Genomic DNA, 72,089 nt, shown 5'->3' with positions numbered 1-72,089 from the left:
GTCTAATCAAAGCTTAAGCGTAATGAAAGGACCAACGGAAAGAAGAAGATGAGGGCGCCCCAAAAAAGGGTGGATAAAAGAAATAGAAGCGGTAGCACGAAGGGAATGGAGAAAGAAATTAGCTAAGATATAGGATAAAATGTAAGCAGTATATTATTTTTTGTCATGATTGGAAATTAAACGTTATTATTTATTATTATCAAAGTTTGAAAATAAAACTATAAGTAGTAGTCCAAATAAATTAGATCTACTATAAACATTTTACAAGAAAGTAGGGTCTTCATCTTCAGACGCAATATGCAGGCAAACTACATACACAATAAATTACATTGGATTTCGTATCACGCGTGTTTTGCGTCTCGTAATGTTTATTGTTAAAATCAAATAAAAGTTGTTATTTCAAACAACTAAAAAAATAATTACTTTTCCATGGAATTGACCATTTGTTACAGAAGAGCAGAAGTATTTATTTACGTAAAAAAGTTCCCAAACTTTAGACATAGTTATAATGAATGAAAACATTTTTATTTCATTTATTTATCGTAACAATTATGCACAAGAAGCAGTTCCTAAATATGTATTACAGTAAAAAATATAACAAATTATCAAACTAATTGGAAATAAATAGCAATATTTATAAAAATTGGTTTTGAAATAAAATATTAACCCAAACGACATCACACACATTTTAATCATGCCTTTCGTTTCCCTCGCAGGTACACACAGCAGTGCGTTCACACTCTAAGATTGTAAGATTGTACAATAATATAGGGTAAAGGGCGTTTGAATTGTTGTATTTCCTTAATAGTCTACCATCGCCGACAATTTGTGACGAGATCGTAAGTAAATTGTCGCCTAGAGGAAATAAACTAATTTGCTTATACATGACATTCGTAAACTAAGTGTTGAAATTCTACTGTTGATAATAAGTGAATCCATTTCCTTTATATTTCTATTATTCAAAGTGATTTCGGCGAACTTATCTTCTTACAAGTGTTTCTGTCAAATTTAAAATTGTTCTAAATTTGAATAAGTTAAAAGGTAAATTGTAAAGAAAGAGAAATAGAAAATAATATTTTTGGTGTATATTTTATAGCAGTGATGGCCTAGTGAAATTAACATGCAATAGTCATCACTTAGGAAGTAGGTTCGATCCCCGACTGCATCAATGGAATATCTGTCTATATGTGCATTTAACAGTCGCTAGAAGGATGAAGAAAAACATTGTGAGGACTGGCTTGCCTTAGACCCAAAAAGTTGACTGCGTATGTCAGGCACAGGAGTCGGATAACCTTCTTGCCTCTTACGTTTTTTGATTTGATGACAAATGATCATGAAACAGATACAGAAATCTGAGGCCCTGACCTAAAATCGACGTAATACCAATGATTTTTTTCCTTTATATTTATATTGTTTAAAATAATTTCGACAAATTTATCTTCTTACAAGTGTTTCCGTGCAATTCTAAATTATTCTAAATTTGAATGACTTGAAAGTGAAAGTGGTAAATAAAAGGCACAAACAATTGGTTCATTATTTAAAATGTGTGGTTTTTTGGTGTAATTTCTACTACTATTATACTCTTACCTTTTACTACTAAGTAAAACGTGTTTGTTATAATCGACTATCATATTCAAATTTTACGACAACCTTTGTTCCCAGAAATAGCTCAATATCCACATCCTTTGACCTTTGTGCGATGCATAAAATAAAAACCGGTATTTTTTTGTCCGTACATTATAAAGTTGAATGAAATATTAATACGTATGAAAGAGCTATCTTTATACCGTAAATATATTTATGAAAACTCAGTATTTCTTTGAGATTTGTTTCGTTTATTAATATATAAATTTTTAAATCCATACATTACTTTCAGAAGTGTTTAATATATTTTAAATATTTTATTAAACATTTGTATGGTGAAATTGTGGTAAAAATAAACCTTAACTAAGATGTTACCTCGTTATTTTTACGCGTGAAGATGACATGATCCACGAATATAACTGACAGTGCGACAGTGATTATAACTGAATATACGGTATTCTTTATTGGATATTTCATATTTTTTCACCGTAATTGTTTCACATTCTTAGATTTTTAAGGTATCTTTAAATATATGATTATAAATTATGTTAAATTAGTTATAGCACCACAGGTCTTCGTAAACTACCTTCTCAATTGGAATATTCTGGCGAAAGAATCTCTAATCTTCAGATTTGGGAGCTATAATTACTAAATTAACAGGTTTATAATGGCAAAAGGCCACCCAAAACAGAGCTGGCAACGAAGCATTATTGCAGGGGCAAAAGAGGCGGGAATGACGTGGGTAAACATTAAGAGGCCGGCCAGGACCTATCAGGCTTCTTTCACTTGCGGGAAAAGGAATTTAAGTCAACTTTGAAATTAAGTGCGTGCGCAAGGTGTAACGCGATGGCAAAGTATTAGATATAAATATTTATTTTTGTAGTTAATATTTAAAAATTATCACAAAAGAAAAAAACTAAGCAAGCAAAAGATCACCATATTGTATCAATATCGATTGTCTATGGTGTTTATGATTATTAATTTATAAAAATACAAAATGTATAATATTAAATACAATATATACTATTTATGATATTTGTGATGTGAACTTTAAAGATACGTTAAAACTATTTCTCCGATTTGATAAAAATCTCTAATAGTGATAGCTGCTTTAGGTTATAATCAAATTAAAGTACAACGACATTTTATAGTCTGCGAATCCTTTTGTAAGTTATGAATTTTGCGTCTGTATTAAATTCCATGATACAGATTATCAAACTTAGTTTTACAATTTTACAAAATCTAAGAAGAACATAATAATTTTAAAAGTACTAGGTAAAACTTGAAAGTAATAGTCACATAATATGACTACATGTATGGCGTATACTAAAAAATAAGTAAGGAATGTTTTTGTGAAATATAAGCCAAAAGACTCAGCCGGGCTGTTAATTTTTTTGGTCCATGTTGACAAATATTTTTTAAAAGCCTTTCTATTCATTTCCCATCACCACGCAATTTATTGTTTTTGGCTTAGTGCCGCCAAATTGTACACCTAAACCATAGATTATCCAAATCAGACCGGGTATTTAACCGGTAAGATTACCCAGTAATAACAGAGTCAGAAAGCCAGAGACTAGAGCAGCTAAGTCCCGTTGACAGTTGACGATCATCCCACTCGCATACAGGATTAAGGCACTGCAACATAATGATTTTGCATTATATAGATAATTATTTCCGCTGATATGATATTTAATATGTGATATCTGTGTTTCCATATTCAATTGTGAAAACTAACTCTATTTATTTTTTATTGTAGTTTCGTATGGTGCTATTTCGAAATATAGATAACCTATGTAAATGTTTGTGCAACAACAAAATCTAACTAAGCGAAAATCTACCATTTCATTATGAACATAAACACAGAAAATGTATTATCATGAACAGTTTCCCATATATTCTAACTTAGCTCATCATTTAATTTAAGACACATAAACGTAAAGAAATAATTATATTCCTTATCAATATTTCAGATAATTGATTAATTATTCATTAATTGTCTTCACATATAGTTTTATTTTTAAACTTAACTCTTAATTAAATCTATTTCAACAATACAGGAGTTTTAAAGAACATGTTTGTTATGTCATTTCATTAATATCATAGAGTGTAGAATTTTCGACTAGATAGCGTGGCTTTTACAAAAGAATGTAATGGAAACTTCTTGGTGATACCAACATAGAAGAATTGTTCTTTTGTTTCAACTAAACCGACCTCAAAGAAGAGACCTCAAAACAAAGCTGTATATAGCTGTCACGTTAAGCTTAGCAGACCTAAGGCTATGTATATCTAGTCCGAGATGATGGATCCTAAATGCTTCCTCGGAATCTACTACCCATTGCCGAATGTTCAGTTGAGTTGCATAACATTAAACACTGCATTCCAAAGTGCATTGAAGTGTATCTGTTTCTACGAGATAACATTGCTCATATAATTTTCATCTTAATGCATAGGAAACAATGGAGTTTGATATAGTCGCATCAACTCAAGTTTTATTACAAAAATACTAAGAAAAACATCTTTAAAGGACTTAAAAATGAATTTGATTCGTGTTTTTAAAATAATTTCAGTACAATTTTGAGAGTCACGGTTATTGTTATTATCATTACATTTTAATGAACAAATAAATAAGAATTAGCGAAGGTTTAAAGTTTATTTATTTATTTACCAAACCTTGCTAACGCTCGGCACACTGATACATTGATAGAATACCTTAAAATGTGGCAATAGTGGAGATGCCGCAGTAAAGCTATGGCATAACATTTTTTATTTATTATGCAGTTATAATTATTTATTTATCTTTTATTTATGCAGTATTTTTGTTTTTCTTTAATATTTATCCAATTTACCACTCTACCAGACTCAGACTAACACGCATAGTCTGTCTCACTCTAACGCGTACCGGCTGCGCTGGCCGCGCTTTCGCTACGTCACCGATCTCGTCAGAGATATGTGAATACGCAGTTTGTGCTCTATTCCACTCTAACGCGTACGAGCCGCACCTTATTACGTCAACTTGTGATAGGTTTATTTTCGTTACGGAATTTCTTGATTTAGTCGCCGTGCTCAAAGCTATGCAATATCTTAAAAAACACAATCCGTACAAGATTTAATATGACAATCACTAGTCAAACACGAAGAGAGAAAGAAAACGTTGTCATTATTAATGTATTTTAATAAAGGACACGTTTCTGTAAAAATATTAACTGACAAAAGTTATTTAAATAATTACTGGCATATATTTTACTATATCCCCTACGTTTGATCGCTGGCTGTGCACTAATAAAAATATATGTGACCTCTTGCTCCTCCGGGGGAGATAAACATCGTGAATGCCTAAGAAATTATCAATGCAACAACGCCCTTTTAAAATTTAGGAGAATATTCACCATGTATACTGGTCCAGTACGTACGTTATTATAAGAACTGGTTTTGTTTAGTGGAGTAGATTAATTTAGTATATGGAATATTCATGATGTTTTGTTAATGTTAAAAGTCGGTCTTGGACTTTTAAAAATGTATTTTGAAAAAAATCTTCAAATATTAATTAAACCCTAACCCTAAAGTTAAGCATGTGTTGGCCTAGTGGCTCCAGCGTGCGACTCTCATTCCTGAGGTCGTAGGTTCGATCCCCGGCTGTGCACCAATGGGATTTCTTTCTATGTGCGCATTTAATATTTGCTCGACCGGTGAAGGAAAACATCGTGAGGAAACCGACATGTCTTTAAATCTTCGTTCGTCTTTGAAAGAGGTTGTACTGCCACAGATTTTTTTAACCCTAAAGTTAATTATCGTGTCTCACAGTTTAACAATATATGGTTAGTGAAAAAAAAAATATATCTGTAATGTTAGCCAAATCTCGTGTGAATGAAACTCTGAGGTCACGAGTTCGAACCCCGATCATTTCAATGCTCCAATTGTTTCTATATGAACGCAATTATATCTTGTATGCCGGGTATTACATATAGAAAGCTGACCGCATACATACATAGAATAAAAATATATTTAAGTTAATATAATAATTTTATCGCCTGGCCAATACCCCAAATATACCGCTGTCTTTTTTGTTTCTGTTGACAGGCATTTAATACCTGCTAATTTTATCGGGCGGCGTGACATTTTGACAGCTGCCTATTATGACGCGGGCGGTTTTGATGGCGGTCACTGCTAGAATAACTCATAGAAAAGTTAAGATAAATACATAATTCTATCAGTGGTCAAATGTCTTTCCAGCATATAAATATTAAAACGTTTTGGCTTAGTGTTAGTATCATTGACTGTGTCAACCTCAGCCGATTCTTAAGACCGGAAACGCTTTCCTTGTTACAGTGTTGTACTGGACATTTATAAAAGCATACATTATTGTTTGACTGCTGACAATTGGTGTCTAACTAACCTTGCGCTGTCATTTTTCTAAATGTATTTCTCTAAATGTAAGATTTAATAACTAGTCTTGTTATTCAATAGATCAAATAAATAAATAAAAATCTAAGATGACATTTGAATGCCTATTCATATGTGGCGGATTTTTGTAATTAATGTATCTAATTGTAAGACTATTCTGGCAAATAAACGATTTGATCTGATTTGATTTTGACTAAAAAGCGGACCTGGTTTCATCTCATAAACTAGCCCTTTGCATAAAAATTACTTAATATAATCTGACCGTTCCTGCAGTATAATTAACTGAAGAGGCATGTCTTAATTTAACACTAAATTCCACCACTTAAATTTTTTTTATAGGACAGGGGGCAAACAATTTAACATGCACCACGGAATAATTGTGTACTAGTTTCCCACAATCCCCTCCCTTTTGTGGGGACTACCGGCAGATCAATTTTTATTTAACATCAGTTTCCAATTCTATAAAAATAAATGAACTATATATTTATCTGTGTAAGTTTTATTATTATTAGTGACTGCGGAATTGGTAATTGTATATTTAAATAAATTTGGTATACTTGAAATGAAATCTTAACCGTATACTGGAGCTAGATAAAGCGGCAGTTTGTACTAGTCTTGGTATAATAATCTCAGTCTGAACGTCGTAATCAAATCCGTTTGGGTCGAGCGCTCTAATCGGCCGAAGCCACGCTCGACCTACGTCAAATCGACCAAGTGAATATGACCTGTCACTTAGATAAAACATAACGGGTGTATAAATAAGACTCATACGTGTTTACGAATCGTTTTCATTTGTTTTTTCGAGTTAATGTCAGAATTTATTTACATTTAAATAAAGAAGACACTGGTCGAACTGATCCTACAAATTACCTACATTGAATCCCATTACCATTTATAGTCAGTTGTCTGGTAAGCAACTTTCATTTCTCAGCTTCTTGGTCAGAAGAAAAATATGAGGCAATCAGTCTCCACAGGTTTCTGTCTAGCGCTTCTCATTGTACAGTTTTGAGGACGACGAGTTCCCTTGATCGGTACATCTAGTTGCTGAACGGCCACATAATTTGCCTTCTGTGTAACCACAAATAGCTTCCCCAAGTTCTTATCGCCTCCGCTTCTTCTAAAAGCCAAAATATGATAACATTCGTTGTAGGAATGGTAGACAGTGAAGTGATTTAATAATAAAAACACATATTTTCAGACAAGATGTTATATTTGTGACCGAACTCAATGACAATTCTTTTAGGCAGTGTTTCCAACATAACAAATATAGACTTAAATCTAAAGTTGTAAATCTAGATACAATGCCAGTAATCTTAACAAGTAAGTGATACCATCATGATCCTATGTTGCAAATAAACGTATTTCAACAGATAAGCAAGTCCGTGCGGGGTTGAGCCAGGATCAATGTATTGCTGCGCTTCCATGGTATGCCTGATATTAACACCTCATCTCAAAGGCATCATTCCTTTGCCTTTCTCAAACTTGCACCGCCGCTCTTCCTAATAGTAAAGTACTACCACGTCAAAGAATTAAAAACAGAAGTTCACCTCAAGTTATTTTTTTTTCCTGGAAAAATGCGTTACGCATCCGGCGGCATGGTTGCCACTAAAACCCCACAGTGCCACCAATAAACACCCGAGGTACAACACGGTAACAGCACTTCTACATAATACAGTAATATTTATAACATATTCACAAAATATTGACAATATTGAATTTCCTTTATCTTTCACAAATTGGTCTTCCTCACTATAAGCTCGTAGCAGATTAAAATCGAGCGCGTACAGGAAAGTTTCAAAACTGCCACGTGAATATACTGAACAATGAACTGAGTATAATCTACACATACCTTTACATTGAGTTAGAGAAAAGTTGGTAAAGTACTTTGAAATTAGGGGCACAAAAAAGTTACAAATAGCTTCTCCAATCTTGTTTTCAATCTCACGTACAAAACATTGACACTGTAGATTTCATTTTTAAATAGGGTTTTTTTTACTACGTATAGAGAATATTTTACATCTGTTTGGGAAATACATCGTAACTATTTCAATATTGAGGCAGTATGGACGCAGTTTCAACGATGCCAATTCAAAGGTATATTAATTTAGTTTGAAAATATATTAAAATTGTTTGTTAATATGTGTCCGTGACAAAAGAATTGCAAGTGAAGCTACCTTTGAATAGATAAAATTATAAAAATGGTGTCCTTTTTAAATTAGTGTAAGTAAAATGCTTAATATTAAATTTATTATCTTTGTTCGTTTTAATAGTCATTATTTAATATTATTTTTTGTTTCATTATGAATTAAGATCGGAACTCTCGCATTTCTTCGCAATCTAATTTTACTATTTTCTTTAATTAGGGTTGCCTGGGCGAGATTACTCTAGAGTGATAAGGTGATATAAAACCTTGTTATTGTCCTTTTTTCGTTGTTATAATTTGATATAACAACGAAAAAATATAAATTTTTATGTATTTAAACAAAAAATAAATTTTTTGTTCATTATAAGTATAAGGATTTAATTTAATTATATTTATTTAAATATGCATAGTTAGTTTTTATTATAAAATGGGTTTATTAATTTGACAATAATTGATAAGAATATGAAAGATTTTAAAACCCTTTTCAGTAAAAATATCTGTCTTGGCACATATATTTTAACTTACAAGGGTTCGAAAATCTTCCCAGCTCTTCCATAAGAAACTTAATCGTAAATTCCATAAAAAATATGTTTATATAACTTAGTTACATCTTGCTGCAAATTGCGTCTATCGAAGTGAGTCCTTATTCGGATTCGGAAAGTGCTTATATCCCTTTTTAATGCATTTAAACAATTACAGAAGTATCTAACTAATTTGAAAATGTTCATTGATATAATTTGTAGTAATATTATATGTGCAAGTTTATAAAATTTAGGCAGTTACACAAAATACTGTTGAATACGATTCAATAAATTCAATCTCGAAAAGACGTTTGACATTATTTTGGTGCTAATTGGGCAATATTGTATCGTTAGTTAATATTCAATTTAGTGATTAAGCGATGGTTTAAGCATCTTATTTATTATTGATTTTTGAGGCGTTTAGGAAATATTTTTTCCTATTAGCTTTAAGCTGGGCGTCAGTATTTCTTATAAGCATGATTTAAAGAAATGAACAATACCGTATACAAGATTTTCAGGCTCCAACAGTAAGGAGAAATTTAAAGGCATCATATTACCGCATCACTATATTTCTTCTCGCAATGGACGCGAGGTGTCTTTGAAACCGCATTAAGAGCTTTCCACTACACCACAACAAAGGAGTGCAAAATTAAATTAGGCGGAGATAGAGAACAGCGAGACGCAGTATATTTCAAAATTATTAAAGTATTAAGTTATAAATGTAACTTTCTAACGATTTTATTTTAATTAATTCGACTTAGGGTCCTTCAAGAAAAGAGCGTACCAATTCTTAAAAGGCCGGCAACGCACTCGCGAGCTCTGGCATTGAGAGTGTCCATGGGCGGCGGTATCACTTAACATCAGGTGAGCCTCCTGCCCGTTTGCCCCCTAATCTATAAAAAAAAATATGTGCTAGTGCGTAAAAACATTCATTTATAATAAAACTAGCGACCCGCCCCGGCTTCGCACGGGTGCAATGCTGATACTAAATACACTACAGAAAATCTGTGAACGTTGTATATAAAAATGTGGGTTACCCATAAGAGATAGACATATACCATCATGGACTTTTCTGTAGACCTTTTCAATGTGTACAATACTTAGTGCATTATTTTGATAAAACTCGTAGGGTTCAGCCTGCGTTTGCAATGTAAGCGGAAAAAATGTAATTATTTACGACATCACATTAGAAACCTCAAAAATAACAGTACTTCTCCACTATTTAATAGTTGTTATTATACATTATAAACCTTTCTGAATCACTGTATCTATTAAAAAAAACCGCATCAAAATCTGTTGCGTAGTTTCAAAGATTTAAGCATACAAAGGGACATAGCGACTTTGTTTTATAATATGTAGTGATTACACCTATAACTAAACTAATAAGTAACATAATAACTAATCTAACCTATCGTATACAATGAAGCACTAAACCCGCTAATTTCTACTAAAGTTTTTTGCACTCTGATAGATTTGCACAAGTTGTTATTTTACTGTTTGTGTTCGAGCCCATTCTGCTTATAAAAGACAAATCTTTGTTTTTAATTTATTTTATTATTATTTATTACTAAAGATGTCATGTGGAACATGGTGTAATGGTTGCAGCTCCTTTTCAACATTGTGTAAAAGAAAAAACTTGGCGATTAAAAAGAGTGGCGGAAAGTTTATTTCCAATTCTTCTCTTTCGTTCTACGCCCTTGATTTGAGAACTAGCAATAAATATAAAATTATAAGCACTCCCTTCACTTCACTTTATTTTTTAATAGCGACTTCTGTGTAAATCATCAATTCCGCCAATGAAGATAGAAGCATTCAATGTATATTTCTTTTTATAAGTGAACACAATGTATATTTCTTTTTATTAGTTACCTACATGAATAAATGATTTTTGATTTAATTATACTTATTTCGAGTCATATATTCATGTTTTACATGGATATTTACATTTTAGTTAAAATGCTTTATTTTTAATCAAAGAGTGGGATTATTACAACTCTCATATCACAAAGAACCATACTTTGCTATTTGCAGAAAAACTTCATCATATTTCATCAGGCCGCCGCGGGGAGATTGTTGCCTGAAGGATAGGACGGAAGAACAGGTGTGAGCTTTCAAGAGCGAAGTAGAAGAGTGAGCGAAGTACCTTGTAAAGGTCCACGCCTTACCTGGTGAAGACGGCTTTTAACGCTAGTCTGACTTTCCTGCCGTGCCCGGATGGACATTGGATCCGGATCCTTTAAGACGTGGCCATTTCTGTGGTAATAGTTGATGCTTTTATGCACCAACGGGTTGGGTTGATGTTTGGCCTTCTCGAAGTGTCTAGCCAGTGGCGATCGATATGGGACATGGGTGGATATTGGAAGGGGCACAATAGGTGAAGACTACGCTAGCTTAGATCATGCATCTAGATATAGGTTTGTCTGGGGTTGCCAAGGGTGGGGTCTCAATCTCGAGTGGCCCGGAATCGCAGATAGTGATTGAGCTCTCTATGTCTCTAAGCCCGTGTCATTTGGGTCGAAGTCTTGGCGAACCCTGAAGGCCTATCTTAAGGTCATCTGAAGGGCTGAGTTGTTTTTAGTGGGTAAAGTCTCGCTATACATCTGAAAAGCAGAGGGATTTGGGTGTAGATCCAGGCTCATAGTTCGTCAAGCTCGATATACATTGCGCGGGCCTGCGTAAGCGTATTTTGACTTAATTAAAAAAATACTCATTTATAGTTCTTGTACAGTGTCACTAGTGTGCAAGGGAAAGACATTTAGTAAAATCCTAAATCTTAATATATATATTTCTTGTGTGCGTGTGTATGTGACTGAACTCCTCCTAAACGACTGGACCGATTTAGACGAAATTTTTTGTGTGTGTTCAAGGGGATCTGGGAATGGTTTAGATTCACAATTTTGTCCGCTGGACAATGTTTTTTTAATTAATTTTCAATTTATTAGTTGTTGTTGATTTTGGAATGTTTTACATTGGATCCGACAGACGGCGCTACCATCGCAGTGTCAAATTTTAAATAATATTCGAATTTTAATTTTAGTCTGTCCCGAAATTTAAAAAAAGTTTTGTTATCATTGTGTTATATCGTGTGTGACCATGTGCTGGATCGTTAGATATTGTCATAACATTTGAATAATAATTTTCATCAAAATGGCTTATTAAAAATTGAAATTTTGAAATTAAAGACGTGTAGACAGGACAACGTCTGTCGGATCCGCTAGTACTGTATATATATATATGACGCCGTTTTGATATCACGTTTTACATATTCACAAAGGCATCTGTTTTTTTGTAAATAAATGAAATTGTTAATTTAGACAGCCCTTCTAACACACCACATTAACGATACCAAAATAGTTCTAATAAATAAATTCTCTATTCTTTTTGTTACAGTTTTGAAGAATATAATTAGTTTTAATCTGTTAATACTGCAGGTTCCTTTCTTTCTAATATTAAAATTCTTAATTGTCTTTTATGTACCCTTAATCAGTACTAATGTACAAAAAGGTCTGAAACGACTGCAAAGAGAACTTAAAGTAAGTTTGAGAGCTTTTTGGAGTCATTTAAACGTAATTAATAAATTTATCGTTTAGGTATTTTTTTATACAACAGAAGGCAAAGAGGCAGAAGGCTCATCTGATATTAAGTGACACTGCCAGCCTTGAACACTCAATGACAGACCGTTCTTAAGAAAGATGTACCAATTCTATGTCTTTTTTTTCTATTTTTGGAATAGAAACAAAGCTGTCGAGTAATAACGGCTCGTAAGCGCCCACAATTCCAGTACGCTCGCTCCAGAATACTGATTTAAAAATATTTTTAATGAAGCCCTGGTGTTGGAACAGCCACAAAACAAAATCAGGATTTCGAACCATATTCACAATAAATACATTTTATCTTGAGATTTCGCGGTTACTTTTAGGTTATTTCAGGCCATGGTGCTCCAACGTTTTCAAGGAACTAAAGGGTTAGTCATACGCTACCTAATATTACCTTATTCTATTATTCTACTAGCATACCTTAATAAGCTATGTGTGATTTCAGAAGCTACCTTTGCACACAGTGAATAACATTTGTGTGTGAAGTACTTATGTTTAATTTGGTTAAGTGGTACCGAATCATATACCTTCAAGTAGGAAAAGAAATCATGAATGCATGAGACATAAAATACATGTTCTTCTGTCTTAGTAGAGAACTTACCAGCGTTATACCAAAGTAATTAAAATATTGTACTTATGATGGCACTCACAATGGTTATATTGCTTGATGTATTTGTTTACTAGTTACATATTAGAACATTAGATGGCGATTCCGTCGCATAACATCTTGTGCAGTAAACGCAGATTTATTAATTAATATATATTATCATTAGCATAGCGTATACAGTGTGTTAACAGTTAGAATATAGATGAAGTAATTATATACTGGTACATGATCATCTATTGGGGCTTATACCTTAGTAATAATAATTAGTTTACAAAGAAGTTTCACTTCTGACATTGTGTACTTTGCACCTACGTACGCACTTTTATCGATACACTCCTCTGCCTGGTATTTGTATTTAACACTTATTAGGTAAAACAAATTTAGTTGCAACGAACAACAATTAATCACGAATTTTTGATTAAACTCCACGTCTTTTTAGCACTGAAGCGTTGAGAAAGAAAAGTTTTTACAACTAGCAGATGAGATCTAATAAGTTTTTCGTGAAAGGGAATAAGAATAAACTTACACCAGAATCCTTATTGAAACATAAAAATACGAGTTGTAAAAATATTTACAATTTAAAAATAATATGTAACTAACGTTTATCATAACAATAAAATGTACAGTATGTATTTACAATTTTCATATATACCAATTTAATAATAGTTTTGTGTTACTAAATAACTGAAGCGCCATTGTTATTTTTTCGGAAGTCCTCCAAATCATTACAATTGTCGCCCACTTTGAAATCTGCAATAATGTTTTAAACCCAGGTTGTGGATGTTTAGGGGACGGTATTGTAGACATCATTCGTGATACATACAACGATGTCAATGTTATAAATTATATTTTTTCCATACAAATCTAGAAATTATTTCACTGGAAATCGAACCACGGTACTCTGGACTATGCGTTAATATCATAGACAATATCCCAAGCACTGTGTATTAAAAATTCTACTCACATCCAGTTTGTTGGGTTTACGAAAACGTGCTTTAAACCAAAATTAAACGACAAACTTTCTAGTTATTCTGAGCTTGTTTATAACACAATTAAATACTTCTGTCGGTTAGTCGGAAAGATTCAATTATGAAACTCGCGATTATTCTTCGGGATAGAATATTTCCTGGAATAGTATTACTTTGCTTAATTAAATTTTTGATAAATACATCGTAATTCATTAACGACAAATGCAAATATCTATTTGACATGTATTGGGTTATATGTAAGTTATGTGAGCCAAGCATAATTATACAATTCTAAAAAAAAGTCGACAATCATACGGACAGTTAATAATCGTTTTGTTTTTTTTTAACTCTTAGTAGTAATCTTAAAAACAAAAGAGCAATGTTGGTCTAGAAGCTTCAGCGCGCGACTCTCATCCCAGAGGTGGCAGGTTCGATCCCCGACTGTGCACCAATGCATTTAACTTTTGCTCGAACGGTAGAGGAAACTATCGTGAGAAATCAGGCTAGCCTTAGAACCACAAAGTCACGTGTTTCAGGCACAGGAGGCTGATCACCTACTTGCCTCTCTTCTTCTCATAGTTCTTCTTATAGTGCCATCTTCTTGCAAAGGTTGGCGATCATCATGGCTAGTTTAATTTTGGATGCCGCGCTTCTAAACAATGACTTGGTGCTTTGACCAAACCTTTGTCTCAAGTTTTTCAACCAGGACGTGCGTCTGCGGCAAGATATCCTTCTACTTGCCACTTTGACTTGTATGATTAGTTAAAGGAGGTCGTATTTTTTGAAGTTACATAAAACGTTTACTTGCCTATGCCTGGGATAAAAAGGTTGTAGTGCCACTCATTTATGAATACTTGTCAATATACATAGGTTGCACATATTCGGATTCGCGTGTTGTACTCCTTCTCTCTAGTTTGGCCATGATTAATCGTCTTTACAAGAAGGTCTTAGATAATAAATAAAAAATTAAAGCCATATTTGATATATTATATTGTTCATAAACATATTTCTTTACATCAATAGATACATATTTACAACTAACAATTTATACGTTCAACATTTATGAAAATACGTACAAATAAAATTTACATGCTTTAGAAGCAAACAAAAATAATTTTGGTTCATCGTCTGTACATATATACTAATTTTCATACAGAATTTCTATGATTTAAAATATACTTTATAAGTCATTTGACATATTAGTGCGACATGTCATTCGTAACAAGCAAGCACCAAATGTGCATTTATCGCAGTCACAAAAGTCACGGGGTCTTTAAGTCAAAAGATAAGGTCTATCAATTCTGTTAACATAATATAGGTAATATTAGCAAGTCCTGTCACAGATATATAATTTAAGGTTTGACAATTCGAAATTCATAATTGACAGTTTAAACTTACAATTCAAGTTAAGAATGTAAAACTAAAACGAAACGTGTCGCACATCTATTATTGGACGAGGTTAATGCCTTAGTAATTAAGGTTAATTCGAAGGTCTTCTCATGGCTAAAGTTATCTCTTACTAGTTTGGTAATACATCGAGCAAAACGTATCTTCGTTTGAACTTAGTGGCGACATGACGGTGCCTTCTAGTCGAGTGCGATTGGTCAGAGAGAATTTCTAGTCCAATGCGCGTTGACACGTGTCATTACGTCTGCTTGTCACAATCAAACGCAGTTTCGTCTTTTGTTTTAAATTCTACGCCCTAGAATCCAAATACATTCCATACTATTATTTGTATATCAGATTTAGCTAATCGAACAAAAGCTACATCTATTTCTATCACAACACTGTACTATGAACATTGAAGATTTTCGGCCATTTCTTATTTGCAATTGGAAAGGCACTAGTTCATATTATGTACCTTAATTGATAGGTTGTCGTTGTATTTCGTTATTTAAAAATCATATAAGGTTTATATGTATATGTCTATTACTTTTACTTTATATATACCATGTGTTATTTACAATATCTACGTGGTCGAAGGGGTTAAATGTTATATATGCCAATAGCTTCGTGCCTACAACTAGGATAAATTGTACCTAAAATACGAAAACGATTGAACAAATAGGTTAAAATCATTTATTAACCAACGTAAAGAAATCTATGATTTCCATCTGTTTATACACTATATAAAAAAATTGTAAGCACAGAATAAAATAAACAACAAACATTCATATTTTGACAAACTCTTGATTACGACATAAACTTAGACATGACGGCAAAATCATTAGATATTGACAGATTTTAACAAACCGAGCTCGTAATTGGCAAAGGTAATAGATATCTGGTTGAGCATAGACTATCATTGTATACAACAGCTTCATCCTGTTTAAAATGTTTGAATCCTTTTAAGTGTGATAAGGATTAATGGATTTGAACGTATAGTTAAAACAACTATGAAAACTGACAGTCTTGAATTTTGTGAACGGAACGGGCCTCCCAAAAACGGCAGTCGTCGCAGCCCATGGACTTATTAGTGGATACGTTGCCGATCTTTGAGGAAAGAGTTTCGTCTTGTTTTGAGCAATTTGAGGTCGCATCTCTTAGGGAGGATCCCCAACGGGAGTCGATTTCACAGATCGTTAGATCGCAAAAGAAAAGTTATGTGGAAGATTTCCAGCCATCAAGGTGATTCTGATGAAATTTTGAATTGTTACGGCTCGTACAGTTTTGACACAAGATAGGAGTGATTAAACCAAACAACTTTTCAGTAAACAAACTGTGTCTGTTTATGGTGTTTGAAATAATATTTTGTCGCCTTTCGTTTGTTTGTGCTATACAAAATCAATTACAAGGTCCCACATCAAACGAACTAGCACCAGAACTCCCAATAGCGATAACAATCTTCACATGACGTAACAAAGATTAAAATCTATAATCTACAAAATACGTCATCTCAAGATTGTTGCAACAGGAGTACGAATGTCTAAAATCCTCTCTATGTAAGCATTTTACTCGCTTGTACGGCATAGGATAAATTTTGAGGAAGGCATACCGCCTCAGATACGAGCCAAAAAAACCATGTTAGGATAGAAAACTGTTATATAAGAAAAAACTGCCCAAATTATAACAATTCAGATTAAAATTAGCTGCACTAGTTGTTTATATCGAAATTGGGTCTAAAATGTACAATCACTCACTTTTGGAAGTAACAGAGTACGGTTGCATTGTAGATTATTTCATTAAAACACTTACCTATTAACGATAAAATATATTTTTTTATAAATAAATAGTTCAAGAAATGTATGCGAATAAACATGTTTGTCTGTGGTCGTTCTACGATAATAAATCTTCACATCTAAAGCTTGTTGTCTATAATTTTCTATACACTGTAAATCCATTATTTAATATACCTACGTTGATGAAAAAAGATATTGCATTATATATAGCATAAAAATGTTCTTACTTGGAAAGGCCCATTAGCCAGGAAAAGGAGAGAGTGCATACAAAATCTTGGGAAGATGAAATCTAGAGAAAAGTGGAGATCGTAGCAATATTCAAAACTTTGGGGAACGCCTTCACTCTTTCAAAGATCATACATTTAATATAATAATAGTATAAACTTAATGTAACTTAAATCAAAGAACTTAAATAAAAACTTTAATTTAAAAAAAAAATTAAAGTGGGGGCCAACGGGCCTCACCTGAACTGGCTTTGCGAATGTCCATGGTGGTATCACCTGAAGTGATACCACCATGGACATTTGCAAAGCCAGAGGGCTCGCGAGTGCGTTGCCAGCCGTTTCAGAATTGATTCACTCGTTTTTTTCCAATTCCATCGTATTGATTCGGAATTTTTTCAGTGAGCAGCTTGTTGCACATAGTGGAAGTTTATTTAACTGCTTTTGATGTATTCATGTATTATTTAATAAAAAAAGCTAAAAAAAATCGCTCGAAAAAAATGATGGCTTTAAAATAGCAATATTTTAATATACTGTAGTACAATATAAATCGATATTTGGCACCTTAATAAATAATATAATAACTTTATTATATTATTTAAAAAATTGCGTCTTTTAAAAAATTCCAGATAGGGCATTTATGAAGTCAATAATTAATAAATACAATATCTTTTAACATCGTAATTAATTAAATAAAGGATCATCGACAAATGAGACTTTCCTCGCGCGCTGCGCAGACCCCGTGCGGCGGAGCCAGGAACAATTTTCCATTTGCGCATGCGCACAACTGATAGATATTTTGATGGTGTGGATCGTGCGTATGCGATGTTGGAGGTGGCAGTGGCAGGGCCGATTTTAACTTCGGCATGTAAATACTTGGCGCGTCTAGTCTTATCTGAAAAGAGAATTAAATACAGTCGCTAATCGCGGTTGCCTATAAAATGGAGTAGTTATAGTTTTTTTTTGTGAAGTAATACCGCCCACGGACAATTTCACTGTATAAAATTTGTACTACTGTATCAATTTTGAAGTGTCAGACTGATATTGTAATTTCTCGGTGCTTCAATTTTACTCAAATCAACATCAAGATGATACTATGGTGATACTATCAATCAACATCTAATAAAAATCCAACAAAAATTTATTTTGTTTTATTCCTTGCAATATTACAATGGAAAAGTTTTAAATATCCAACGGTTCTGATTGCTAAGTATCTTAAAATATGTTATTTTAATAGTACAGGTTACACACTTTACCATATCAGTTGTTCCTAAGTTAGTGTCACATTTATTTTCTAGATACGACATTGTTTTATTAAGACATTTCAATAAGTTACTAAGTTACCCTGCATGGCCGCATTATTCCTTTAATAATGGTTAATTTTTCTTTACTGGCAACGCGTCGCTGTCGTGAAGATTACTCCATGACAGGGACGCTTTTACCGACCAAGAAAATACATACTTAATCTTATGCAAATAAAGATAATATTAGTAAAAGTAGGAAGTAAAATTTCTTTTTAAAATCTAGCAAAGGTTAAACAGCTTAAAAAATCTTACCTATCGTTATTGCTGTTATTTTAATATCAGCAATAACGATTAGTATTATTTTTTATTTTTATAATCCATCATTTGTCATATCGTATATTATTTGAGCGTTCATTTCAATACTGAAGGTACAATATATAGCAACAAAACACAAAAAATCGGCGATTTCAAATAGGAGTCGTATATCATTTTTATTGCATCCGTGAAGAAACAACTGTTACAGTAATGTATGTTTGATAGTGTTCTACGAAATCCCCCACTCAGCTTTTAGGGTGCCTTTGTAAGCATATATCTTAATTTATAACTATATGTATGTGTATATAGTCAGGTTAACATATGTATGTATATTTTAGATGTCAAAATATGTTTTAGGTTTAAAGAACGTTTTTTTCTATCTGTTTTATTGTAATATTATGTCGAATTAAAACACATATTTGAGTGTGTAACAGTAATGAAAATATTTATAAATATTTAAATGATTTTATAAAATGCAAACGATTACACACCACCCACTAATAACTAAATAAGTTTTATTGCATTGTTTGGACTCATCCGTGTTTTTCATCACTGCAGAAACAATATCACAGAAAGAAACTAAAGTAGTACTTTAGTTGAAATCATCTTATGATTATGAAACAGGGGGTAAGAACATGCATGTTTAAGAGTTGTTTTCTCTATGCTGCCAGCTTTAAAGTTTTTATAGCCTAAGTGTGGGTGTAATATTAAAAGAATTTAAGCAGAATTCATACCGATCCAGCAGTAGACCGCAACTTAAAGTTAGTTAAACAGCTCGCACTGATGTCCCCAGCTCGGGACTCTAGCGATATCGTTTGGGACGCGTGCATTTCTAACGAACGCGTGGGTGACTCCAACCTTTGCAAAACAAACATATACTTTATACTTGGAGATACGAAATTGGTTGTAGGTATAAATACTTAAAGGCAGCTGATATTACTTATTTATTTACGCCTCCACCTTGCACCTTTACACTACATTTATTATATATATTTTTTTGTTTAGTGATTCTCATCCCTGAGGTTGTAGGTTCGAACCCTGGCTGTGCACCAATGCACTTTCATTCTATGTGCACATTTAACATTTGCTGGAACTGTGAAGGAAAAGTAAACTTTACACACTTTCACAAATTAAGCTGTTTTGTATATTTCTAAAACTTCTTGCGAAGTAATGTGAATGGTGAAACTACTTATACATAATTATTTCATTTCACTTAGAACTAGCGAACTGCGGAATTGGTAGAAGTCATCTTCTGAAGAATATGATTTACATAAAAAGAAGAAGTACTTCTCTGAAGACTGACGCATCCGTTGACTAACGCCCGAACCCAATTATTAATCCACAATCTTAGATTGAAAACAATCGGAGATCGACGAAGAAGATAATCCTTTTCAGGCGACGGATAGAATAAATCTCTTCGCTCTTTACACTCATATTTTATCATTAATAAACTACATAACCGTAAAAATAATATTAAAATATACATGTCTATGTTTAAAGCAATTCAAATACCTTTTTTTTTAATTTGTGTAAGTTAAAATCGATAAGCTATTGGCATAGTTGAACTGTCATTTTCATACAAAGGTCTATCCACACCGATCTGACCTACCATGGATAGCTTGTATCGACAGATGGGTATTACAATCCGTCGATTGGTATTGGCACACTTTTATCAATATTTGGATTAAGATGTTCTATCTCAGATGGTCAAAAATGGATTGAGATAGGTTATTGGGTTTGGGCGCAAATTGAATGGTCTTTTAACTTGTTTACCTTCATGGCAGACTCAAAACCTCGTTCGCCATTATTTTTTAAATATAATGATTTATATTCTAACTAGAACTGAAATAAGTTTAGAGTCTAGCCGATCGTGATATAACTACAATTGTTCAAGAATACTTACATAAGTTGTTTGGAGGGTGGTGCTTTAACGAGTGGAGTTTGGACTGCGGTGTTGAAGGTGGCACCCGCTGGGCTAGAGATGAATAAGTTGTCTGCGCCGATAGTGACCGCGTCCTGCGAAGCTCCGAGTAACAATCCACCGCGGGCGTCTCTGATTTCCAAATGGGCTACGTTCACCTCTAAACGATCATGACCTGTATATAGAAATTATTCAACCATAAGTATTCCAATGGTGAAACACAAATGCACCTAGGACACAAAACCTTAAAAAATATGTTTTTAAGGGAATAATAGAGTAATATATTTAAAATATATGTTTATTTATTGAAAATAAATTGTGTTTGTTTAAAATAAAAATGGCTATTTTATTAAACTTACTGTAATCTCGGTATTCATAAAATTTAATCAATTTGACGGAAATCTTCTATGAAAGTTAAATTTCAATGCTTTACTTGTGACAGGGACACAAGATGAAATAATATAGTTTTAAATCACCTACATTATTGTGTAAATATCTCCATCTTCGAATCTATTAAAATTAAGGCAAGCGATTAAAAAAAAATTAAATTAAATTTTTCTCGTCTTAAAATTATTAATGAACGGATTAAATACTGTAATCTGTGTAATTCTAATTTTACAATTTTTCTTTTGTGTGTAAGATATAAACTGTGGTAAATCAACGCATTTAAATTCTTACTATGTAATTACGAACCAAGTTGAGTAAGGGTCCTTCAAGAAAAGATTGTACCAATTGTTTAAACAATATCCACATTTAACACTTACATTACATTATTGATTTGATTATTTCTTTCTTTACTTTTTGTCTATTATTATTGGAACGAAGATGCTTATCGCGCGTTGCGAAAGGGGCTAGACGGAAAAAAATAAGACGACAAGTTTTAACGACGAAGTTAGCGACATCTTTATGATGGACCGGAACTTTTTCGTAAAAAAATGTACATTGGTGTCAATAGATGTCTCTATCTTCAGATTTGTTGTCAAAATGAAACACAATAAATTAATAAGAAACAATAATTCTAGACACTCTTATTACCAAAATTGAGCCTACTGATTAAGTTTATATTACATTATATTTTTTAAAAATGAAAAAAAAAATATTACAAGTTAAAAATTTTTTTTTTTACAATTCCTTCACTAATTAATTGAAAGGAACTTCGGTCCATCCGGGTGTCCTATGACACCTCTCAAGTTTCTTTTATTTGTATTTCGTTGATAATAGATGTTTTGTCTGTCTGTCTGTATTACGTAATATTAGGTGAGCCTCCTGCCGACTAGCCACCTGTTGCACAAAATAAATGGACTTACTCTGTATTATCTAATATTTTATGCCTTAAACAGATTTTATTTACCTAAATACAGCCTGCTCTGTACAAAGCCATGCGCGTCTCGTGTTGATACAGTGAAATTCCTTGAAGACTCAATGGCTATCGGATGCCCTCGTCGCGACTTGATACTTGACGCGAAAAGTGAATCCAATACTAGAGCTTGTCCCAACAATTGTAGTCCCCCTGGTACTATTCGTAGTTGACCCATTCCTTCCTAAAAATAAAATGTATATATACAAGTGATTGCTAGATAATTGTTTTTAAGTGTGATTTTGATACTTTCTACTTTGATAATTTCTTTTAAATATGTAATAAATAAATGTATTTTTCGTGGTTTTTATAAATGTTTTATTTATTTATTTTTTTATTCGGATCCAATGACAAATCTGTGTTGTTTTATGGGTGTGAAACGTGGGAGGTCACTAACGACGCGAGTATGTAAGTGCGTGCTCCTATTTCACCATGCCTCCTGCTGATAGAGGACAATACATTATGTTACCTATATGAATAAATGATATTTGACAATGACTATGACACCTCGCACCGGGTCCAAAACTTCGTCAATGGTCTTTGCCGTATTCTGAGTATCAATTGGCCCGAGAAGATCTCTAACAAGCACCGAAACCCCGATTAACGTAGCCTCTAGGGATAATAGGAGATTAAGTATATCAAGGGAAATAAAATAAAAAAAAAACTTATTATCTCCAATCAATCGTTCTATAACTCTATTTTAAGTTTGCAATTATATTAATTGTTAAAAATCACGTATATTTTAGCTTAGGCCAGAAATTGAATATGTATACGGTAAAAAAAAATAAAATAAAATACGTTTATTTTGGAACATAAGATCATCATGGTATCACTTATTCCACGTCATTAAATTCGAACCTGTTGGCATCCCTACTCATCGGCAAAGAAGACAGAGGGTGTTGGCCGAGAGAAAAAGCCGGCGTAAAAAATTTCGGTACTCTTTTAAAAAAAAAGCAAATCATCAAACAATTCTACAATATTTAAAACAAATATAGCAAATTAATTAGATTTTAGAGGTATTAAAGATACTTACTGAATTAAAATCTAAAACTTTCAAAACCCATAGCGTCAAAGCGAGATTGATGATCATCATAAACATGAGTGCCATGACAAGAATGTACAGACATTTCTTTCGCCAGCCATAAATGCCAACTTTGAATTGGCTATTATAACTGTTTCTGATCGAGTCCGCCTTTGTGTCTCGGCCTGCATTGTTGTTCAGTATTGGCTCAGGAGTGATCTTGTCGGCGTAAGGGATTCTGAAAACAAAATATTGCTTGTGATGTGACATTTTATTACATCAGGGTAAATTCAGTTGAAATGTGCTTTGGAATGCCTAAACTAAAAGGATTTGAATGTCATTATTTTTTAATCTGTAACTTCCGCGTAGTAATTGTGAATTTTTTTTAACGGGCCCTGGTTAGATTTAAAAATAAAATCAGTGGCGCTACAACCTTTTTAGAGGCCTCAGATTTTTGAATCTGTTTCATGATCATTTTTAAATCTAATAGGCAAGTAGGTGATCAGCCTCCAGTGCCTGACATATATCATGTCGACTTTTTAGGTCTAAGACATGTCGGTTTCCTCACGATGTTTACCTTCACCGTACGAGCAAATGTTAAACGCGTACATAGAAAGAAAGTCCATTGGTGCACAGCCGGGGATCGAACCTACGACCTCAGGTATGAGAGTCGCTGGCTTAAGCCACTAGCCGAACATTGCTCAATTGCCTGGTTGGATTTATATTTTTTAATATTTTGGATTGGTTCTCTTCTAAAAAGTTTCTACGTAACCACTTTTTACCATATCCTTTCCTGCTGAATTGTGAATTTTGTAATTTACATCTTTTCTTAATCTTTGCATTGTAGTTCATAAATTAGATTTTAGTTTCTTTTTTATTTGATTTTAGATTAAGTTGGGTTATGGTATAGTTTCAGTGTTAGTAATTATTTAAATTTTGTTGATTTGGTCATGCACTTCTTTACACTTTGTTTTTCTTTCATTAGTTTCCCTTACTAGGGTAGCCTGGAAGAGATCGCTTGTTATCGACAAGGGCGCCCGTTGTATCGCCAATAATTAATGTTAATTATTTGTATAAAGTATCTTTAAAGGGATAATCTTGCATTTTAGTAGTAAATAATGTATAAAATTGTTAATGTGGTGACGAAATATTAAGTACATATTGAGACTGATACTGATTTTATTTGAAGCATCGGTTCCCACATAATATATATAGGTATTAGCGATCCTGTATTTTTAAAAAGGGATTTTATAAGATAGCCCATTTGTGTCCTGTTCTTAAAAAAAGGCACTTATATAAATTAATATTGCCCATGGACAAATAATACCAGATCGCTGGCTAGTACGTTGCCGTTCTATTAGGGAATTGGTACGCTCTTTTCTTAAAAGACCGGGTTAATTCGTATATACTTCAATGGGCAGTTGGTTCCAGATAGTGGTAATCTATTTTTGTTAAAATTATCTATTCCATCTTTAGTTTTATTTTTATAAATAATTTATGTTCACTGTTCAAATAAATTAACACAACAGGCGTCGAACTTCTCACGACTGGAGCTTCATCACTAAGCTTCCGCTAAATAGGACTTTTATTACAGTATGAATAGATCAGCGTAAATAAAAGCATGAATCTCATAAACTATTTGAAGCGCGCTCAAAATATATTGTAATGGATACAATATTTTGGACTACGATGGAACGTTTACAACTAGCTCTTTGAAACACATCTCGCTTGCATAAATCATAACTTTATTTCCTTTAGCTCAACAGATCGTAGCGTATTCCGCTTTGGTATACAAATGCTCCTAAAGTAAATTGTATTAAATAATATTGTCACACAATTGTTACCTTTTATTTCCAACAAAGAGTCTGACGAATTGTTTAACAGGGTATATGTGTAAAGAAAAACACTTTTTTAACGGATTGAAGTTATGTGTTATTGTAAACTTATAATTATTTAAACATGATTTTAAATTTATCCGACGTTTCGCGTGCTTTACAGCGTGCGTGGTCACGGTGACTGAAGACAAAAGGTGTTGAATGTCAAAAAAGTATCACAGCTGTAGAAAATGTTGTATTAACTGTATTTATTTCCCCGGAGTTGGTATCGACTAAAAGATGTAGGGTTTTTGCAGAAATTGCTCACGGTGTCCTCCATTTTTGCTTATTGTTTGTGTTGAGATTTTAATTTGGATATTATTGGATCCCAGGTGTTTGATAATTTTAGGCCGCCCTCTCAAAACAATACTACATAACTTCAAACTGATAAAAAAAGTGTTTTTCTTTAAATGGGTAAAAGTTATCTTAATAAAAGACAATACTAAGGGTATGTGTGTATCAGGTTATATATGAAATTTATCTTTTGTCGTACTGGCCACTTTTACTGGAATATGTTCTTTTTATTTAGGAATTCCAAATTCAATTCTTAGCTCGTGCATTTGTTTTTCATGATTCATTTCATTTTTCTTTGCGACACTCGATTTATAAATGGAAAACATGCAGTACTATTACTACTACTATATATACTACTATGACTTGATTTAGTAGTAGTGACGGTTTAGTTTGTTATTTAAAATATTGTTGTCGTTTGTTTAATCTTTAATTCAGTTTTCTGTTTTATCTATAACACATATTTGTTTTCTCTTTGATATATTTTGATTATGCAATCTCGTTTGGCTTTGTATATTGAAGTGAAACTTCTTTAGAATCGTTGTGATTTCAAGGCGGATGCAACGGAAAAGCGACAGTAAAAAGAGACAGAGACATTTATTCATATGATTTAACGTGGGAGAAAATGAGATAGATAAACTTCTTTCGAATCGTCGTGATTTCAAACCGGATGCAGCGGGAAAGAGAGACAGAAACATCAATTCATAAGATTTAACGTGGGAGAAAATGAGATAGGAGGCATTATACAGCCTCTCTTTACTGTCGCTTTTTTTGATCGAATTTCAAACTTTCGTTTTAGTTTTTGTCAAATTAAAGATTTATATTACTCTTACAAATTAAAATGTATAATTAAAATGTATAATTTTTAAAGAACACACACATTTAGATAGTGGAAAATGATTAATTTATATTTGATTAATTATAAAGACTTTGTTTTTGAAGGTTTCACTTCTACCATGTGTGAATTGCACAAATGTTTTTTTTTAAGTGGGTTTGTGTGTGTTAGTGTTCATTTATAATATATATATATAAATGAACCCAAATAAATTCTATATTATTTGTTTCAAGTGAGTCCTGTAAAACAAACGATTAAGCAATTTATAGAAAGTTTTTTACTGATACCTTTCATATTTTTAATAGTCTCGATTTGGCAGATAATGTAAGTTTTATTAGTTCATGAGTGTACAAAAGTATCGTATATAAATACATAAAGTTTGATTTTAAGAAAATGCTGCCAGCGTTAAAAGTAAACTGCTACAAGGATCAAACTTATAATTATTTTAATTTTCTTAATTTTCATTATTATCTAGCTTAAGAAAATTGTAAATACTATATATTTGGTTGTAAACACAAAACAATGCAATAAATACATAACATACACTATGCTACATCGCTATAACGTATAACGCAGACATTTTATGTATATGTGAAACTGTAATCATAAGCATATTTATCATTATAAATTGCACAATTTACATAGCAAAACACTGATCCGTTAAACAGGAATAAAAATTGTAGTTTTATTTTAAGCCGCGGCATCAGTTGGGCTACGTGCCTAATATACTTTGATCACGCGACGCTAGATTTAAAGCAAGCCGTATAAAAATTTTGGCTTGTGCCTTTTTATAGCAAATGGACTCAAATGGTTATATTATTTATTTCGTTATCCTACAAGTTAACCAAAGATATAGCCAAATATGAATGCAGTGAAAACCGTTGCCTAAGACATCGTTTAGAAAAAAAAACCGGTTTATTGACCAAAATCAAAGGTCCCGGCTGAATTATATTGTAATAGATAAAAACAACGTCATCGGCTATTACGACTATCGGTTTTTACGACCAAATGTGAAATATGTATGTATTTAAACATTTACAAAAGGAAAAAAATGAATAAAAATTATTCAAAAAAATTTCTCGAAGTAATTATTCATTTTGATACCTCAGATATTGGATACTTCAATTTATATTACTGTTCGTATATCTCCTCTGGCGTAATGTCAGTAAGAACAAAGTTAGGATTTGTACTCAGGAGCTCACCATTCTCGAGCACGGACGGAATCATTTCGTGGGAGTTTTAAATATACCGGGACGAAAGAAAAATCTTCAACTAAAATCGAATTTTCGTCGCAGTTACAAACGTTATATAGTTATTCAACAAAAATCGCACGACCGTTTTTAATCAATTATTTTATCAAATCTTATTTTTTGTACTTTATACTTTTATACAAGACTGATTTGCTTACACTGTTAATTTTACTATTAAGATTACATTCTTTTACTTTTATTGCGTCTGAGGTGCAAACAAAATGTTGTGTTTCATTAATAATAAATGTTGTGTCTATGTATATACCAAAATCTATATCTTAATATATATATATTTCTTGAGTGCGTGTGTATGTGACTGAACTCCTCCTAAACGACTGGACCGATTTAGACGAAATTTTTTGTGTGTTCAAGGGGATCTGGGAATGGTTTAGATTCACAATTTAGTCCGCTGGACAATGTTTTTTTAATTAATTTTCAATTTATTAGTTGTTTTACATTCGATCCGACAGACGGCGCTACCATCGCAATGTCAAATTTTAAATAATATTCGAATTTTAATTTTAGTCTGTCCCAAAATTTAAAAAAAGTTTTGTTATCATTGTGTTATACCGTGTGTGACCATGTGCTGGATCGTTAGATATTGTCATAACATTTGAATAATAATTTTCATTAAAATGGCTTATTAAAAATTGAAATTTTGAAATTAAAGACGTGTAGACAGGACAACGTCTGTCGGATCCGCTAGTATTATATATAATTCCAACCCATGTATAGTATAAATATATACTATACATGGGTTGGAAGTGATCACAACTAAGGACATCGTTAATTAATTTAGTTGTGGTCATACGAGTTATCAACTATCGAAAATTGTGTATTTCTCAAATTATAAAATGCACTTTTATTTTACAGTAAAATCCGCCGCAGTGAAGTTAAATAGCTGTTTATAACATCGAAAATCGAATGCACTTTCATATTCATGGATTGACTTTATAGTCTTGTTAATTCAGAATTTTAACGAGTCTTTTTATAAAATATTTCGAATACATCCGACTGCACACATTTATTGCTTTTTGGTCTGTGGTGAGGTTATTGAAACACGTTTTCAAAAGAGTTTCTATTTACGAGAGATCATCGCTTAATTAATTGTTTCTAAACATTTTAATCATAAATGTTGAATTAATTATATTTCTAAACTCATTAACGAATGATTGCGGTTAATAAAAGGGTTAGTGGAAGTACCATTTACCTAGTAAATCTATTAAAGGAAAAGTTGTTTGTATCATTGAATTCAATCTCAAGAACTTCTAGTACTCATTTAAATATTTTTTGGGTTTTTGTTAATTTACGTATCGATATTGTGATATATCACGACCGAATATGGTACTGAGAAGCAAGTTTCATATTAAACAATGTGTGAATAGAAAAGACACGTCCTTAAAGTTGCTTATTACAATGTAAATTTATAACCACCCAGACGACCTCTTTGCTATGAAATTGCTGATTATATGAAGATAAAAAGGGCCATAGTTGTTCGTTAATAACTGTCTAAAACTAGTTTATTATTTAGTCTATAATTTGTTTAAAGTATCATGTAAAGAGCGTACAAATTCTTAAAAGGCCGGCAACGCACTCGCGAGCCCTCAAGCATTGAGAGTGTCCATGGGCGGCGGTATCACTCAGGTGAGCCTCCTGCCCGTTTGCCCCCTGTTCTATAAAAATAAAAAAAATGCCCTAAAATTTTCTTTCAAATTTAAAATTACCTATTCAAGCTCAGGTTATTAAATAAATATATTTCAAAGGCAGAGTATTATATTTAAAGCGACACGTATAGTAATGTATGTAGCGTCAGCAACAGCTATAAATTTTCAAGGATTGGGGAGCGACAGGAGCACTGTACAGTGAAAAATTCTTGTATTTCACCGCAACATGCAAGAATATTGTCCACTTTGCTTACATTCAACTTGACAACAAAATTTATGTTACCTTTAAAATAACAAAAATAATTGCATTGTTATTAATGAACTGTGTAGGGAAGCAGTAACAAGAAGTAGAACTATAGAAACAAAATTAGCCGTTTCATTAAAAACTTTGATTTTTTTATATTTATAATTTAAATTTAGTCTTCCAATAATGTCCAAATAAAAGTAGTTAATAGTAATTACTTCCTATTTTTTTCAGTTGCAGTTGTTGATTTTGATGTTGTTTGTGTTATTTGTGTTGTTTTGTTTTAAAAGCAACATGCCACTACAGTATATATTGGCTTTGGGACTTCCCAAGACTAGAAATTTCATTACAATACCTTGGGACAATAACAGTAAAATTTCTAGTTTGGTATTAGACTTAATACTTTTCTATGGCTGGCTAAATCCATTAAAAAAAAGAAACAATAATGTTCTAATAATGAATATTTGTTTTAAATGGTGGCAAACTGGCCACCACGGGACGTCCAAAATAGGCAGTCATCGCAGCCCATGGACAACCATTTTAGCGGATACGTTGCCAATCTAAAGGGATTTTACTTTTAAAATAATTGGAAATCGTATCTTCCAGGGAAGAGACTGGGAATTGATTCCACTGTTGGCTAGTTCGCAAAAGAAAGTATTTTTTTGCGAACTAGCTTACGATATAGATTAAGATACTTCTTGTGAAGCAGGCCGTGAAAGTATCGGTTATGGATGCTTCAAAAATAGTGTATTTAGAAATTCAAAAACTAAATTCGTCGAAACGAACTGCCATTTTCATAAAAATTTAGTGTTTGACTTACTACAATCATCGCTCGATCGGAAGGAAGGAAAACATCGTGAGGTAGTTTGTATTAGATTTTTGTATCACAGGTTTGCATTAGATTCAAATAGTCGAGGGCGTGTTATTGGTCAACTGGTCATTTACTTGCAATTATCATGAACCAAAAGAGAATTTTGAGGTCTAGATCTAAAATGGTTATAGCGACGCATAAGTGTAAGAAATACAAAATATTCTTATATAAATGGAACGTTAAAATAAAGAACTTTACAAAGACAACGCTTGAGCCGGGGCCGCTCTGTTTATCTCTTCGTCCAGCCTTGCAACACGTTTGGGGGTTTTGTGTGGCATTAGAAACCAATTACAGCATTATCACAACGCCCACACGTCTTTTAAATTCTATCCACAGTACCTTTACTTTGATTATACTATAGATAGATATATTTAAACTGTCTGTTAGTTGTTATAAATATATTTTAATACAAAAAAAAATTGAAATTTGTTTTTCTAAAATAAATATATGTAGGTTAAGTTTACTTTGTTCTTTTCAAGAATTAAAAGGTTTTTTATGTTTATTATTATTTTATAAACATACAAAAGCATCAAACGTAGCACAATTCTTATTTACATTATTTAATGGGGATTTTATTTAGTAACATATTTAAGGATGAAAACGTACTTGCGCAAAGTGCATTGCTTGCCTACTGGCAATGTGGGTGTTATATTATGTTTAGCTAAGTTATTGCCAACTTTCTGAATCTCCAATATATAAAGATTTAATTTTTGCATTATTCGCTATAACAATAGCATCTTCGCTATAGTTAAAATTGGAATAAGGCATCAAGTAGAAGAATTTTCTTTGACTATTACGAAAATTCAGTAATAAGAGTATTGCGCACGTCATACATAATTGAGATAAAAGGTATAAATGGGGTTGAATCCAATAAATTTTCCGCGCGAAAGCGTAAACGATGTTCGTATTCAGGCACGTAGCATCGTCTCGTAGCCGATAGCCCGTAGCTCGTAGCTCGTAGCAGGGGAGCGCGTGCCGCAAATGAGGCATATTAATCATCTCCATCACGGCAACTCGACTTCTGAGCTTCCTCCGGTCCCAGATACGCCTTAATAGGACAAGCGATTCCTTTTAACAAAATACCGTTTTGTCAGATTCATTTTTCGTAGTGTTCAAAGCAAGATACATTTAAATTTCGAATGTCTGTTGTTATATCAATATGTCAGGTATATTAACGTATTAATATATATTCAAACGCTTTGCTTGTATCTAAACAGTATATTACTTTTCATTTAAATGCAATAAAAATAGTGTACTGTTTCTTTTAGAAAAAGGTGTTTTATTCCGCCAATTATGTGTAACAAGTTGTCTTATGGTTCATGATAAAAATTCGTGTGTTCTTATTCGGTATTTTATTTATTTATAAGTAATCTTACAGCTATACATATCCTTCCAAAGACTTCCAAACACTTAGACAATATACATACAAAGCCAAAAAAGATTACATTGTCAATCAAAATAGAAAACAAAGAACATTACATTCAAAAAAAGAATACTCAGATTAAATTATCCAATCACTCAGAGAGGGGTCATTCAAAACTCGTTGTGCTATTGATCAACAGTAATAACACAGCATACCGTAAAATCATGTATATGAAAAGTGAAATATAGTGTGCAGTCTGCTAATTGGGCGTTCTGCTGCCTGCCCACTGCCGCAATGTCACGCATCACATCACCCATAGAATATGCGAACCAAATTAAAGCTTAAAGGGTAGACTTACTTAAAGTAAGTTTTGTCTTTTTTTAAAGTTACTCGAGACTGAATAGACATAGCAAATATATAATGAAATACTAATAAGAACTGGCTATCAAAGTTTAATGTCTTCGAGTTTTGGCCTAGCATTTGTCGTGAGACTGTCCTTGCTGGATCGTAGGTTCGATTCCCGGCTGTGCACGGCATACTCTCTCTCTTTTGTCGGCAGCTCATGTCTGAACGTCGTGGTCAGCAACGAAGCATCTAGAATGCATCTTCTGTGCAATCAATTACACATTTTTTAATATTTAATATCCAACATTTATAACTTAACAAAGCATATAAACATTAATAACATAAATAAACAAGAAATATTACCGCTTCAACCACTAGTCTTGTTTTCAGATTTCTAAACCACAGCCCGTACTTTATATTTCCAACAAAGATACCGATGTTCTATGAACATTTGATAGAGGACTATGACGTGTCCTCTAAATATCAGTAGCGATTATGTTGCAATCGTGGGATGCGCGGAAAAACTTATTCATCATATTATTTTATCTACTATAAGAAAAGTTACAGAGTAATGACCATATCTCTTGTTATTATTTTCTTGATTGGCCTTCTGTAGCATGCCGTCAGTTAATCTAGGATCGGTTTCTTCAAGACATGTTCCTTAACACAAGATTTGAATGTCAGGATTTAAAAGTTCAAGCCACTAGGCAGTTATACTACTAATAATAAATAACAAATAATGTTGGATGATCGTTAACAATATTCCACTAACGAACCATCGTGAAAGTCATCAAAGTTCACACGCTTACACCACATGCATGGTGATTTTTATATTGCTTATGATAGTTCACAAATTGACACTTTTATTGTTATGATTTTGTTGCGCTTTAATTAACACGCTACTGCGAGCTTCGTTACGAGTTTTAATTAACCTTTTATTTACTGTATTTGGTAATAAATTGAAACCAATTATGAAGTTAATTTCTTAAATACTGTAAATTTGTGTTTTTTTTGATACATATTTTCTAGATAATTCCCCGACTATGTAGTCATCGAAGGTATTAAATAGCTTACGTAAATGATATTGCTAATATGATTAAACACTACTACTACACTACAGCAACACCCAAAAAGATGCCTCTTAATTTAATGTTGAACATTATTTGCTTTAAATTCGTCTCCGTTACTTTTATGCCCATATCACAATTTAAAATCTATATTTCCCCGAGTAACGTAGACAGTAATCTACTATTACAAGTCCTCTTTTATATTTGTATATTTCTTGTAATGAATAAACTCAAAGTATTGTTCTCTTGTGGTTTGATTATAAATATTATTTAAATAACTTTTTTTATTAACGTCAATGGAATAGATTATAATCTGATTCAAAATTTACATTTACAAGCAGTTCGCAAGTTAAGGGCGTAGAAAAGGCAAGAAGACCTGGCAAGAAAGTCTCCGCCACTATTTTAATCGCTACCGCTTACCGATATTACCGTTTGCTCCCTGTTCTATAAAAAATGTACATTGTGAGGATAATTTGTTTTTTAATTGTTTCACAAACTAAATATGGTGGATATTTGTGAAGTCGAGATTCAGTAATAAAGTTATCAACTAATGTATCAGTTTATAACTATCATAATGACAATAGATTTACTATCTGAGAGATACATGAAAATATAACAATCACGGGATAAACTATGAATACAACTCGTTTTATAGAATAACGATACATATAGATTAAGAATAAATTTTAAACTTAATAAATAAAACAACATTATGCTGATGAAGCAAGCAAGTAAGCAGTGAAAATCTGGTTTGGTACCAGATGGAAATGGGGATTGGAGATGAGAGAAAAAGAGAATTTCTTACATTATATTTATTATGTAAGATTTATATTAATTATATTTAGATCTATATATTTCAACTGAAAATCATACACTTATTATATTAGTAACCTATATTTCGCACATAGGTCTTGGGTTAAGCATTTTTTGTATTACTACTTAATGGTTTTTTTGTACTTGTAATTTTGTTTTTAAAACTCATACTATACCTAGTTTAGAATTCCTAATAAATAAATAGATATAGCAATGTATTTGTATGCCTTGAGTTTAAATGCAGTTATTGCAAGCGAATGCAACACGACGCTCCATTACGTCAGCAATAAATCAAATACATTGAAACATTCTTCCTTCGTGACGAGCGACTATCACCGCAGTCACGGATATTGATTCACAACCACTGCATCTAGTGGCTTTTATTATACAAATCAATGTAAATTTATTTAGGCAATTTTTATTCTATGGATTCACTCACATGCATGTGTGGCGTCGCCTAAAAAAGATTATTTTAAAAAAATGTTATTGGAATCCTGTCACAGATATTTTATTTAAAAAAATATAGGTAGTTATTTTATTTGCAATCATAACAATTTTCTTTACATTGCGTGGACCTTACCCTAAGAAATCTCTACTATGAAAAATGTTACGGCTATTTATTATTATGTAAGAGCCGAGCGCAAAAGAAGTTTTTATTTATGTATTAAAAACACAAAATGCTGTTTTAACTCTAACGAGTGATCTCTTCCAGGCAACCGTAGTTAGGAAAAATAACTAATAAGAAAACAGATAACAATGTAGACTAATTCAATTGCAAATTACGTCATTATCATGAATCGTCAATAAGTTCAAAAATATTATACTATTTTTTTATAGATCGGGCGGAAACCATGAGGCTCACCTGATGTTAGCCATAACGCCGCCCACGTTTAATGTCAGAATTGCTATGCCATTTTTTTAAGGAACAAAGGACATTGTTCGGAAATACTTTAGTGTGCAGCTGTTGGCTTAGTGGTGGCGCTCGGCAAAAACAATTACATATAAAATTAACCATTTACAGAAATGTAACGAATGGGTAATAATCAATAGCAACATTAGGTATATTTTAATTTACAGAATTTAGGTGTATTTTATTTTACAGAATTTAAAAAAAAACATGGTGCGAAATAAAAGGCTATATTATGTTTTGGTCTGTTTCAATTTGTATTAAAAACTATCGTTACTTAGCTTCAAAAAAAATCTAACTATACAATATCTGTCTTAGTGATATTCACACAAAGTTCAAGTTCACTAGAGAATGCCGACACCCAGTGAATTATGTATTGAGCAGGTTTAGGACGCTATCGACAGTGTATAATATCCTTTCTATAGCCTATAGGAAACTTTTAGATATGTTTGCGTACTTTAATGTTTATTATTTCGAAACAATTTTTAGAAATACTCTGTGTTTATTTTTCTTTGTGGATTTATTGTGTTACCCAGTGGTTTGTGTCGTATAAAATATAGTGAGTCCCAAAAGTTGTTGGCATGTATCAGGCCTGGGAAAAAAATCATCACGAAATATAAAAAACTGGGACTTTTTGTCACTTTTAACTGATATTTTTTCCTTTCGTAAACAATTTTATAAAATAGCTTGAAGACCGTTCGGAATTCTATTGAACATCCAGGTGCATTTGAAAATAATATATATAATATACCGATAAGTTTAGAATATAGTGTAAGGTTACTTGAGAAGTGTTAAGTGTTTTAAAAGCGTTCAATAGAATTATAAATAAAGTATTAATATACTCAATAATGTTACCAGCTTTAAACTTAACCATTTATTAATTTTTCCTAAAACAGAATATACACTCAAAGTGTTAAATAAAGTTCTAAATTTAAATTGTGGGAGTTGTGAAAGAAACAAGTTTATCTCGTTATGTACTTATTTGCGTAACATTTCTCGGCTAAAGTCGGTTTCTAGCAAATTGCATTTGGATTAAGGCCGCAGTTTACATTTGAAATTTTATGTCTGGTAATTATCATAACCCCTCTTTCCCCTAACCGTAAAAAGATTTATACAATAAAACCTTTTTGGATATTGCATATTTGAATTCTCATTAATAATAAATAATTAACCGCTAATTTAGAAAAAATACCGCATATTTAATAATACTTCTTTCCGGGATTTACATATATATTCATCTATTTCGTATTTCTATAGCTGACATTAATTAAATTCGAAAAAAATATACCACACATATAGCTAGTTGAAGAAGATGTAATACTATAACAATAAAAACATACAAAAAGGTTCAATACAAAAAATATATATGTGTGTGTAATTAAAACACATCATACAGAATTCGGCTGTGCAGTAAAGGTATGTAAGGGTATATTTTAAATGTTTCAAAAATTTACTGCGATATACGGCGAATTTTATAATTTTTAAATAATTTAAATGTTGTAATAAGGTTATTATAACTAAAAATAATTAGTTTTAATATATTTAAAATTTTAAATTGGAATTTATTTTTTCCATATAAATTCCAATTTAAAATCATTTTTTTATAAGCTTTCTAAGTAACAATTCTGTGCCTGACCTACGCCGTAGAATTTATTCACCGCACAAAGGTTAATTACATATACAGTCGCTGTTATGCACACACTAACATAGATATAAAAACAAACGATCACAATCGAAATTCCAAGGGTTTAATCAATCAAGCTGTCGTGACAAAATAAGAGCAAAATATTTGTTCACTAGGGGCGTATTTCAATTAAGTTTCTCATAACATGTATATGACACGAGGCATACCTGTATGGAGAGATATGGTGCATAGGTAGAGTCATGTTCGGGTTAATACCTCGCCTGAGAGACATGTTAGGCCGGCTCAGCGAAACGTCAAAGGCAAATTGAAAATTAATTTATGCCTGCGAAATTTAAAGCTCTCAAATTGTAAATCACTCAAATCCCTCGCTTTGTATTGACACAGTTTGCAAAGGAAATTAACTAAGATAACTGTTGTTAGAAAAACTTTATGCGATGATGCAGTGAGTAGGCGTGCTCTCAACCATGAAGTCGGGGCTTCGAATACTGGCTATTCAATAGACTTGCACAATTATTTTACTCGTATGGCGAATGTTAACATTATGTTATACAGATACCGCTGTGGAACTAAAAATCGACTTGTGACAAATGAAAAATACTAACACGTGTAAAAGAACCATTTACATTATGAATGTTGTTATTTACATATAAATTCGCAATATAAGTTCAATCAATAAAAATAAAATAAACTAGTGGCGTTACAAAATTTTTAGGTCTTGGCCTCATTATTGTTTGCCAATGTAATAGGCAAGTAGGTGATCAGTCTCCTGTGGCTAACATACGCCTCCGAATTTTTGGATTCAAGACAAGCCGGTTTCCACACGATGTTTCTCTTCACCGTTCGAGCGAATGTTAAATGCGCACATAGAAAGTCAATAGGTGTACAGCAGGGGATCGAACCTACGACCTCTTGGATGAGAGTCACACGCTGAAACCACTAGGCCAACACAGTTTATCACAACAATCCATAAATATCACTTTGTCTTTATATCTTCACAGTTTCAAATAACACAAATTCGTTTAACAAGAGTCTCATATTTGAGACTCAAGATATTGCCTCTACACTCACGACTTTGTTTTATACTATGATAAAACAAAGTCGCTTTCTCTGTCCCTATGTCCCTTTGTATGCTTAAATCTTTGAAACTACGCAACGGATTTTGATGCGATTTTTTTTAATAGATAGGGTTCAAGAGGAAGGTTTATATGTATAATAACATCCATTAAATAGTGGAGAAGTACTGTTATTTTTGAGGTTTCTAATGTGATGTCGTAAATAATTACATTTTTTCCGCTTACATTGCAAACGTAGGCTACGAGTTTTATCAAAATAATGTACTAAGTATTGTACACAGTTTTTCTGTAGTGTATTTAGTATCAGCATTGCACCCGTGCGAAGCCGGGGCGGGTCGCTAGTTAAAATATAAATTGATGTATTTTGTTGGAACGACCAGTATATTAACACGTATACACCAGTAAATTTCAGTTCTAAGATATTAAGTAAACGCAAAACATATTTTATGAGAGCCCTAATCACATCAATTATTTAAATGTATGTAGTTATTACAGTCGAGTACAAGTGGAAGCGATGGAGCTGAACGCACTCGCGGGAGGACTCCGAAAAGAGTCGTAAATACACGCTCACTTATAAATTAGGATCATAAAGCAGTTGCCGAAGTTTGCTAGCGTCCCGACGACCATAAAACAACGTTGACATCTCTGGGGGATACGCTTGTCTACCCCTATTCGATCTTTCAATTTGCGTAAATTGTTATTTTGTTGTTTCATTATACGCGAGAGTGTAAATGGAACAGTTTTTTCAAACAGTTTAAATTTCGAATTATAAATGCGACAAAAATAAAATGAAATACGTTTATTTTATAAGATCATCATGGTATCACTTATTCCACATTAAATTCGAACCTGTTGGCATCCCTACTCATCGGCAAAGAAGACAGAGGGTGTTGGCCGAGAGAAAAAGCCGGCGTAAAAAACTCTCGGTACTCTTTAAAAAAAAAAGCAAATCATCAAACAATTCTAATTTTGGCTGTTCCATAAAAATAATGGTTCTTAGATCTCAAGAGAATGCCCTCCAGACAGACATTTTGCGCTGATGAAGAGGTAATCATCGACAAGTCGTACAAGAAAAATGGTATCAAAAAATTATTTTCGCTTTAATCTCTCAAAGCTTGAGCAGTGTGCCTAGTCGCTTCAGCGTGTGACTCTCATACCTGAGGTCGTAGGTTCGATCCCCGGCTGTACACTAATGAACTTTCTTTCTATGTGCGCATTTAACATTTGCTCGAAAAGTGTAGGAAAACATCCTGAGGAAACCGACATGTCTTAGACCCAAAAAGTCGACGACATGTGTCATCAGGCACTGGAGACTGATCACCTACTTGCCCATTAGATTTAAATATGATCATGAAACAGATTCAGAAATCTGAGGCCAAGACCTAAAGAGGTTGTAGCACCACTGATTTATTTTATTATTTATCCCTCTCGAAGCATTTTGAATAATGAAGACAATTTTTTTTGCCCATCCAGTGTTGGTAGGGCTGAGTCGAAATCGTTTTGACTAAAACCAAAACCGGGATCTATGATTTACTAAACGACAAAATAATTTTTAAAATTTTTAATGAATGTTTACTAAAATCGACAGGTTCAAAGTGTTTGAAATTTTCAAAGTATCTGTTAGAAATATTTTGTCATGATATAAACGAAATGCAAATTTAATTTAACCTCCACTGACATGTATGAAGGCCAACAAAAGTAATTGCATTACAAATTAATGAGACGTGTTTAAATTTCGTTCATTGATTAACGTCTGTTAAAAAGCACTTTGCATTTAACGCTCGTAGTTTTTTAAATTAAATCCGCAATTCTATAGAATTACTAGAAACTTTATAATGTATACCAACTATTTCTGTAATACAGATTCGTAATGAAGGAAAAAAAGGTATTAAGTGGTTTTTTTTTAAATTAATTTCGCAACTCTATAGAATTACTAGAAACTTTATAATGTATCTCAACTACCTCTGTAATACAGATTCGTGATGAAAGAAAAAATGGTTATATATAAGTTTACATCATTTATTTACGCTGTTTGAACTCAACAAAATAAGTTAGTAATTTTTAGAATTATTAAAAACACTTTTTGGTTTAATAAAACACGATTTCATTTAAATGAGTTATGACTACTTCACGTAGTTTGAGTGTGGAAACAACTGCTTAATTTGCATTAAAATTTCATTTCTCTCCTTTTTAAATATTTTTTTGTAGATTTGTGAACGAAAGGCAATTAATTTCATTAATCACTCATACAGTCATAGCAACTTGCATTGAACATTGTTCTTCTTAATAGTACGATCTCCTTTCTATGTCTAATGATAAAGTCAATGTCAAAAATCATGTATTCATATAGGTAACATATTGTCACTTACTAACGGCAAAAAAGGAATGTACTCTTCTAATTTTACATTTACTACCAGTTCTCAAATCAAGGGCGTAGCACGAAAGAGAAGAACTAGCAATAAACTCTCTGTCACTCTTTTTAACCGCCAAGTTTTTTCTGTTTTACACAACGTGTGTAAGGAGCTGCAACCATTACACCGTGTTCCACATGAAATCTTAAGTAAACAACTAATCATTTTCAACATATCAAACTAATCACGACTTCCAAATTCTACGATGGTTCTTAGTGTGACTAACCTTTAATTATTACAATTTTTGGTTTAAAAATTGTCATTTTGTTTACATGTGATATTTCTAAAATTAGATAATTGGCTAATCTTGATACACTTAGGCGTGAAATCGTAAGCAGAATTTTATATTGTATGTATTGTTGAGGCATTCGAAGACGATACGAAGGTTTACACAGACTGTTAAATTACGAAAAATCGCAAATCTTGGATAGGCTTTCCGTCATCATCGATACAACTTGATGCAGGTAATTATTCAAAATTTAATGCCAGAGATGGGCTGGGAGAAGAAAGAAGCCGTGGTTGCGAAACGTTCCATACGTGGACCGGCATCACATCTGCCGAGGAACTGCTTCACTACTAATTACCTCAAAACCAAGTCAAGTTTTTAACAGCCAAATTTAGGAATAAAGTAACACCTGAGAAGAAGTATTTTTGTCCACAAATAAGTGAATTTTATCGTTATTTTTTCTTTGTAGTTGACATATATTTAAATTTGTTTTATTTTTTATTTCAAGTGTGTAAGGAAATGTGGTGAAGTCGCTGGAAGTAATGTAACCACACGCTTTACTGTACTTTAAGTTTGTTCTGAACTTTGCCCGCAGGGCGTAAAGTCAGCTACGACATCTTAACTTAGTTTGCATGTCCAAGCATTTCGTTGGTATTTTTTCGAATAATTTATTACGTTGCAATTTCGTCTCTTGAATTAATTTTACACTTAATATATCTTTAGCAATGTATAATATATAATACATAAACAAAATATACTGAATATGGAATCACAAATTTTATGTTTTACTAAAAATACCTCATTTTAATTTTTTTTTTTTTATGAAATAAGGAGGCAAACGAGCCGACGGCGCATACAGGGCAGTCATCGCGGCCCATGGACAACCAGTTTGAGTGTGTGTGTTGCCGGCCTTTGAAAAAGGAGTACATTCTAACTTTGAATAGTTGGAGATCGTATTAGGAAAGCCCCCACCTGAAGTCAATTCCACATTTCCATGTTTATTACACTGGTACAGTAGAAAACGGGAATAAATGGAGACCCAAGTAGGATAGATTCTGGAGTGCATTGCCGCAGCACCTTTTAGCAGTCTATATGCTATTTTCTTGAAGGACCATATAACACAACAATAATACAAAAGATACAGCATTCAATAAATAAATTGGTTAAAAAAATGAGCCGTCACGGGACGCCTGGCAGATGTGAAACATCGATATTATTTTTTAAAAAGTAATATGCAGAAAAGAACAGACTGTGATAGGAAATAAATATGTTATAATGATAAAATAAAATATTACGACTTTTTTCCAGATAACGATGACTATTTGTTGAATAAACATTATATTCATTAAATATTTTTAATGTGAAATTTACTACTGCATTTAGACTGTATATCATATAGTGTGGCGACGCGCCGCCACGGCATGCGTCGCCACGCCAGAAATCGGTTTTACGTGCGGCTCTAAATGTTTCACATCAAAAACACTTATACTTGGAAAATAATTAATGAAATAGATATGGTTATTGTTAAAGTGTTTTTCGGAAATTGAATTCTAAACAGTAATAAGTTATTCTATCAAATATATTTAAAATATAATAAAAAAGCCTATTTATTTTAAAAGCATTCTTTAAAAATAAAACCTTGAACTATGAAACACGAACCACTATGCAGCTACCAGGGAGATATAACAATAGAAGTGATTTTTACAATGTTAGCTATGTACATAATGCATCCAGTGCCTAGAATGCGAGATCAGCAAAGGTGCGTGTAAATTATTCAGGCAGTACGAGGTTGCTCCCGCGAGCTTCGAGTGGAATACTAACATCTGATCCGTGATTGTGCGGGATAAATCTGTTTCAATCACTTATTTGTGTCTTTTAAAACATTTGATTCTTCTTTAGATTTATAGACGTTTCTATCAAATTAGATAAGTCCGATCCTGTTACCGCAGTATGAATTTAAATTCCTTTTAAAAATAAAAACAATCAATACAAAAAACTTTATACATCAAATTATATATATATATATATATATATATATATATATAAATATAATAATAAAATATAAAACCTCTGTGTATTTATTGGACAAAATGACTTTGTTATTCCTCTTTTATATTAAACTAGCAGACTCGGCCAAGCGTTGCTGTGGCTAAGGTTTTTGTTATATTACATAGTAGTAAACTCATCATGGGAAACGGTAGGAGAATTTATGTGAAACGTTGGTACCACGGCCCTAAACCAAACTACCTTTAACTCAGCGCCATCTGTTAGAATTGTATCAAATGATAAACAAATAATTTGAAATAAAATAAAATTGCGACTATAATTAAAGATCTAAACTATCCTATCTCTCAAGTTGGATCGAACTGCACATGGTGTGCGAATTTTATTATAATGGGTTAAGTGGTTTAGGAGTCCATTGAGGACAAACATTGTGACACGAGATTTATATATATTGAGATATGTTATAATGATCAATGCGTCATACATATATATTTGTTAATTGTGTTTTATCTTTATGTTTGAATTTTTATCCCGGTTTGGCTATAATGGTGTATAATGTAATTGTATAAATAAATAAAACAGTAGCGCTACGCCTTTTTAGGTCTTAGCCTCAGATTTCTGAATCTGTTTCATGTTCATTTTTAAATCTAATAGGCAAGTAGGTGATCAGCTTCCAGTGCCCGACAAAAGTCGTCAGCTTTTTGGGTCTAAGACATGTCAGTTTCCTCAGGATGTTTTCCTTCACCGTTCGAGTATACATAGAAAGAAAGTCCGTTGGTGCACAGCCGGGGATCGAACCTACGACCTCAGGTATGAGAGTCGCACGCTGAAGCTACTAGGCCAACACTGCTCTGCAATGTAATTGTGTAGATATTGTATAATAAGTAGCTGTAGTCTTTCTCTTGATTAAAAAAAAACATCAAACGGATATTAGTTTGAAATACTAAGTCTAGCTAATTGAAATTTTCTGTGATTTAGGGTGTATCCTCTTATAACAAAAGCAAATTAACAAATATATTATAACTTGAGGCAAATATTTATATTGAAATATTTTTAAATGATGCGTTGATCGCCTGTAGAAACAGGAAAAAAGTAATGACATTGAATATAATGTGCAAATAAATAAAATATCTAAACAAATCACTCAATTTTTTGAAAGAATTAAGAATTATAAAAAAAATATAATTCATTGTAAGAAACAATTTAAAAATTATAATATGAATACAAAATAAAAATATAGATATGGAGTATGAATGTTAAGAAAATACTGTTATTATTAGTAATATATATTCTTCTGTTTTTTTTTACAGTAAGTTCTATTTAATAATATTTTTTTTTATTAAAATGAGTGCCCAGAGCCAATCGCGAGCTAGAACATTAACTGTCCTATTACTACTAACTAAATTGAGAGACTTTTATATATCAAATATCAAAAGATATTACAGTTAATAGCGCAAAGGGCCTTAATTGATAATAAGTCTGCTATTAGAAAAACAGAGGAATATATTTCTTATCATAATTCAAATTTATGACAAAAAGCTCTATAAAAATTAATTAGTCTACTATTAAAATAACAGATAACACTGTTTTAACTTCATTTTGCGATAGTCGCAGTAATTATCTACAAATTAAAAAAAAACAGAAGTGCCACAACTTGTTCGATCTTTAGAAAGAAACAGTAAAACTCTTATACTCTGATCTTGGCTGCAGACTTCTGTATCTGCTTCATGATCATTTGTCTAATAGGCAAGTAAGTGATTTGGCTGTGGTTAAATAATGCCGTCGGCATTTTTTGGGTCTAAGCAAGCCGGTTTCCTCTCGATTCGAGCAAATGTCACATACACATATTTACAGAGTCCATTGGTGAAGAGCTGCGGAAAAAACCTACGACCTCATGGATACGAGAATCCCGCTAAGCTAGTGGCCTAATTATGAACTAGCGAAAAACAAATGACGACTTTGTTCCTATCTACTAAGAAATTACAACCGAAATAACGGCAAAAATGACGTGAAACCAAAAACTAAATTGCATCACAAAACAATAAACAATTGTTGTTATTACCCTCGGTCGGAATAGAGTTGAAATATACTGAACAATGCTACGGCTACTACGGCTGTTTCATACATAACAGAGCAAAAACGACCAACAAAAATAAGGTGAAATATTATCTCGCTACGAACTGAAACGAATGTCCACATCGTCGAATATATTCGGATCAGTTAGGAGACGTGAATAACAATTACTATGGTAACTAAATCTAGATTTAGATGTTAGAATTGCATGAAATATTGCCTTTCTTTATCTGTAATATATTGACAGTTTTATCACTAAAACATTGTTTTTGACTAATTAAATTAGTTCGGCCTATGTTTACCATTTGAACTATATACAAATTGTTCAATGTCAAAGCGGTATTAGGTTTATCAAAATAATACGGGAGTCAAAAAATATGTTTATTATGTATATATGTTTATTATATAAGATATAGGTATAATTTATTCCACGTCATTAAATTTGAATCGGTAGACATCCCTAATCATCGACAAAGAAGACAGAGGGTCGGCTGAGAAAAAGCCGGCATAAAATAACTCTTAGTACTCTTTTAATATTTGTTTTAAATTTTGTAGTATTTTTTGATGATTTCAGATCTTTTTTAAATTAGAACCGAGAGTTTTTTACGCTGGCTTTTTCTCTCACCCTCTGTCTTCTTTACTGATGAGTAGGGATGCCTACAGGTTCGAATTTAATGACCTAGAATAAGTGATACCTTGACAGTGGTTACCTGGCAGAGATCCTTATCATTTAATTATATTTAATTTTTATATTATGTAACGAAGTGTTTATAAGTAAATGATACTAAAAATAGTCACACGCTGATATCACTACAACAACACTGCCGTTGAAGTCATCAATATTTCTTTACCGCAGAAGTAGTTAGTATTGGTCCATTTTGAATTCTTATCAAACGAATATATTTATTGAGTTTCGCCAATCTGAACCAACACGCCACTGAGTTACGTGTTATGCATGATGCAATATAAATTGCGAACACGAGCTGAAATCAACTAGCTGTCGACTGAATCGAATAATTTTATACCTCATCGACAGTTCACTCATTAATTATTTTAGGCAACACGAATCCTGGATATATCGAAATATTTGACATCACGTTTATTATTTTGAATACAAAACGTGTTTATGAAAGGCTTTAAAACAACTGAACTTTTGTTCTGTAGCCTTTGTTGTTTTATTTTCTTGTTCATTTCAATTACAATTGACTGACCTTGAAGACTTGAAATTTTCCACTCGCTCACAGCTTTCAGAGAAGGAGTTTTACCTTTACTTAAACAATAAAGGATGTACTCCATCGTATTTTTATTTTATTTTTTAAATAAACAATATGTTTACTATAATAAATATTTATAATTCACTGAAAACATTATCCTTCCAATTTAAATAAATGTTTCAACAATTTTACACGAAAAAAGAATTTGATTATTTTGAAATAAAATATTTTAGTTTTTAAATCAAAACGGCTTAGAACTGTCAAAAGGCTATCGGCCTTTCAATCGCTAAATGTTATGGTTTAGAGTAAGCTCTTTATTTTAAAGTTCATCAAAGTAAATCTAGCTGAAAATTTGTGTTACAATTAATTGAGCATTAGTTAAAAAATATTTGTAATAAAGCTAGAATATCTTTATCTAAATCATAAATATCCAACAAACAAATAAGCAGTATTTTAAATATTTTAAATTCTCTTAACCTCCATAGTAATCATAAAAATAATTAAAAATTAATAAATAGGATACACAAAAAAATTGGTTTTAGAATATACGTATAATATCTTTTAATATTATAAAATTATATTCTTACATAAGCTTTTGGCTACCTAAATTTAGTGGTGCTATTATCCTATTTATAACTCAAAAACGGCTGAACTCCTTTGGCTGGAAATTGGCGGGAGCTTAGAACCAGGAGACAGGGTCTTAGACGGACTTGGGACTACAAGTTTATTCAGTAATAGTCAGATTATTAACAATTAAATGTAGACATTCACTTAACCCGTGACCACACATGCAAACATACATATATACAATTGAATGAAATGCAAATTAAATTCAAAAATAAATAAGACAACGCATCTATAATTTAACCAGTAACTAATGAAGAGTTTGTCATTAATTTTATATTGTCATTAAACATTTAGAGAGCGTTGACAATTTTAATCAAATAAATCCTCGCATGCATTTAGTTTCAAATAATCAAATTAACTGCTATTGAAATGATGTCAGTGATTCAAAATATTTAAATTGACAAATAGGAGAGGAAAATGCTTAATAGTGACGTTTGCTGTGCAAATACAACAAAATGTCAGCTCATCGTAATGTGTTTTAATAATTCGGTGGCGCTATAAATGGTTCTACATGGGTGTCAAACGTTTTGACAAGGAATTGATCAGCATTCTGGCTCATTTATTCTATAGGTCTATCATCATTCATCAGGTCGTCAGTTTGCTTTTTCTGAATGCAAGTGTTAATTGTAAAAAAATCGGTGCACAGCTGCGATTCCAAGGTAGAACCTCAGAATTGAGAATCACAAATTTAATCCAACCCGTCTTTTGGAACGTAAAACTTTTAATGCGCATGAGTAGTGAAACGTCACGAAGATGTGCAGCGTTTTTGGCGCAGAAAGGGAGAGAGTGATTGAGAGAGAGTGAGAAAGGGAGATCTAAAAAATACACGCTATTGGTTGATGTATTCGTTTATTAGTTACATATTAGAATTTTAGATGGCCATGCGTAACGTCTTGTACAGTAAACGAAGATTCTTATTTATTTATATTATAACTTTTAGCCCGTGTCAATAGTGTGAATATATAGATATACAAAGAAATGGAGTGTTTATATACATAATCATCTATTGGGGCTTTTACCTTTATATATATTAATGTATAAAGTAGTTCTTTCGTCTGGCATGTGTACTTTGTATTTACACACTTTTTTATATTCATTAACAAATTAAATAAAAGTATTAACTTTGTAAATGTTAAAAGAATATTCGTAAATATTCATTATGAATAAGAATATACCCCCAGCTTTATGACGAGTGTCAAAAGATGCTGGAGACATCTTTTGACACTCGTCATAAAATTCCGGCTCCAACATGTGTTTTATGTGTGTTACATGAGTGAACAGAGGATTCCTGTTGATTATTACGTTTTAAAACTTATTTAGAAACTATTTATGTTCCTACCCGTTTAGCACTCGAATATAAAAATATAATGTTACATAAACTTAATTGTACATTAAATGCTACATAGAACGTTAACTTTGAATTAACGATAGACAAGAAATCGCGTGCCCATTCATAATTATCAGCGCCATGATCGAACGACAGAAAATTGTTAGTTTTATTAAAACTTTCTAAAATTGTATTAATCCTAAATTGATCTCTAATGTAGTTCGACTAACTTAACACCATTAACCTATATCCGATAAAATCAATAGCAATACTGATTGAAGTTCTCTCATTGGGGTATGGGACTGACTGATTATGGGGCAGGTATATAATAAAGGTACTAACGTAACTTTATTATATTTTATTAAGTTATACTATAATAGTAATAAATTTATTAGCCATGAAAGTAAATAATAGATTTTCTAATAAACTGCCCAATCATCAGCCCACGTCCTTATGTCAAGGCCTCGTCCACCTACAACTTACTTATGGACTATGTGAATATACAATTAACAAAAACATTATCGTGTGAGTTATAGTAATTGTATTTTCCCTTGAACAGTGTGGGCCTGGCTGAAGCCAAATACGCTGAAGCGTACGACTATCATCTCTAAGGTCGTAGCTTCGATCCCCGGCTGTTTAAAAATGGACTTCTGTATTCTGTCAGAAGGTGAAAGAAAACATCTTCAGGGAACCGTTTTGCTTTAGACACAAAAATTTGACGGTGGCTGATCGCCTATTCGTTTGACAAATGATCATAAAACAGATTCAGAAATCTGCGGTCAAGACCTAGCCCTAATAAGGTTGCAGCGCCACTGATTTATTTATTTATTTTATGAATATACATTATTGAAAACACCGTCAGTCTTATCCTAATTATTATAAAACTCCTTAATGTTCTGACATGATTTCTTTTCAAAGTGTTAAAATATATCTTTTAGTTTTTTTTGATTAAGTAAATAGCAAATTTATAAAGGTTCAATTTTTAATACAAATTTAAATTTACTAATATAATACTAAGTACGTTAACATTTTTCAAAATAAAAATGACAAATCTCAAGGCAATATTTTTACTCTTATTACATTTTTTTATAGAACAGGCAGGAGGCTCATCTGATGTTAAGTGATATCACCGCCCATGAACACTCTCGATGCCAGAGAGCTCGCGAGTGCATTGCCGGCGTTTTGAGAATTGGTACGCTATTTTCTTGAAGGACCCTAAGTCGAATTGGTTCATTACTTTGTCAGTTTATTCGTAGCAGTTAAGATTAGTCTTTAGATTAGTCAACTCCTTGATACAAGGCTTGTGAGGAAATTTAAAAGGAATCGAATTAGTGAGTTAGTGTAAGTGCACGTTAGTATTAAGTATTAAACAGGTGTTAGTGTGAAACAAATGGTACACAAGAACTGTGTCTTCCTTAATAGAGAGTCTAAGAAGTGGTTTTCGACACGTTGATAAAATAATTTTAATCCTCGCTTCTATGTATGCTTCAGTTCTGGACTTCGCTGATCGCCGTATAATATCTTAAACACTCGTATCGTAACACTTCCTTTACTAATAAAATATATAAACTTAGTTTCGCAAGTTAAATTTATTTGTTATAGTAAGTTAGGTTAAATTGAAATTACTTATTACTATTAATATAGGCTAAATTGTTATTATCAATTATGTCTAAGTATAGAGACAATTATAAAAAAGATTTGTCTTACATAACCTTTAACAAAATCCAAATAGAAAACAAGTAATAAAAAAATAAACATAAAATTTACATACAACTTGCTCCGTTCGTAAATCTCGCGACAAGGGGATTTCTGTTCGTGAAGTTACCTTTTTTATTTTCACTTTATCTGCACGGCCTGTGAATACTCGCGAGTCGCCCTAACTTCAATAAATCAATTTGCACACTTATACTCGCACGGAGCGAGTTACATTGAGAGTATGTTAAAATTTCCACATTAAAGTTAGCTTAAAGGAATACGGAAGTAGTTCTACTTAATTATTTTTGCGAAGTTATTCACTATTTTCGAGAATATTGCTACTGCTTAGAACCGCATAGAAACTTTTTTGATTTACGACAAAAGCATGTCTTAAGTTAATACGATAGCCGTACATGCAATTAACTGTAAGAGTAAGCAAAGACATATGAACCAAAATTAATTGTAAGAAATGAAATTTAAAAAAAATACAATTAAAAACATAAACAAGATAAGACAAATACACAATAAAATAAAATTACAAAGAATTTTGCTACTTTTAATTTACTGTGCAGTTGTTTTATTGTGTAAGCAGAGAAAAAAAATGAACTAGGGTACATCCATTTCATTTCAAACACATCATTTTTTGAATTGAAATAAAACTGAATGGCTGTATTGGTATGAAATTGAAATTGGTATATCCACATTTGTACGTCTGTGTACGTCAGTACTTATAAATGTTTGTTGCATCGACTAAAAATAAATACATAGCCTAGAAGAATTACAATAAAAAAATATGGTGACGTAAACTTGTTTAGAGGGTCTCAAAACACCGGGTGGGTTAGACCTAGCTGTACACCATGCAGTTTATAATAACATATAATCATATAATTATTAAAATGACTTGAAATTTAATTAATAAGTAGTATTAAAGGTAGGGTAATAGTAGGAGTCGAGATTTGGTGCTAATTATGACTTTAAATTTATAATTTACATAATATTTTCATTATCATCATTATCAAGTTTTAAATTCTTAGTAATATTTGTTACTTTAAAATGTCAAATTTCAGTTTTTTAATTTTATTCTTTTGTTTTTTTTATGTATCTTTGTCTTTTAATGCGCTTGCTTGTTTTCTGTTTTTTATATATAAATTGTTTATCTATGTAATCTGTTTTGGCTTTCTGTATTGTCTTAGTATTTTGTATTATAATATGTATAAGTATAAGCTGTTAGATTACTTATAATTAACTAAATAAATAAATCATTTCTATAAATACAAACACATACAATGTACGTCTTAGTTACGCGTCCGTTTTGCATCACAAAGTTAGATGCGAGTGTTGTACTATTTTAAACACGATAACGCCAACTTTCCAGACTCGAAATGTGAATACCTTGTAGCTAAAATGTGACTAACGGAAACTGTGCAAGTAAACTGTCCTTTCGTGACATACATTCTACTTTTGCCTCTCACCCTACGAGGACCATCTATTCAAATTCAACGCTTTATAGAAACCTGTCACAATTCGTATTTCGTTTAATGTAAATAGTTTTGATAAACGCGATTTATTTGATGTTGTGTTTCCGGGGTTTTGTACTTTTGTAGCCGACAGAAAAACTTGTTTTACAAATTATTTGAAGAAATCTATTAGGTATGAGGGTGTGCAATTATTTAATCAATTACCATCTCAAATTCGCAGTATTGGAGTGTTTGACAAATTCAAAAAGACAGTAAAGATGCATGTTATAATGAACACAGTTGACTAAAATTAAGACGGCTTATGGCGACGTGTATCTCGCTCGTATATATACATATTAATATTAAGTTTCTCATGTAAATAAAATATTTTTGTTTTTGTAATGAGTAATAAAGTTCTTCAAACATTTACAATTATTACTTTACGTCCGTAATTATCTAACAAAATATGTTATTCAAAAACCTTGCTTAGTTGGTTGTTAGATAAGATAGTTATAAGATAGTATATTTAAATTTAGAATTGTATCTCGCTGCAACATTACTCGTTAGAGATAAAATTAATAGTTCATAAATATTTGCAAGACTATGTGGGTAGTTTAATATTCATTCACGTGTCTACCGTCCTACCTAGTATCTGTTTAACATTACGGCGAATGATTAGACGGTATATATATAGTAGATGGTACATAATTGTTGGACTCGGTTTCTGAACTTAAACGATCATAAAATCCGATGTACGTAAAGACCTGGCCAAGCCACCCTAGCTCCTTCCAGGAGTCCAGACTTCTGGGAACTTTTCAGGTTTCAGGGAGAGACCTTACTGCTCCGAGGATTTCTGCACATTGGAAAGCAACAGCCGCGCCTTCCAGGACTACGGGTACTTGGGCGATTAACGGAAGGTTTATTATGTTGACAGACAAATTAAGATAATAAAAAAAAATATAAAAAATACGTTTTTTTTGGAACATAAGGTCATCATGGTATCACTTATTCCACGTCATATGTGATGAAACATACTCTCGCTTTGGATTACTCGATTTCCGTTTTTTCGCAAAGTGTGAGGTACGAAAACTAAGCGCAGTCCTTATAAGTCCTTTATGTTACAGAGTATACCTGCTAGTTTCCAGTGTTTAAAATAACATCAATAAACTGCTTTCTTTGATACATTTTGAACAAGTAATTCAATTCTAGGAAGGAAATGAATATGAGTTATGTAATTAATGCAATAGTAATATGCTAATTCAGTTTTTGTATTGTAAACAACATAAGTTATTTTGATATAGCGTTTATGAATTAGAATCTTTTATATATATTTATATGAACGACTGGAAGGAGAAAATTATGGTTGCGGTGCACTGGTATCATACTCGACTAGGAACTGTTTAGACTGGCGGAAAATACCCAGCAATTTAAGTTGTTGTTCATAACCAACTTTTAGTAATAAAGGGATACCTGCAGAAGAGATATAGATAATTAAAAAGGCTTTATAGCTTCATAGGCTCTTTAGGCATTAGAGGCTCAAAAGTAACTACTATTTATTATCATGTCCTACAGATTATTAGAATTACCCACGAAGATTTGGATTAAAACAATATTATCACTGTTAATAACTTTATACATACAGTCAGTGCAACTCAACAGTCTTCTCAACGTATTCTATGCTAAAACTGAAAGTATTCATATTTTGCAAGAATAATTTAACTATAAGTATTACGTAGAATAGATAGTAAAATTATTATGTACCGGTAGCAAGTCAAATGGAAGATACTAACTGCCCATGACACAAGGAATCCTTATGTGAAACTGTATTAACAAAAAATGACCTTTTTGTTATGTGTAATATTTTTTTTTATATCTTTATTACGTGTTTCGATATATAGGTAATCCAACACACTGTAAAAATCAGTAGTTAAAATGGAAAGTTAAGAAATCACAGCCTCATATTAATATAGATTTGACCTTCGCATTATTAACATTTTAATTAAACGAGAAAATCCAAAGTGAATATTTAAGGAAATTTGTGGGTAAAATTAATGAAGATTACAAATTCACGGGCATTGAGTTTCACATTTTGGCCAACCTTACTTGTGAGGCTCAATTGAGAGAAATAATTCCATCCATTTATTAGGTTTAATTTCCCCATTTTATGGGAGTATCTGTAGCATTTAGTATCTAATACTTGAGGTTCCGATTTCCGTGAAACAATCCGTATTTAAACGCCTGGATTCTTTTATTGTAATTTCTTTCAGGGATATTAACGCGATTTTAAAACATTTTCGTCATTTCTTGACGTTTTCTATGCTTTTCAATGGAGACTGAAATGTATATACGTAAATTAAATAGTATTATATTATAATAGTTTTGATATCTTTAAACCAATGTAAAGCTTTAAACTTGTTTTTTTATTATAATTATTTTATAATATTTACAAACATATTCAAAATACTATCCTACTTTCCTGAATTTTTTCTCAGACCAATGCCAGCGATCGCCACGTAACTGTATGTAATTTTGAATACTTTTTTTAATATCTGTTATGCTACGTCTACTTTAGGATCCCGTACTAAACATTATCATATTTGTATTTACTTCCTGCTCTTGGGGGTTGCATTTATAAATAAAAACAAATAGAAACGATAAACAACGACGAGTTTAATTAAGATCTTTTGTAAAATTAAATATAATATAAATAAAAAAATAAAATAAATTTTATACTCACTTGCGTCCCTTGTGATCTGTATAGACGATGTGATTTCTCGCTGCAGGCGTTTGGCGTGTGCGGCCCAAAGAGTGCGTTTCCATATTTAAATTCTATCGATTTTGCATTTCCATACGGACTGTATGTGGTTAAACACTTCCAAAGTGTCTGCGTGAAGTTAGTAAGTGTAGCCTCGGAATTATACGTCCGCTGGCCGCTCGGGTACAGTTAACAACTTCAGATGGTTGGCTTGTTAGAGTCTCAACATTGTATGCACTGTTTCCACTTCTTAGCTGCAAAAGTTTTCTTGCTCATTTGGCTCTTTCAATTGCACTTTGGGAATTACTGTCTTTCATATTTCGTAAAATGGAACTGATAAAATAAATTTGTAAAACCTTGTATACAATCTTATACTCTAGAATTTATTGAATATGAATATCGTATCATCTAAATTTAATTTGATTGTCTTGCTGCGAATATGAAACTATTGACCGAATAGATTTAAAAAAAAACGAAAAGAACCAAAAAATACGCATAAATTAGTTTTTTGTGAAATTGGACTTAGGCTTTCTACGTCTTAAATTTAAGCACTACTCGCCGCCTATACCTATCTGAAACGCTAGAAGATTTATAAGGGAATTGTGATTCAAATTAACTTTTTGATGAAACTGGTACATAGGCAAAGTCTATATAAGCATTATGTTGCCAAATTTAAGAGTGATACTTAGCCACCTCTTATATTAGAGTTTTATCGTTACCTAATCCTTCAAGATTTAGTATAAGTATATAACAGTATATATTTACCTTCTGTCAGTAGGCGTGGCTAAAGATTGAGGCGGGCTTATTTTGATATCGACAAAGAGGTGGAGAAAAGGTCGTTGTTTATCGAAAGCGTCCCTTCAAACATCTTAAACGAAACTCAAGCGTAAACTGCGCAATGGACAACAAATACCTTGCATATTTAGTAATAAATATTTTAAGTAAATTCTCATTTCATAAATTATATTTGAGACAGTGTATAAATGGGTTTAATTAACTGGGGAATGTCGAGAAAATGGCAAATATGCCGGGATCGCCCATCCGCCCGCCCGCCCCAGCGCTAACTACCAGTACGATTTACATTTAACTTGCGTTAATTTATTACACAAACAAAATACCGTAACGAGAGAATAAGAGCACACCTTATTACATTCTTATTAACTAACGTATTTTAAATGGAATAAATACTAGCAAATCGTTAAAACTGAAATATTTTTTTTATTTTAAGTTTCGGTTTTTAAAAGATATAAAATTCATATAAAAATCTACAACCTATACACAACGTCTACATTTAATCCGCAAGCACGATTCAATATAACTAAACCACTTCTAAGTTTACTTACAAAATAGCACTAGCAACATTGTCACGAAATAAGTTACGCGAAGGACACGAAAGATGCACCCGGTATGATCAGTACCAAGGCTCGGCGCCGACTGAATTCAGATTCTCTCTCTAGTTATCCTGAACAACAAATCACGAATGCGTCAACTCAAGCAAAAGTGAATCCTATCGTAATGCACTTAAGTTCAATTTACAACGCCAAGGTTGTTACGCGCAAAAGACTCATGGAATATGTTTCGAAATTCAAATCTTTCTACACAAGCATAATGACTGTTTTAAATGATGATGTATGATTTTAAAGTTTTCTTCACTGATCGCATGATAGCCTCTATGGGTATTGGATTAAGGTTCAATTTTCTTGTGATATTTGTACGAGGAAGGCGGACGTGTGGTCTAAGGGGTGGTGCGTAAAATACGCGCATGCGTTCGTCTTCTGAAAATTTTCAAACTACAAACTTCTTTAGAGCTGATAAGTATTGTACTTGGAATATGCACAATATTTCGTAGAATGAAGATGAAACTGGGCTATCTTACTTTTAAAACTATAAGTTTGGCATTCAAAATCTATTTTAACCATATCTTCGTTAGTTAATCTAGGAGTTTTGCTTCTAATTGGATACTTTATTAAAAAACATTTTGACTGGCGACTTCATAACTATGAAATCAGAGTAATAAACTTGTTCCTATGCCGAGACCACATATCTTATACCAATTACTTTTTAAATCGTTGAACGAATTCTTGTAGAAATCAGATGGGCTGTGAAATAAAACTTTATTATATATATTTTAGTTTTGGACATAACACTATGAAACGTTTAAAAAGCTGTGATTTGCACTAAACTAATACAAATAAATTTCATATGGCCCAGATTATTAAATAATAAACTTGTTTGAGATTTGAGATAAGCATTATATACATTATAATATCTTATATAAATCCTTACAAGCTACATATTATTTAGTAATGATGAGAATTTATACATATTTTTTTTCATAATTATAATAGGCTGAATATTCTGTGTGTGTATATTCTTGTGTGTAATGTATAACGCAGATGGACCCTTGTGGCTTGTCAGTCTAAAATATCATATGTATCTGTCAGTACAAAAAGAATCTGAAAGTAAATCATTAAGTACAAATAAATTTTAAAGTAGTGAAAACGCGAAATCGACAAACGGTTCTCGCCGTTGTAACTTTCAATATCAGCTTTGTTACTTCGTACCGTTTCTTGTCACTACATTGAATATATCGGCCGCTATTCCTTTGTGCGCGGAATATTGCTTTTGTCGAAACGAACGGTACCTTCCGAGTTGTTTCAGTGAAGAATCTAGCGATTGCAAAGTAATATTTCCCTAAAGAATGCCGATTTTTCTTTTATGCCGTAGATGAGTTTACTTCAGATTATATTCGAGTTCTAAATTCAAAATCGTTTTCCTTTGGCCAGTTCCTTTTCGTCACTCACTTTGTAGACATCAAATAGAACATAAATTACGACATAGTCACGATTGAGTTTCGTATGGAAACGATTTATTTAATGTAACGACAATTTTTAAGGTAAACTTAAGTAGTTGGGCGTATTTGAAACTAAAGGAAGCAAGAAGCATCGTTCATGGAATTCATGTAGTATTAGAAGTTGCAAAATTCGAAGCGTATTTTTTTAAATTCAATATGTTATAGAGTACTCGTATAATGGTTGCAGTACGTAACGCATCTTGCCAAATACTTGGCGATTTTGTAGTAGGTGAAGTAGCTGAATTACTTGCAATAAACGCATACATATTAAGAGGCATTTTTAACATACAGAAATTGAATGATGAAAGTAGAAAATGTATGCACAGTTGTTTAATTTTTTCAAATCAATACTGTTTAATTGGGATTGATTTGCCCCAGTTCAAACAACTTGTATTAAAAACTTGGCGATTAAAAAGAGTGGCGGAAAGTTTCTTGCCAGTTCTTCTTACCCACTCTACGCCCTTGACTTGCAAACTGGTTGTAAATGTAAATTTACAATTAATTTAATTCGTTTTTCATGACGTTCATAAGTTTACTTGTTTACCTATTATATATGAATAAAGATATTTTGATTTGATTTGATTTAATAATTATTAATAAAGATTCAATTAGCAACCAGGCGGGTCTTACGATTGGTCTAGTATATACATAAAGTCTTGCGGGGCTATTTTTCAGTTAAATTCATTAAATTATAAAGCCCAATTTTTTTTTTTTATTATAGGATAATTTTAAACATCTACTCATCTACACTTACTCATACACAATTAATCCCTTGCCGGACTCGTATGAAAGTTGCTGCCCTGCCTTGCATATTATATATTTAATTTTAATTTTTTTTTCGGCATATTCTTACTGGCTATCTTCATTTGTAATAAATAAATAATTCATCTAATTTAAACAACATTGATTTAAACGAATACTTGTGCACTTATGAACACACGATATTGACCCACATAGTTTCAGTACTTGCATATGTTTATTGCCACAGAAAGATGCTGGGAGTAATAACACTAAAATCACAAATTAACTAGGTTGATCCTGCTCAATACTGTTTTCTTTTCAGATTAATTAAGATAATAGCTGTACATTTATGGAGACGGCAAATCCTTTGTCGTGATAATTGCATTGGGGTTGCCGTTTCACGTCTAATAGACTTCAGACCACCAATTAGTCCTGGATTAGCGACGTCGTGGCTGACTTATATCTAAGATAGATCGTAAGCTTTCAATTGTATACAAATAAAAAATGGTAACCCATATTATTTTTGAAGTGAAACTTCTTTATCGGTTCTTTATTGGAAAAAAATCTACCATCACATTTTTCGGTTACGCGTCACGTGTTTTGGTTACGCGTCTCATTCTTCCGTTACGCGCCATATTTTCTTGTTACAATTACAGTATTTGTCGAATCTTATATTATTTTATCACTCTTCACATTATTCAAATATATAATATTTTAATCAAATTAATATTATATATAAAATTCCAACTTAATAACAAAACAAAAAGTAGTATGTCGATTTTTAAAAACTGTAGAGTTCCTAGTAGGAACATCTTTATATAGATTATACGAGTATTTAATATGAATTTGTGTAGCTGTAAGTAACTTATAAATATATGAGTTACGCCGATAAGGTTTCTGCCGCGCACCACTATGTGGAACCAGCTACCGAAGTATTTCCGAACCAATTCGAATTAGGGTCCTTCAAGAAAAGAACTTACCACGGCAGCCTTTTCTCAGTTGTCCATGTCATATAAGCTGGTGAGTTCTGTTTTTCTGAGTTCCGTTTGCCTCTTGTAACTTCAATGAACACAATGTAACAATAAATTTATAAGCCACTTCATATAAAATATAAAACATTTTATAATCCTTAAAGTTTTAGTTATATTAATAACATACAGTGATCCAAAAGTCCATCAGCATTACTCGCAGTTAGAACATAATTATGAATTCTCACTACGCCTTGTGTTAACAACTGAAGCCTTATTCGCTACATACAGCCTAATTTTCGATAGTTTATTTATTTAGCAAAATAAACTACCATAACAGATTCCATTAACTGTTTACATTCACATTACATTCAAAACAATACATTAAAGAAACAGCTGTGATTTCTGTATCTGTTTCATGGTCAGCCAGCCTTATAGGCAAGTATTTTTATATTCACGAAGTTATCTTGGAGCGTTCGAATGATAAAATGCGCACTTAGAGAGAAAGTCCTTTGGCTCAGCTGGAGATCGAACCTACGACCTCAAGGATGGGAGTTGCACGCTGAAGCCTAGGCCAACACTGCTGTCATAAACAATACATACTAATAGAAAAAAACAACACAACTTTAAACAGTAATAGATCAAAATATTTACAAAGAGATTATGGTTCACACCAATAGGTAATTGCCATTATTTATGGAATTTGCAGATTTGAGCTTAATGTAATACAATGAAAAAACATTTGTATATGTTATATACATTTCTTGTATATCTTTTTAATTTTTTGATGAAAATTTAGATGATTTAACAAATACTTTTACTGTCGCAGTTTTTTGTATAAAATTCTTTGCACTTTCTTATGGTTGTCTGATAAAGGCTCGCTTCTTAGAAATAACCCAATCCTGAAGTATTTAAGTATAAAACTCCAGAGGACAGCCCTTATTAAAATATTTTTGTATCTGTAGAAAAAGAACACCAACTGTGTAAACTTTACAAGAACGTTGGTCAAGCATCTGTTGCTGACACACACCATTGATATGTAGACGTGGTATTGACCTCAGATTTCTGTCAGATAAGATTCTGTCATACAAAATATACCCTGTATGTAATATTTACAGGCTAGTAAATATTACTAGAAGTACTAATTTCCTGCCTTCATTTCGCTTCATAGCAGTCGGGGTTCGAACCCGATTGTTTACAGTCGTGTGCCTAGTCACCTATAATACATTTTAGATAAACATACAAACGCTTGGAAAGTCCGTGTGTAGTCAGGGCCGGTTGACCTACAGCTAATTAACAGAGGATTACTGGTCGACCCCTGTCTGCCCATTCAGTGTTTACAGAGTTCGAAGACAAAGCAAATAGCATAGCTTTCACAAACGAGCTTAGTTATAATTCACCTGCAAATAGCATTTTTGTTTTTAGATCGAGCTACCGTGTATCTGGATGATTTTATTAATCACACGAAAGTTGCAGTACCATTTAATATTTATTAACATTTATGGAATTAAAACAGAATTTACGGTTTGATGGCTTATACGGATTATCTTACAGGTATCATAATGAAATCCTAATCAGTACCCTGATGTACAGTCCCAAGACTTAGTTCTGGGGCTCCAATACTTGCTAAAACAATGTACCTTATTATTATTATGTATTGAATAAGGAAATTAAGAATTTTGAATTTAGAATAAAGAAAATATAAAAATAATTATTTTTAAAAAGAATAAAGTAATAAAAAACGTTTTTTTTTATCTTGGCCGTCGACTTTTTGAGTCTATGGCAAGCCGGATACGTCGCCATGTTTTTCGTCACCGTTCGAGCGAATTTTAAAAGCGCGCAAAGAAAGAAAATTATTTATCTAATATATAGTGTAATAATCGTTAGTGCTTATCCGAGGTCGAACCAATGACCTCAGGGACGAGAGAAGCAGGCTTAGGCCACTACACAAACGCGTCCAACATTGTACCTGTATGTAGGGAACAAAATATATAAATAAAGTATAAAAAATATCCACAGATTATCGTCACAAAACAAAACTATCGTAATAAATTCTCAATAATAGTTTAAGAACCACATTAGTCTCATGAATGAATCATTGCGAACCCGTCCCGAGACCCCATTGGTCGTATTCGATTAGCAGGAATAATTTTGAAAGGGAAATTGAAAAGCTAAAGCGATGCCCTCAGGACTTGCTCTTTCTGTTATTTGTGGTCTGTCCCGCGCCGTGCGGAATACAAAGCTCGATTCGTTATGGTACGATTTGTGTTTCATAATGTTAGCAAGAATGTGTTTATTAGTGTTATTGCTGAGAGCCGTCTTTACTAAACTTTATTATATAAACCAAATTTAAAGTTGTGTAGTTTTATAATTATGTACCAAGTGGCGTTAGCGTGTCACTCTTATTCCCGTAAGGCCGTAGGTTCAATTACCAACTGTAACAATGGACTTTATTTGTGTGCGTAATTAAGATTGTGAGGAAACCGTGTGAATCACGCACAAAAGGCTGATCACCTGGCTTATTAGATTAAGAGATGATCATGGAACAGATTCAGAAGTCTGAGGCCTAGACCTAAAAAAGTAGTAGCGCTACTGATATATTTTATTTTTATACAGGTACAATCTTTTTTCTCACAGTCTGACGTGACGGTAACGATGAAAATTGGTTTTTAATTTAAAAAATTATAGTCAAGTTGCTTTGGCGTAAAAAAATATTTCAATAGAAAAGCTCTGAATAAAATACATTATTACGTAATTGTTCCTAATTATTCCTATAAATAATTATTGCTAATATAATAAACACGCGCATATAGAAAAAAAATACGAGCACGAACGTACTCTGATTTTTTCTTATGAAATAAATAAAGTGCGTTGCCTTTTTAGGAGTAGTACGATCTTTTCTTGAGGGACCCCAAGTCGAATTGGTTCAAAACACCCTCAGTTGTGCAACGACTGTATTTTGTATTTAAATTCAAATTCACAATTCTATTTTTTTTATTCATTTAGATAACATAATGTACTACTTATGAACGTCAATAAATAAACACATATTAAATGCTTTAAAAATTACATTTAATACCAATTTTCTAATCAAGAACGTATTCTGCCTTTATTCTAAACAATTCCTCTGAACACTCTCGATGCTAAATGCGGTGGAGAGAGACCTGGCCATATATGAGCTGAGAAGGTTCCCCACTATATATTTAATTTTCTTGACATATTAAACCTACGACTTTAATACATGTACATATTCTTATTCCCTATTGCTATACACCCACTAAAGAAAACATAAATGAAATTTTTAAAAATTGTTTTAATTTTCTTTTAATCAATTGTTAATTATTTGTATTATTACTATGTATTCATTTAAGAAGAATCTAAATATGTATTTTGTAGATTGTCAAGTTTAAGTCTTAATAAACGATTAATAATCATCTTGAGGATACAAAAAAGTTTTTTGTTTTAGACTCAGAAGTAATGTATAGTAAAAAATAATATATTATATTAGCTAAAAGCTTGGGTCGTCATATGCTCGATAAATCAAATATTTCACTGAAATATAACAGACAATGCAGCTTTAATATTTGGAACGACACTATTTCAGAAATTAATGTTCAACACTGATATAAACTCAAATGTCAAGGGAATATTTTAATACAGCGTTCATTATTTATAAATGTAGAAACCTATTGTTTAGCGTTCGATGGCACCGGCAGGCGCGAAGGCGCGAATAACATAGCCACAGATTATAAAAGTTGGCTCAGCAACTATATTTTTTCATTATGGAAATAACTGGCTGGAAATAAAAATTATTTCAAATTTGAGGCTTTTTGACGTTTTTCTGATAAAACATCATATTGTATGATATGAAACTAAAAAATTGGTATGTGGTGGTGATTTTGAAGTGAAAACTTCTTAACGGGCGTTGTACACTTTTTTGGAATGGGTAAAAAATGTTAAACTCAATCGAAACGTGATCGATAATTCGTAAGACGGATGAAAAGTATACAGCTGCGCGCGCGGCACATTTAATGTAATATAAATTGTCATGTTTGTGTACGATAGCGCAATAAATAAATATTGTATTCTACCACATAAATGATAGTACTTTTTTACGTATAATTAAAGCAATTCGTGCAAAATTATTCCCTAACCATTCCGAAATATCAAAAATGCACAACGTTAATATTCTATTATTATGTTTTTACTTCTGCCGGCACTCCCGGAGTGCAAACCATCGTTTTTTTTTTCGCTTTTTTTTAGATGATTTACGCCCTTCCCTCTCCAGCATGACTACTTAGTTCTGGAGGTATGTAAACAACTGGCGCGATGAGGTAACAGCAGGCTTACCTGTATCGCGATACCTACTCTTAATGTTAATTTTAAAGGCATGTGATCAGGCTTAGGATGTACTTAGGGGTTTAAGGATTATAAAAGAACATATATAATATGTGTTATATTGTAATTGAATTAACAAATCAAGATCTACTACACTTCAATATTACCGATCACACCGATACGAGACGCAGTATGCGTTCTGTCCCGCTCTATTACGTCATTGTGTGGTTTGTTTTTAATTTTGTTACCAAATTTATTGATTCAGCCGCCGCGGTCAAAATCCTAAAATATTATTATTGCGCTATTTAAAATGTACAACATTAATCAATACAAAATAGTACAAAATTCAACAGCGTATCTAAGCTTGTTTGAAAAGCTGTTTTATGTAAGCTGTTGACTGTATGACGAAAGCGCGAAGCAAATGGCGTAGCGCGAGGTATTGTCGCCATTAATGAGCTCGAGCGGACAGCAGCGGAAGAGGAAAATTAAACTCCTGGGCCCGGGGCTTGTATTCATTACTCCACACCCGATTATTCAGCCACCATTTGTAATTGCCAACTGTCAGTATTAAGTCGAGTGTCCGCGTGCGAATTAGACACAACTCGTGCGTTACATTTCGACTAATTTACTCAATACTATGTTGGTGTTTTAATAAAAGATGCAAGGAATTTATATGTGTTTAAATATATACAAAGTCCAGTGGCTGTTTAAATTTTAAAACAACACATAAAGTTCTTATTTAGAAATAACCTTAAAATATATTATTAAAAGGAGTCCCTTTAGGCAAGGTTCCGAAGATTCTAGCAGCGTTTCCCCTTTGAATAGCTAGACTAATTCTTTGTCCGAGGTAGCTGCCAGCTCTTCGGTCTCCTGTGATATCAATAACCTTTTTGATATTTCATTAAAAAGAATTATAGCGCTAGGACCCCACAGCCAACGGTCTCGACACCGAATGGGACAAAATCATATTCGGAGCCTAGTCCCCTATGTTTTTCAGCCGCACCAGCTCTGTTGTTGGTTCCATGTAGATGGGAAAGGGCCAGTGCGGCTGTTTATATAATAAAAAAGAAATTTGGACAAGTTCCTTTCCACATACAATAAATTAGCAATGGGCCGATCCCGAAACGACCTCTTGACATAAATTGAGGTTGATAAAGATAAATGTACAGATAAATGTTTTAATCCTAATTTTAAACGTAGAGCGGTCTGACTTAAATGTTTATTTTTTTATTGAAAGTAATATCCGTAAAGCGTATTTTTATCTCTTATTAATAGAAATTTAATTATTTTTTTTTTAAAACAGCTGGCAACGCACACGCGAGACCTCTGATGGAGCGCTCATGTCAGAGGTTTTTATCATTAATTTAACACATAAACAAATGGGGCTACGACGTTTATTTAAAAAGGCTGTATTGTGATTTTAATAGCTCAGCAACGCACACGCGTCTTCTGACATTGAGTGTGAACATGGGCGGCAGTATCACATAACTTCAGATGAGTCTCCTATATTGTACTTCTCTCTTTTCTGTTCATATGCCTGAACGTCCGCATCAGCAGGGAAGCACCTAGAGCACACCGTCTGTTTCCACCAGTTTCTGTCCAGCGCCTCTCTTATGGTAACATACAGTTTTGAGGACCGTGAGTCTATATCGCTCCATCTGGTTGGTGAAACCTAATTTATTCTAGATAAAAAAATATTGTAGGATTTTCTATTACATTACTTAAAAGTTGCGTTATTTGCAGAGAAAGGTAACAAATCCTCGGATAAAAACTTCTCAACCCTATTTCTCTAGTTAATTTGTACGAAAATCCTCGTAACACATTCTCTCACGTTTATTCGCGTCACGTATACCGTCACATCTTTAAGACTTTCGCAATTAAAAGGAAATATTTGTTTTCCAAATGTAAAAGATCATGGAGAATTTCTATGTTATCAATTTTAGAAATAAACCACGCGAACGATGGATTCAACAGAACATATTAATTTGTTTTATAGCTTAGTTGGAATATGCACTACCTTGTTCTGATAAGAGTGTTGTGTGAGTCATAACAGTGGCTTTATCTGAGGTCGTAGGTTCAATCCCCAACTGTGCACTAATGGACTTTATACATTCGCATTCAACATCATAAAATATTGTGAGACCGGATTGTCTTAGTGTGCCTTAGACCCAAAAAGTCGACGGAAATATAATATTGAGAGGATATACATGTGTGAAAATAACATGAGAACTTAAGAAGGAACTAATCAGATCCATGCAACTTCCTCACAATCGAGTAGTCCACAATATCGCAGCACACTAACGAGAACTCTTTGTATTGAAGAAGTCGCAAGGGTCCGCCGAATGTGTTATAATTAAGAAAATAATAATTATCAACATAGCAAGTTTAGAGTTGATAAAAAACATAAACCCTAAATAATTTTAATTGCTGCAGGCTTTTACTGTGGTTTAAGTTTTCATTTTGTTTGTTTATTACCGTTATTGTTCTTTTTTTATCTTTTAATTTGTTATTACTTTTTTTGTGATTGTTTGTCTAGTTTTTCTTTTAATATATTGCTGATATTTTAATGTGTACGTGTGTTTAATTTGTGATGTCATTTTTTATTGTATTTTTAGGCATACACATTGTAGAATGTATATAAAAATAAATAATATGAGACTCAAACCATCCCATCCATATCCAATATCTATAAATATTAAACACGTATAAAATTTTAGAATAGTTGCAGCATTTCGAATACAGGTAATAAAAGTGAAATAAGTTATGCATGGTAGACTCTGTAAGTTATATGGCGTAGTGGTAGAGGGCGCGACAGTCGGCTGCTGATTGTAAAGCGCTCGTAGACGGAGCCTATTCGATTTCACGGCTCGACGCTCCCGATATTTATTGTCATCGGCCCACGGTACCACAGAAAAGAGAATAACAGACGTGTCAGTATGTTAAAGAGTTGTGATTTCCCGGAAACGGTGTTATATGCGACAAGATGAATTGATCCATGTACGTATGAACACGAATTAAATATATAATTCGTCAATGTTTTAGCTAACTATACACAAATTATTATAGATAATACGTATATTTTATTTACTAAAAGTATTATTTTAAGTGCCATGTTATTAGTCTGCTTTTTGGCTATCTTTTTCTTTTCCCATATAGATGATTCGCCTCTTATAATCACTCACATTCCTCACACTTACTAATTACATAGGAACATGATACTTTTCACTAAAACACTAAATTACTTACGTTTAAACTTATTGAATATATTAATCACGTGCCAACACTTAACATAAAAGTATTTTATGTTTTCAAGTTTCTAGTTTTACAGAGAAATATTAATTATGTACAAGCCGTTTCTGATATAAAGTATTTTTTGGCTTTAGCAGTTATCAACCTTAGGTTAGTGAGTTCGAATCACGGCTACAAATGGATTTATATTTTTATGTGCACAATTAATACTTGCCCCTACAGAGAAGGCAATTATTGTGAGGAAAGCGGCATTTGTCAGGCAAAAAAGGGCGATGTACACAAATAAATCTAAAATTATTTAAGAGTGCAATCCAATAGATTGCAGCGCCACCGGACTTTTCTATAACTATCGTCACAAAAACATCGGGAATCGAAAAGTTTCAACAGATCTTCAGCTGCACAGACTATTAACGGAAAACTTTCAATTGGAAACCAACGTAAGCGTCAGGCCAAAACACTGGCTGTCTTGTTAGGGAAATATCTGGCAATTTATCATGTGTATGGACCTCTGAGGACATGATTATGTCTCAGCGGAACTGAAAGATAGCACGGGAGAAAACTCCATCTTACATTTCTACATTTGTACATCTTACATACTCCATTTTACATCAGAATGACATTTTACTGGCAAAATGTCATTTTCCAAAAGCAAATATAAACTTATATAACTAGATTTGCAACCAGTTGATTTTGTCTAGTTTGAATATCTATGTTGTGCTATAAATATAGTATATATACACATATATAGGTATATATATCTCTACTATCAAAGCACATTAAAAATAATTTGATATGGTTCTATTAAACTGCTCCGTTCCAATTCCAATATACGCATTGTACTACGAAGAGCATTTGACCGGATCTTATGGAATTGTACCAATGGCCTCTAGAAAATTGAATGGCCCATCAATATAGTCAATTCCAGTAAAAGCGTAAATCGTGTCGAATCGGCAGTTATTGGTCCTGTGCCAATCTTAAAGATATCTTTGTAGATTTCACCTAGATTAACCTATAACTATCATAGAGGTTAATTTGATTTCACAATTAAACATTTATGATAAACACAATGGCTAATACATATTGCCATTGTCTTTATTGTATGCGAATTAAAATAATTTAGTTTTGAAATTCACGTAGTTTAAAAATCGTTTCCAAATCTATATCAAACTGAAGAATACGTTACATACGATTTAGGCTGACTCCCTTTTTGGTATTGGCTTCAGATTTCTTGGTGAATTAATTAGCAAATAGGTGGTATGTCTACTTTACCCACACCATCCATTTAAAGCATTCCTGTTCTCGCATGATGTTTCCTTTTACTATAGAAATGAGTGTTCAATTGTGTATAGCAATTAGCGCGACGCGATTCGAATGGACTATCACAAGGTAGTAGGCTAGGTACAAAGTCAACGCTTTACTTGTTAAAATATATATAAACTATAGCTTTGGTCTCGACAATGCATATTCTGGGAAATGTTGACACATCCGCGATTCTGTTTACGTGGTACCGATGTACTAAATCATTCCCTTTATACTAACACTTAGCTAACAATTAATTATTTATAAGTACCCCGTTTATCCATTACACTACAACGATTTACCAAGCATTGTAAGACATAAATTTGTTTAAGTTCTCGTGTTTCAGCTACAGAGAACTAAATATACGAATTTTATGAAGAAAAAAGCATTTTGTAACCAAATATACTACTGTTTTAATTAATGTTGGTGATAATTATCTCTCTTCAGTCGCTCATGCCAAGGACACATCTGGAGCTGACAATATCTTTCCACCGGTTTGCCTAGTTAACTTTACGCCAATTCACAAAAACAAATCCAAAAATGTATAATAATATAATAACTTTGATATAATATATATATAAACGTCACAACAATTAAAAATCTAGCATATATTTGAATTAAGCATATAATAGTGTCGACTATGGCACATAACAAATACACTAAAACTTTACATAATAGTTGAAATAAATGTTTCTTTGTCAGTTGGCCATAGTATATGCACGTCAACTATGAAAACTCAATAATTATATTTTTTTATTAATAAAAAAACATTTAATCGTACAAACATGGTACGTTTCATCAAATGTCCGCAAATATAAATTCTTATAATATTGATTATTCAACGAATTCGATTGACTATCTTCATAGATATTTAAAAAAAATGATACATTATTAATTACATCTCCTTTAAGTTAATGATATTGTTATCACTGAAACTGTATTATTGTATTCATAATTACCAGGCTCTCACCTCGTAACGTTATTTAAATAGCACGATGGTGCATTGTCCTTTTACGTAAAAATTATTGCATACAAAACTTAATCAAAAGCCGGATATTATACACCTGCATAGATATAATCAATTACATTATGAATTGCCCATTTCGTTTTATATATTCTTGTTTTATGACCATCTTGAACGAAGCGCTTAGATTGAATTATCATTGCAAATTCCTTGAAGAAATACGATCCACGCTTATAATAAAATTCCAATTGTAATAATGAACGCTTAATACTGTTGTATTGGTACGGGGGAGTTCTATTAACTAATTAATCATATTAATTGATATATAGAGCCTCAAATGTACTAGGAGTTACCGCTTTTGAATGAAATCGGTTGTTTATATTTGCTGTACGACCACAATTCCAACATCTATTTCGTGACTATCAATATCCGGCTTCTTGGAACCTGGATTGAGATTCGAAACCAAACACCTTTTGGAAAAAGCTATAAGGAAGAACGTCACCACAAAGCCATGGCGATAATACAAAAATCCTTTAAACACTTAACTGACATTTTAAATTATTTAATCTAGCTAAGAGTATTTATCTTTAAAAAATAAATCAGATTACATGATCATTTTTAAGTCTAATAGGCAAGTAGATGATCAGCCTCCAGTGCCTGACAAACGTCGTCGACTTTTTGGATCTAAGACATGTCGGTTTCCTTCACCGTTCGAGCAAATGTTAAATGCGCACATAGAAAGAAAGTCCATTGCTGCACAGCCCGGGATCGAACCTACGACCTCAGGTATGAGTGTCGCACGCTGAAGCCACTAGGCCAACACTGCTCGGTACTTATCTTTACATAGTGAAATAAAATAATTTATTTCCAACACACAAATATATAGTATTTACAATATGAAACTATATAATAATAATAAGTAAAAGATTAAAACAAATTTATAATTTTTAGTGCTAACTTTAACACTGGCAGCAGTTCATCGCTGTATTGCGATACTTATCATTGATAAAAAAAATATTAAATGCATTATTGTACTTAGAATATTAAAAACATAGGATAGTCCTATCCTTTTCTCATAAAACGTACGAAGATGTTTTGTATTTATCACACAATAATCTAGATTGTTCAAATAAACATTTGAAAACTCATTAAGAAGCTTAATTAAACACTAAAATAGCCGTGCATCGGTGTTTTGGGCGTGCGAAATGAATTATTTTAATATTTAAGTCGGGGCAAATGATGTTAGCTGTTTCCGGCGAGATTACGAAATAACATTACAACCTTTTTGCGGCTAAATTATGCATGCATTCTCGAGTCATTACCATCTTTGGAAGCAATTCAAAGTGCTACAATCTTAAGTATTCTTACGTACAATTAGGTAAGGATTATATTGTATCAATAACAAACAAAATTATTTAGATTGCCCCGGGGAACAAAGTTGTACAAGTATTTTTTTCTTCAGAATAGTTAAAAAAGGCTAATGCTATTATGACAAGGATATTAAGTATATTACTTATACAAAAAATATATAAAAGCAAAGAAAATGATTTCCTATTTCAGGATTTAAACATTTGAAGTTTATAATTAAATTATTTTATATATTAAATTATAATGTCGCTTATTTTTATTGTAAATACCATTTCATTTGAATTTACAATAAAAATAAGCGACAGTAAACTAGACAAAGAAATACAAATTTAAATCAAATATATATAATGATACATATATAACGTATAAACTCAATATTGAAATTAGGATTTGTATTCAAGTTTTTATTTAGATGTTGAAGTACTTGGCAGGTATTTGAAATTGATTTATTTCTTACCTCTTCTCACTCTCTTCGTTGTGGTAAGCAAGGCAACATCTGAAGCGGTCAATCTCTTTCCACCGGTGTCTGTCGAGCTGCAGCGCCTCTTAAGTGAAAGTTTTGAGGACGATGAGCCGTTTATTTGGTTGATCAACCAGGTTGGTCAACAGTTGGTCTTGCCTTCTGTGTTACAAACCATGATCTTCTGTGAACCAGTTTCGCCAAGATCCCAAAGCCTTGTATGGCCAAAATATTGAAAAATATTGTCGGCATTTTGTAGTCGGCACAAACTTTTAATACGGTTAAAGTATTGAAAGTATTTTTTTTTAAAGAACAGGGGGCAAACGGGCAGGAGGCTCACCTGATGTTAAGTGATACCGCCGCCCATGGACACTCTCTTCTCTTCATGTATGATTATAATTTTTAAATGTTTCTCAATACTAGGTTTTCCTATAACTAATAAAGTTGTTGGAGTAAAAGGAAGGCGAATTCGATCGTGTTGGGATTAGCTGGATTTTTCCGAATGAAATATACGGAGACTCCCTTGGGAGTATGGCTAAGGTGTAGGTAAAGTTTGCTAGTAAGACCCGAGTTCATGGTCGCTTTGACTGGTTAACTGTTTATTGAACCGGGGACAGATTATCGTATATTTATTTATAAGGAATACGTGAACAAAAAATAGGGACAAAAATATATTAATTAACGATGTATTTCTTATCTCGTTAGAAATGTTATCAAAACATATTCTCTTTATAATTTTTTTTTGTTAGATCTCAGATTTTTTAACCAAACTGTTTTTTATAATTTTTTTTGGGTCCGGGGGTAGGTCGTTCATTCCCCTTTAAGATTGTTAGAAAAATATAAAATACCCTTATCACCATCCCCTATTTTTAATAGCGGTATACTGAAAAGGTAGTGGTAGAGAAATAGTAAATAATGTATAAATAAAAAAATATCGTATTTACAGAAAAAGTTTATTTTATTTTATTAAAATATTTTATAGCACTATAATCTATATATGGCAAAACAACGTTTGACGAGTCAGCCAGTTTTATAATATAAACCATTAGTTTAAGAGAACACGACGAGTTAGTGAAATTCAGCAATCTAATCCACTGCAATATTTAAAATGAACAAGAAAATATTAATGCATTTAAAAGGTAGCAATAAAACAGTCTCTGGTACGTTCTTGCCCTATATTACACAGATATTTAATGAATCGTGAAGTGAATAATTCCTATATTCTTTCAGTTACACGTAAGCATATTCAATAATCCGCTAAAGCAGACGCGAGACCCTGATATAATCGACACGAATTTTTCACGTATATTTCTCTCGCAAATCCAATTTAATTAAGGCGAGCTACTCGCGGTTAAAATCCTATTTAAGCCGTTTATATTACCGTCGGGCAAAGACGGCTCGCCATCGCTCGAAGAATACGCTCATGAAGATTTGCCTGGCTTTTGTCTTAGTGGTCTCGAGTAAGTGAGATTTTAATGCAAATTTTGTTTATAACTCGAGAAATATTGTAATCAATGGTTCGATGTTTGTTAGACACTGGTCCGTGTTCAAAGATGTCAATCAGATCATTAGAAGACTACTCAAGTTGATACTTTATTCCAGATTGTATTTTAAGCGTCGATCCAGTGAAGTGAAGTGAGAATTGATCAATTAATTCTTTAAATTGATTTTGATTTGTCTGGGCTTAAGATTCCATTACATTTTTAATGAAAACAAAACGTTGGACATCATTACACCGCGTTGTATTATACAGATTAAATAACTAATTACTTTTGTAACCATAAAAATAATATTTATCTCTTTATTATATAATATCGAAACATTTAATTCTTAAATATTATAATTATTCAGGTGTTATCAAAAGTTTGAAGTCTTGTGAATGTCCATTGTCAGTCTCCAGTCACAACTCAATACTTATAAATATTTACTAGCATTATTTACTTTTTTTCTTTTAAAACATATTTTTATAATTAAATTTAAGCGACAAAGTTATACTTAGTTCCTCTAAAAAAATATGGATAATGACATTTTTATCATTAGTAAAACTGGTTAATTCTTACTTTAAAAGTATTTGAAATTTTAGTTATTGTCTATTTTAGTAAACTATTTATAGTATTTGAATAAAAGGTTTTAAATTATTTTGTGATGAAATTCAACAAATTTTGATTGATATTCAAAATTATTTTACGATCATCGTTTGTATTAAGCATGAAATTTTGTCTCAAATCTTATATTAAATCTATAATCGCAACTAAGAACTTCTTCATATTGTATAACTCTAAGAAGAGTATGCCAGGGTTACATACATCCCTTTGCTGTGAAAACCAGGTAGGCATAGACCGATAAATAAACCTACCAATCCATGTCCTTCAGTCATTAATAAGTATAAGTCACTGATTTAAGGAACATATTCTCTTGTACATTGAATAATAACTTTATATTTTGTAAAAGACAATTAACAAAGCATGAAACAGGACGTGACAGCTGCTCCAACGAAGTTATGTTTAAAAATAATAATATTTCCTTCGTTTGTTGTTAACTTTTTGAGTTTTAATAATAGGATTTTTATATACTTCAAAAACACGAATATACCAGCTGTATAGTTTAGTACCTAGTGCGATGGACCTATATAGTTAAGTGCCTATAATTCTAATGTTACACATTTTTACAAATTTACGAGATATATTTACATAACGTTGTATGGAGTGTTCGCCTAATGGCTTTAAGTTCAACCCCGGC

General features: G+C 32.3%; 1 protein-coding gene across 1 annotated transcript; it reads right to left on the bottom strand.

Annotated features, from left to right (window-relative positions):
• Nucleotides 1–17,920: 17,920 nt before the first annotated feature.
• Nucleotides 17,921–53,431, bottom strand: LOC110992896 (delta-sarcoglycan-like). Its single transcript, XM_022258885.2, has 6 exons — nt 53,092–53,431; nt 23,091–23,316; nt 22,052–22,241; nt 20,683–20,875; nt 19,514–19,637; nt 17,921–18,115 (listed from the first exon to the last, which is right to left on the bottom strand). Exons 1-6 carry the CDS (start codon nt 53,172–53,174, stop codon nt 17,921–17,923), a joined length of 1,011 nt encoding a protein of 336 aa, XP_022114577.2. The 5' UTR covers nt 53,175–53,431.
• Nucleotides 53,432–72,089: the final 18,658 nt, after the last annotated feature.

Source organism: Pieris rapae, chromosome 22, assembly GCF_905147795.1.
Source record: "Pieris rapae chromosome 22, ilPieRapa1.1, whole genome shotgun sequence".
Classification (NCBI taxonomy): Eukaryota; Metazoa; Arthropoda; class Insecta; order Lepidoptera; family Pieridae; genus Pieris; species Pieris rapae.
The sequence above is the reverse complement of the archived record's forward strand: the minus strand, read 5'-3'. Positions and strand labels throughout refer to the sequence as shown.

What these genes read in the sequence shown, in the direction of transcription:
- LOC110992896 (XM_022258885.2), bottom strand. Translation starts at nt 53,174, where the DNA reads ATGGAAACGCACTCTTTGGGCCGCACACGCCAAACGCCTGCAGCGAGA. An exon ending in AAGTTTTAGATTTTAATTCA is followed by an intron (nt 22,242 to 23,090) that starts GTAAGTATCTTT and finishes TTTTATTTTTAG; the next exon opens with GAAGGAATGGGTCAACTACG. An exon ending in CCACCCTCCAAACAACTTAT is followed by an intron (nt 19,638 to 20,682) that starts GTAAGTATTCTT and finishes TGTTTTGCAAAG; the next exon opens with GTTGGAGTCACCCACGCGTT.